A 72089-nucleotide genomic window follows, 5' to 3' on the forward strand; every position below is an offset into this window, starting at 1 on the left:
GAGAGCGATTTGTTGTAGATCCCCTATCAACCGTTGGTTTTCTTGTTCCAGGGCAACAAACTTTTCTTTTAGGCACTGTAACTCGGAAAAAATGGATTGATATTCTTGGGCGCTAACAGTAGCCATAGTATAGGGAAAAGGGTAGGAGGATGAGGGAGAACGACAAGTAGGCTGGAGGAAAGGAAAAATTGGTTCAAACTGTCAGGAATAGTACTAAAGCAGAGATGGAATTAGTACTAATAAGAGCAATACTATTAGTACTAAGAGGACGAGACTGCGTAAGATTCCCGAGAGAGGAAGTGAGAAGAGGAGAGAGAGAGAGATAGCGAGGATGAGAGAGAGAGAAAGATGATGACAGCAACTAATATATTATGTGAAAAGATAAGTACAAAGCGGCTGAGAGGCTTAAGACTGGCGTTGAACCAATTTGGTTCAACATAATGCCTAGTGCCTTCTTTTATAGTGTTGTCAGGAGTAATCCTAAAACTTCTAGAATGTTCTAGAGAAATCTGGAATATACATTACTTTCTTCTAATAAAACATAAATGAAAATAATATCTTATGAATTACAATAGATGGTGTGATGGTTAAGAGCTCAAGCCATATACCATAAGGTCATGGGTTCGAGTCTTGCCATATCATGACATCTTCTTTCTTACCCTTGAGTTGTCTCCATGCTAATTTTGGTTTGAGCTTAAACAAGTTTTTCTTTTTCATCTCTTGCATTTGGAAATATCTTCTTTTCTTTCTCCTCACTGCTTTCTTATATAGGTGCCATGCAACAATCTTTTCATTTTCCCCTTGTATGGACTTAAACAATTTGAGATATATCTTACATTCATCGTCGAACCAAGAATTACATGGAAAACTACACATCTTATGCCCACCCACATGCCCTCTTAAAGTATTGATATCCAACCTTAAGGATGATATCCTTCAAATGTTGCCAATTTTCTTTAACATCTTTGCGCATAGAAAATTTTAACAAATGGTTATCCACTTCGTTTGCATACATCATAGCTTTCGTAGTAAGGTCGGATGATACATCTCTTTTCGTCTTTCACTCCATGGCATCTATTGGTGAAATGTGGAATTGCAAGCTCTAAGTACAATGGCTTGTGGTCTGAGTCCGGAGATAGAGAACCAACTTTAAACACATTCACCAATGATAGATCACATGCCAACATTAATGCATAATCAACCACACTTCCTACACCCGAGGATGGTAAACATGTCATCACATTTGTCAATGGGAATGCCTTTATACCATTTAGGATAATCAAGTTTGTGTAATTTAGCACATGTATCAAAAGTTTTCCATAATCTGACATGACACAATCCTCTGATCAAAAGTTATTTGAAGCTTGGAGACATAAGTTTGTGTGATTTCTGAGTTTAAGTTTTAAGTTTTGTGCAATTGTAATATTAGTATTTTTTTGAGTAATTTTTATGTAACATTTTCATGGCAAATTTTTGTTTTACACAATTTTTTTTGAAGTTTTTGATGTCTATTTTTTAGTCGGGCTCCTGCCTTGAGTCGATCAGGGTCCCGGTGACAGAGGCCGACAGATAGTCGAGCTCTTGGTGACTAAGGTTGTCAACTTTTTATCCACATCAAATGGTGCATATTGCACGCGCCCTCAACTGAACGACTTGCACCATCCATGCATGTGATTCCCCCATTTGCCCTCTTTAATATTCGGTAATAGTTAGACACGAGCGTATGTAATACATGTATGTGTGTGTGTGTGCGCGCGCGTGTGTGTATGTATGTATGTATGTAAGCACGTGTGTGTGTGATTCACTATTTATTTCCTCACCTCATCCCCCTCCCTGTTCCTCATTCAAGGCCTTATCACTGAGGGCATTGAGATAAACAATAGAGCTCCATTATTTGAAGAGATTCTCGAATTACATAAATAATATATTCTTTTTCTCCTTCATCAAAAACAAACCTAAAGTCAATTGAAAGTCTTTTAGGAACCATATATGGGACCTTAACAAAATAAAGGAAAATGTGAACATTAATTCGGAGTTTTAACGGCCCATGTTTTTTGTTTCCCGATTAGATAGATGACATCGGGGATGTGTAGGACACAATGTTGTATTATCGCCTACTTTTTGAATCATATGAGTTATTTGTAAGTTTATATGGACAACCTATCCCACTCTCTCTAACTCTTTTTAGTGTATTTGGGAGAAACATGCACGTGTACTATCAACATATCTATCCTCTTATTCTCTCTTTCAATGTTTGAACAAGGGAATTTGCAGAAATAGCAAAACCTCAAGGGCACTTTGAGAAATAAAGATAAATGTTATATTTTGGAGGTTTTCCCTTTTGCTTATTTACAATGACAATTGATGAGGTAGGAGTTCATCACAACTTTTATGATATGGAGTCCATTACACCCATGATCATATATGCAATTCTCTAAACTTAGGGTTAAGTGTAGGTTAAATCATAAGTAATGAAGGGCAAGGATTGAGTTCTTCTCGACCCTACTGTAGGAGATAACTTTAAAGTTTAGAGTGTTTCATCATTTGACCACATAGAATAAAACAATCAAGTAGGAAACAAACAACAACCTATGGTTTGAGCCTATGTAAGAAGGTTAAGTGCCTACATAAAAGGGAGAAGCTTTGTTATTTTCGATAAATACTCTGAAAATAAAGCTCTAACTCTACACACATGTTCCTCCTCCTTCAATGTGATCCATTTGCGAACTTGGTGGTATAGAACACCCACGGGGGACACGGATCCATCTCTCATCTTTGCTAAGGAGTGGTCTCACATGCTTTCTTCCTTATTTCATCCTTAAATTTGCTTAAAATGTATTAAGTTTATTACAATTTACCCCTACACTTCTTTACAATGTGCTAGGGTTTGAATATATGTGCACTTCGCACACACAATCACATCATAAGTGTACATTCAGACTATCATGTCTTCTTGATATAGAGATTTGCCACATGGTGCCAAGTCTTTTTTGAATATCATAGGTGACCAATATCCTACATGCATGTCTCCTCTTGCATCATATTCATGAACTAGTTTATTATTGGTCTAGGGATGGCTATTGTGCATAGGTGATTGTATGATGTAAATTTTAACTTATAGGATGTAGTACATTTCAAAACAACCCGTATGAAACACTAGGTAGCATTCTATACAATGATCGCGTGATTGTAGGTATTGTAATGAGGTCATCGGAGGGAATGCAACCCCTACCATTCATCAAACATTTCATCAGTATTAATTGATGGTTATCAAAGTTCTTATTTGACGACCATTACTTTGGGCCATCCAAAATTGCTATTATGTTCTCTTTCCACCTTTTTGTGATGTTTGGTAACTCATTGTATCCTTTCTTTAGTTGTATTGATGCACATTGCCAAGGAGAAGGCGAAGAAGCCATAATTACATTGTGTTATCACTATTTCCCCAACTGCAATCAAGGCTTTGATATTTCACCAAATGTCCTTATTCAATCGAGCATGGTTGACTATGGTGTTATTAATATTATGGTTTCCATAAATCAACATTTCCAATAAGGAATTAACCCTCCATGCCATGTATTGTGGTTCTAGTTAGGGCACACTCCTTATGTTCTCTTTCCACCTTATTGGATGTATAATTGTTTTGCTAATTCACAATAATGAATCCACAATTGTGACAAACATGTTTCATGATAATGCGAGTTGCATTTCTAGAGTATCCTCCACAACCCAATATCTTTGAATGTACAAAAAAATTCTACAATTCCAAGTAGATGGTTTGGCTTGGATAACAGTAGCTCTCAATAGATCATTCAATGTAGATGCTTGGGTTCAAACAATATTCTCTTGTTATAGTTAATTTCTTGAATTTAGATAGGTGGCCAAAAAATGTGGTTGTGTGCTCTTGTTCAATTAGAGGATCTCGCTAAATAGATGTCATCTTACTCAATGTGAAAGCCACATCAATATCAACTACTTGTTTCTTACACTCATGGTTAGTAATAAGTATATATCATTACTTTTATTGTCACGGTTATTGTAAATGCAAGTTATCAAGTTGGAAGTAGATGGGCATGTTCCCATGTGAATTGAATGCAAAGACAATTTGTCATAGATTACACTTTTTATGGCTATGTTGCATGATCATAGGGGATAAGGTATAGTTAGCATTTTGCTTCCACATTCATGCTTCCATGTAAAAGTTACCTTTATTTGGAAACAAAACTTTAATGGAGACACACGCCATATGTTCATGTAACGTACTAGAGTGAGTTCTCTCACATCATGTCTTCATGCTCATAACTACATGGTATTATTATAGGAACCCTTAGGATACGTTGCCTTTTAGAAATCTTGATGGCCATCATTGAGATTACGTGTTCCTTCAACACAATTTCAAGTATTCATAAATCCATGACATATTTCGGAGAATCAATGTTCGTTGATTTTCAACAACGAGACACAAACTACACAATTATCACAAGTTAGTGGGATGCTTTACAAGATTGCCGATGAAAGGGGACATGCCTTGCTCACTACTCGTGACATTATCACAAATTCTTCGATTTTGTTTAGGGTGACATTTGATAAATGCATATTGAAAGGTGAAAGAGAATTATTAGAATAACATTTTCACAACCTTGACCAATGGGATCTAAATACACAAATTTTCATAAAGCATTTGCTTCCTTAGAAGAGATGGTCATGCTTTGGAGCAGAAAGACAATGCACTCAATATACGAGCTCAAACTTCTGGGTGGTGTTTGAGGATGACACCCAAGTTACTACACCCTCTTAATGAGGTCAAACAAATCGGAGAGCATGTTGATATGATGAGGCCATTTGTTTCGATACACCGATGTGGCTTGTAGTCTAGGAGGAATGATATACATATCCATTGTAAACAAAAGATGTATGTATGTGCATGTGAAAGCTAGGATTTGAACCGAAGACCACGCCATCCATTAGATAGTTTGGCGAGACAACTGGTATCGAGGGTCAATATTGGCCATTCTACGGATGATCGAGACTTTTTGTGCTACAAAGTATGAACATCTCTTCTTACGAAGGAGACACACATCAAGAAAAGACTTGGTGTACTTAGGTCCCATGGGTGAACATTGGCCTCTCTAATGGACGCTACAAGATATATATGTAGATAGAAAGAAGAAGAGGAAAACCCAGGTTTTGAACCCACGACCTTTCCTAGTATTACTTAGAACTTAAAAAAGAGCAAATCATCATAATAATAATAATCATAGAGAGAGAGGGAGAGAGAGTTGTTCGCTAGATTATAGCGTATACACGTGGAAAGACGTAATTGGAAAGAAAAACAGACAGAGGCGCCAAGTGTACGCGTCCTCAGAATGTTAAGAGATTAGGGTTAGGGTTCCCTCCTCCTCCTCCTCTGTCTCTGATTTAGGGTTTCCGAGACCGGGACTCCATCGCCGCTGCATCTTCTTCATCATCTTCTTCTCATCAGAGGGTGAGAAGTTCGACCGAGCGCGCGAAGAAGACAGAGAGCGGTCTCCAACCCTAATTCTCCCCCCCTGTGCATACTGAGAGCACTCTCGAAACCTAATTACTCTGGTTCAACACAGATATTTTTCTCGAACTAATTTTCTGGTCAGGATAGAGAGATCATTCTCGAACCGTACATATCTTCTTCTTCAGGTTTTGCAAAATCGGTTTATATCATCATCATCAACAACATCATCTTATTTCTTGGGAAAGGTCAGTCATTTATGAAGGTTATACCTACGCCTTATTTCTCTCTGCACATTGGATGCTTTGTTCAATCAAATTTCATGTGCCTTTTTCAGTAGAAAGAAAAGTTTATACCAATCGCTGCTTTTTCTGCATCTTCAATGTTTCGTTTCATCCATTTTCATTGCATTTCTTGTAACAGGATGTTCTGTTGTTAACCAGATACTCTTATTTAGCGTTTTGTTATGAGTTAATGTTACGCAATTTTTCTGTCTTGTTGAACAGTCTTTAGAATCATAATTTTGAAAAATAAATCTAAACTTGCCAATACATAGATCCGAAACTCCCTCTTTCTGAAGCTTTTTGTGCATTTTGTTACAGTTATCTGGATACCATCTTTTCGAAGGTTAGACATAGTCACTCAAAATTCATGAAATTTCTTTAATAGCAGGGATGCTTATTAAGGCTATGGATTCTGTCCTTTGTTCAGGAAACCCAAACATTGTTCATTGTGGAGCTGTTTATGTGCATTTTATCACACTAATTTCGATTTGGTTTCACCTTCCCAACATCCTTAAGACCTCTTGTATCGTATTTGCAAAGGTTAGAACTATTCATTTGTCTGCAATAATGCATGAAATTTTCTTCATTAGTAGAGATTTTTGACCATCTGCTTAGCCTTGGTTGTGACATCTTACCAATTCTTCATTTGATTGGACGAGGAAGAAACTGGCCATTAGATCGCTTTCTCACATTTCCTCTGACTGTTTGTTATTCAGCGTTATCAGCCTCTTTCTTGATCTCAATGCTATCTGAAACTCTTTGCTGATGATCGAGAATGCACTGAAACCTACAAAACTGTAGCGTGTCCATAAAAGTTCGTTGAGGTAGAATGCAAAGATTCGTGGACAGTGTCTTGGGAGTAATCAAAGAGTAAGTGGTTCGTTTTCCTGGTTGTATCTATGCAGTGAATTTGTCATGTACTATGATGATTAGTTTAGTTTAGTATTGCAAAGCTTGTCAGGTAGATCTACATTCATAGGTGGGAAAATATGCCAGAGTCATCTTGTCATCTATGAATGCGTCTTCTATAATGGTTTTAATGATAAATCTAAATTTCTGGATATTGATTGAAGCAAATAAACATAAAATAAATGCTCATAAATAAAGCACATGTATCCTCCACAATGGTTATAAATTATAATAATAAAATTCACAGTTAGGAATATATATGGAATCTAGTAAACTTCATATAAACACTCATAAACGACGCATAGGTGGGAAAATATGCCAGAGTCATCTTGTCATCTATGAAATGCATGTCCTATAATAATTTTGATGATAAAAATTAAGATGTCTGGATATCAATTGAAGTTAATAAACATAAAATAAATGCTTATAAATAAAGGACATGCATGCTCCGCAGTGGTCATAATGATAAAAGTCACAGTGTGGAATATAAATCAAATCTAATAAACTTCATATAAACACTCATAAATGAAGCACGCATCATATTACCCATCTATCTCCATTAAGTTTCATTACATCATTGAACATCATAAATTTCAAATACTATACACGAGCTTTATGGCTGTTCTTAACTTCTCTTTTCAGGTCATTAAAGGCAGTTAGTCATGAGTCATTTAACAATACCATTAAGTTGATCAATGGAGTTTCGGCATTGATACTTACATTTTTACCTGGGAAGGCAAGGATTTTGGAAGGTGTTCAGGGATGGGAGTTACGACCGACATTGAGAGCTCCTCGTCTGCCTCAATGGATGGAAGAGTATGCTTAGTTTATCTTTCTTTTCTGTTAAATATGTATTCTATTTGGTTTCGCTGTAATAACACGTGGCAAAAGTTATGTCTGCTTGCTTTTATATGTTACAATGATGAATTAATAATCTGCTATGAAATACAGTGGCGTGTCATCCTTCAATCAGTTCATTCATGAATATACTGCCGATGCAGATGAAGATTCACAATCTGAGTATGAATCGGGACTAGATGAAGATGATAGTATTGTGCCATCATCCCCTTCTTCTCAGGCATCTCAACTTTCAAAAGCTAATTCTTTTAGGGTTGAGAAGAGAGATACCTTCAGATCGAAAGTCAGTGGCTTTGCTGGATCGTTATCAGAGCTCTCAAAGTACTTTCTTGGTATTGCTTCTCCACGGCCCTTCATAAGGCCATCTCCAGGAATTGGAAGCCGAAATGGTTCATCTGGAAGTCTATATCGAATGTACGGATTGGCAAGCAAAGGGCTTACCAGTGTGAAGAGTTTTGTTGTTCACCGAACAACTGATCGAAGGCATGGGGTCATTGAGGTGAGTGTTTGGAGAAAAAAATTACTGACTATACCTTGAAATGGTTGTATTGTTTAGTTGCTTGCCTTTCCTTGACAGGATATGCAGCTGGTTGTGGAGCTTTTTATTGAGAGGGTGTTTGATCTCGTGAGAAAATTATTGCTGTATAGTCTTTCGCCTTTCCAGACATTGAAACTTCTTGCAAGGAAGCTATATGTTCAAAGGAATGATGATGAGGACACTATGAATGTTCCAACAGCTACTCTTGGTGATTCAGGTCCAGTTCCTAAGTTCAGAAAAGAGAAGAAGCAAGCAGCAATGTATACTGATGCACGCTCATGTGAAGATGTAATTACTGAACTTGGGTGAGTGTTGGAAATTGTCCACACACTATTAGTGCGCAGAAATTTGTGTTGGACTCTCAAGGTACTAAAGAGTGTTTTTGCTTTCTCTGTTGCCCAGGTACCCATATGAATCTGTTAGGGTTGTTACAGAGGATGGTTATGTCCTTTTGATGGAAAGAATTCCACGGTATTCTACTTATCATTGTTTTTTGGGCAAGGCATACATTTTCTGCATTCTTTTCATAAAACCTAAAATCTGAACCTGGTCCAGTTATAGATTAAATATAGTGCCCTTCGAGTGTATTTTTAGTGTTATAATTGTCCATTTTGCATACTTGATATATGACCATAGTGCAATGAAACAGAAAATGATGAATCAGAATTATAATTGACATTCACCATCTAGAGAAGGCCATGAATATGGACATAGCATAGTGAACTATTTTGATAACCCACATCACTTGTGCAGTGAGTGTGGGGCATTAGGGCAAATTGATGCACCTACAATAGCACTTTGTTTCTCTCTCCCCCAAAATATATTAAGGAATGGAACAAGACAAAGAATCATAGTTAGTTAGAAAAAACTGAACCAATTTTTTATGAAGAAAAGATCCTGAAATGAAACAGAGAGAAGTGATATCCTTCAACCTTAGCTTGTTGCAAATAGCTGAACTAAATTTTGACTAAGAAAACATCCGGAAATCATGAGGATGCGGACTAGTATATTTAAATTCATGCAAGTTTTTTTAATGCGCTTAGGATTTATATCCACTTAATACATCCCAGTTTGTGATCTAAGTGCCAGCAAATGGTTATCATCGAAGAATACCTAATAGGGAATCCCATGAAGTTTCCATACTAGTATATTTAAATGCATGCAAATTTTTAATGCGCTTAGAATATCCATCCACATAATACCATCCCAAGTTTGTGATTTTAACTGCAGAAAATGGTTATCGTGGAAAGAATACCTATAGGGAATCCTATACATCTCAACTTAAGACCTATGACCCATTCTTTTCATAAATAGTAAGCAAATTAATGTGGAAGATCATTGAGGAGCCATTTTATGACTAGGTGTTGAGTAGAAAACTGCTTTAGAATTATGTAGGAAAAGAAATTTGCTTTATAAAGGCTGACCATCGATGCAACCTTTTCCTCCTATATAAACCTTAAGGCTCACAAGAAGGTGTATTTGTTGAATGGAATCAACCCTTTACCAAGTTATCATTTTAGTTTAGTAGTTAGTCCTCAAGACTCAAGAGATAGCTATTGTATTCTTCTACTCCAATCTTTTGTAAGCTTCTGTATCCATTACTCGAATATTATATGTTCTTTATTTCTTTATCATTGCTCATTGGCTATTGACTAAACCCCGCGATTGAGTACATTTATTGAAACTCCTTACCTGCTCATTAGATGAGTTATTAGGGTGAGTGATATGTTGCTGACATTTCTATAGTCACCTTTGTCGAAATATGCCAGGCTAGAATGAATGATCATCAACTTTGAAGTCACCTAGAGTCTACTTTCACTGAGAAGGATGACTATGATGACACTTCTGAATGCACACACTGAGTCAATTTGCAGCATCTTTGAACAGAAAAATCTGGAATCAGGGTTTACTTTCTGTGCACTCTCCTTGTGTGGAATAAAATCATTCCGCTTGGAGCTATGCAATAGACTTACACATCAGAAACGCATGGACAATTGAATGTTTCCATGTGTCCTTTCCTGAAGGTAATCTGTTGGAAGCGGAGATCAAAGATTTGTGATTGTGAGTTTGAAGAAAGTAAGGGGCTTGATAGAGCTGGGTAATTTAATATTCCACTATCTTGGAGATTGTTGGCTTTCTAAACGTACAAGATTGTCAATGTTTTCTTTAATTCAAAGTTTGTAGCTTTCTTTTTGACAAAATATGTGTCAGCAACATGATATTTGTATTGAATAAAATTTTTTGGATCATAAGAAGAGGCAGCATCAATTTGACTCTTGGATACGCATAATGGGACATTCCTTAGGCACAATGCTTCTCCAGTATTTAGACTGAGAAACTATAGCTGTGGTAGTCACATATAGTGGTACATTCTTTAGGCACTGCTGTTCTACAGTATTTCATACAGCTATTTATATTTCTTAGGTTCTGGACTCTTTGTCTTCTTTGATTAGTGTTGTTTCCACTGTGCCCTTTTCTTTGTTTTACATTCGCTGAGAGTTTTCTTGGCTTCTTATATCTGCAACTCATGGTTTCTTTTTAGAAAGATTAACTTAATATATTGGAAGTTCTATCAGTATTATCAGCAATGGCTTTACACTTCTGTTCACAATATTAAGAATGTAGAAAAATATGGATATATTGTTGCCATGGTGGTTGCTTATGACAAGAAAAAGAAGTACTGTAGAAAGTTATGGAGATAATAGAAACCAAATTTGATGTTATTGTCCTGTAATATGTGACACGTATAATGTTCTGGACTTGATTGTAGGCGGGACTCTCAAAAGGTGCTGTATTTGCAGCATGGTCTTCTGGACAGCTCATTAGGGTAAGTTTTGCATGATTGAAATATTTCAGTCGACATTGAATGTTAGAAACATTTGGTTATAGACTAAAAACTGTTTGGTTCTAAACATGTGATATGATGTACTTAACAGATGGGTATCAAATGGAGTTGTTGGCTCACAAGCATTTGCTGCATATGACCAAGGTGGGTAATATATTTCAATATTCCAACTGCCACGCTTGAGTCTTATTGTGCTCTCTCTGAAGTTTCCCATAACAGGATATGACGTTTTTCTTGGAAACTTTCGAGGTCTTGCTTCAAGAGAACATGTGGACAAGAACATCTCATCCCAAAGGTACGAGGATCCATTATACAAATTTCGAGTCTGTTCTTTTGATAAAATATATTTTATATAGATCAAACTTTGTAACATACTGGCTGAAATATTGCTTAATGAATTGGGAAATTTGTAGAGAATGTTGTGTATATGCCTCATACGTACATTTTTACCACTTTAGAGCATCTGTCATTATAGGGCAACTTCTGTGACAATGAGATTTGTAGAGAAGTTTTTGTAAAAGGCTAGATGTTATTATTGTAGTCCTGATAGGAGGTATATTGATAATTAGCTATTTACAATTTTTTGGAAGTTGGGAGTTGATTTTTGAGTTGATTTTGCTAGTAAAGAAAGATGAGTAATAGTTGTAAATTAGCTATCAAGGAAACAGAAATACATGATGGCTGAGGTTTTCCGTCTCAAGAAGTACTAGAAACTCAGTTCATTGGTGGTTTGTGTGAAAAGTAATATCTGGGGCATGGTTAATATATGATTAGGAAAAAATACTCCCTATTTTGTATTTCCAAGCTCAAATAATGTTGCATATGAATGTATGTCAATTATAAGGGTTGATACTGGAAGTTCATGCAATCTTGCCATACATACACTCACTCCTAGCAATGAAGTTGTATAAACCCATCATGAAAGTGTTACTTGTTCACCAATTTACACCTATAAATCAGTGTTAAAGAGGTCTGTCAATGACATCAATAATTGGGTCAATTTAAATAAATGTACCTACTAGTCCCATCCCATGATGTTATTCGTTCAGTCTGATATTAATATTGGACTCATGAGTCATTATCCCTGTTTTCCCAATGAAATGGCAATATCTGTAGAGACATTATGTTCATTATTTCCTTGTGCTTCTATAAAAGTCTACGTTTGCATTACCAGGTATTGGAGTTATTCTGTCAACGAGCATGGCATGCAGGATATTCCGTCGATGATAAACAAGATTCATTCAATAAAAATGGAAGAACTTCAGGGCCTACATATCATTTCTGATGAGACATCAGACATTGATCCGCAACCGTACAAGATATGTGGCGTGGCCCATAGCCTGGGAGGAGCGGGGTTGTTGATGTATGTTGTAACAAGACACCTTGAGAATAAACCACATCGATTATCCCGCCTTATACTACTATCACCAGCTGGTTTCCACAAAGAGGCACCTTGGGTGTGTACAATTTCACAATATATCCTTCCAGGGCTTGCCCCTTTATTAATGCCTTTGATACCAGGTTTCTACATTCGGACAAAGATTTTTAGGGGTCTTTTCAACAAGCTAGCACGAGATTTCCAAAACTATCCAGCACTGGGGGGTCTTGTGCAAACGCTTTGTAGCTATGTAGTGGGAGGAGATAGCTCAAATTGGGTGGGTGCCCTCGGGCAAACCCATTACAATGTATATGACATGCCGGGTGTTGCATATCGAGTGCTGGTTCATCTATGTCAGATGAGAAGGGCTGATCGATTCCAGATGTATGATTTTGGGTCCACCTCGGAAAATATGGAAGCTTATGGCAGTCCATACCCTTTAGATATTGGGGCTAATTATGGTGTGGTTGATATTCCAGTGGATCTTGTCGCTGGTAGGAAAGATAAGTTAATCCCGAGGGCAATGGTGAAACGGCATTATCATGCTTTGAAGGAGAGAGGTTGTATTGTTTCTTATAGTGAATTTGAATATGCACATCTAGATTTCACCTTTGCCCATCGGGAAGAGTTGCTGGCATATGTAATGTCAAAATTACTTCTTGTCACTTCACCAAAATCATCTCAATTGAAAAGTGGCCGAACAAATTTGACATCAAGAGTGAATTCGAGGAGGTTGAAAAGTAACAAGTTCGATGCATTTCCTGAAGATATAAGGAAGGGATCTCTGGATAGCATAAGCAATGAATTTCTTGATCCAATGACCAATGGTACTTCACATGATATCAAACATCTTGGTCAATCTAACAAGCATCAGTCTCTGCCAGCCATGGATGCGTATGAGTTATTGGATTAATTTCACATTTGCTGATACAACTCGTGTCTCAAAAGTATTTGATTTAATCACATGGCAATTTCATAAAAGATCTTTGTGGTAACTCGACTTGTACCTTGTAGGAAGTGCTATTCTTATATTGTTTTCTTTGTGATGTGCAAATAGCAAGGAGCACATAAACTGGGAAGAAAATATTTACTTTCTAGATGCATGCATTGAAACATAGTAAATATCTCTATGCTCATATTGTCTACATGTAGTGTGAAGAGACATGAAACAACAAAATTGAGAAGGAATTTAGATAGAATAAATAAATCAAAACATTGTAAAAACACATGTTTATATTCGCTATTCACATTTGTATATATGTTATTGCTTTATTTGACTCGGTTTGCTTGCACATTCATTTATTTCATCTTTTCTCTGTTTAATGTTGACATGCGCTAACATTACGTTTTTATATGAATGAATGTATCACATATAGCTAAATGTGTGTGGATTGATAGAAATCTAGTATAAAAAAAGCTAGACGTTTTCTAGTTCAAATTTTTCATTTGAAATAAACTGGATGCAATGATAACATGTTCGTGAATATACCATATAAAGGACCAAGGTATAATGATCATGATGCAAGAGAGTGGGATGAGATAATATGATATATTCATTTATTGAATGCTTGATGAATACAATGAAGAGTGGCTTTAGGATTGTACTGCTGGTCATGCATGAGTAATGAGAGTAGAGTGAGGATGAGTAGTATTATATGCTCTAGATGCCGCTTAAAAAAGAGGAGTTGAAGTTATCCATTAATGAAATGGTAGGCGCATCCTAGATTTAAAATATGCAAGAGAATTGCAAGATTTAGAATATGCAAAAGAACTTTAGAAGCTCTTTATGAATCTGAGATAAAGATTGGTTTGTTTTTCTTTAATAATGTAACATTGAGGTGTAAATGGCATGATTTATATGGCTTTTCTTATGTTTTCTTGAGGAATGGACCAAAGAAGGTGTTTATGAGTTACTTGGAAATTGAGCTTTTTCCTTGAAATGCCCAAGAAATCACCAAACCAATAGGTTCAAAATTGCAATATCATTGCCTTAGTAACACCACCAAATGAATTGATAATGAAGTTTAATAATAAATAGATAAGATGATATATTGTGTAACGTGTTTCCTCTACTTGTGCTAAAATCAATGCACGAAGAGGATCTCTAGTCTACCATTGTCTTCAATCGCATGCACCCTCGTCTTTGACACTATTTGAAGAGTGGTTTAGAAAAGGTGGAAAAACAATGATTTCATTGGTAAGTACAACATATTTACTTGTTAAAAAATGCACAAGATGATTATTTTCAATAAGGGAGTTGAATGTGTGTGATCACATACCATTACATGGTCTTAGATTGTGACTCATTAGCAATGACATTTTAGGCTCATAGCCAAAGGATAAAATTTGTGAAACTTAATGTTTTGAGTTCAATAATTTGGTACATATGCTTGTGCGACACAAATATTTAATATATAGACAAACCATTTATACACTTCTCTCTCCTACTATTTGATTACTTCATGGTTCATTTAGGCAATGAGATTTGGGGCTATCTATGATCACTGAGACATATAAAGTAGTTAGGAGAGTTATTTAATAAGAGTTCCCTTTTAATTCATCTCATTAAATATGAACATGTTTGGGTTGAACTCCTATGTTTGCAAACATAAGGGGAGACCATACATATTGATATAATCAGTGCTAATCTATGCCCAAGTCATAGAACCTCAACTAGGTGGATCCTCCACCTCGATCAAATTTATTACACCCAAATTTATATATTTTTTAAGAGGAGAGAAAGAAAAGGAAAAGAAAGAAAAAGTAGGGGGGCTGAAAAGAAAGAGGAAGACCTATATCAATGTACATATTGGTGTTCATCAACACATGAACATTCACATAAGCTCCCCATCTAAAAGTGTTGATTATAAAATAGCTTGACCTCACCTAGTTGGTTAAATATAGTAGATTCTATGGTTAGAAATTCATATATATGTTGGCATACAAATGGTGCAAATAGAATCTATGTGGTCACAAGCCAACTATAACTCCTCAATAAGCATCTTGAATGGATGATGTAAAGCACGTATTGGGTAGGGTAAAGATGTCATTGTGACAATCTAATTTACGGTTTAGGGTTTAATATGCATAAAGGGAAAAATGATACTTGAGACGGGCCGTTAACCATAACACTCATTATAATACACATTGTGAATTATGTGATTTCTATAAAAGTGAATAATAATGAGACACTTCACAACAATCTACCCTTCATTTAGTATGGTCTATCATATAAAGCAAAATGCACTTTTTAAGACAACTTTGGAACCTATATCCATATTCTACCTCAAATTGTGTTGTAGGTAGAGATGGCCATTAAAAAAATTTAGACCTACAAAATTTAGATCTATTTAGTACAAACGTGCCATATTGGCTCCACCATCCATGTGTAAGTTGCCCCTTCTAGACTTATATTTTTAATATGCTTGTATGTAGTTAGTTATTTTATAACTTCCAAAATAAAACTAGTTTGGGTTGTTCAAAGCATAGTACGTTGGAAAACGAATGCGAATGTTATTCAAACATTCTTCTGTTTTTTTCCCATTTTTTAGGCTTATTTACCTCATAATAAATAGTTAATCCAAAAGTATGGCATTTATCATTCTTTGAATGCACGTATGGTACGTATGGTTCATTCTGTGGTTCAAAGTCACCTTGTTTCAGAAATCCATGTTTTTTGTGACACATTATATGAACCCATATTTGGTACAAATTTCCATAAAATTAGAAATATATGTTCATGTCAGCAATACAAAGATTGAACTCAATGCCTATTTGCGACAAAGAATAATGAATACAATTTCTCCTTTATGGTTCTTGTTAAATGTGTAGGACATTTATGGTTCTTGTCCTCTTAATGGAGCATAACATTTCCTACAAGACATATGAATTCCGTAAGAAATTCAATTATTAAAAACCAAAATTGTGCAGCAAACGAGGACAAAAAGCCCAAACCAACAAGTAATTACATTCAATTATTCTCAAAACATTTGAAGGATTTTCTATGCTTTATCTATATGGTCCAAGTCCACTTTATATACGTATGCTAAAGCTGCAATGCTGAATGCACACCTGTGGGTAAAGTAATCATATTAATCATCTTCAAAGCTTTTTGAAAAGCAACTCCAGTCTCTAGGTAAGACATGCATCGTTAACTACAGTAATCGTTCTGATTTATTTTACTTGTTCATTTTAGAGATATGCTCTATTCAAGAAGCAATGTCAGGATTCCAATCTGCAATTGAGATAACTTTCTAGTAAGTTAGTATAAAGTTTTACTGATGCAAACGTAAAACTGTTTACCAGTGCAAAATGATGTGCCTACCTCACAGAAGGGAGTGATAGCCACCACATTTTGCTGAATGACTGGAAAATGCTGAGTGTGTATACCAACTTTCCCGGGAATAAGTTTCGATACTAGACATCCAGAAAGCATAAGAATATTAACAAGAAGTCTCAAGGTAAATTAATTGTAGATCAAGGAGTTAATATTTTCAAATAAGTTAAAATTATGTGAAAAAAAATAATGGCACCTTGCATATAAACTAGTGGGATTGCCTAGGCAATGCATTTTATTGAGAAGGGGTCTGTTTAAGAACCACTAATGGCTCCTTCACATGATAGAAAATGGGGACATGCTCATTCTCATAAAGATACCGATCTCAGACCGTATCAGCACAAGTGGCTTATGTTGTCTGCACAAGCCTAATTTCTTAATGGCTACCTGAAATAGGGAGTGTCAAGTTTGAAGATGGTAGGAAACACGGAAGCTTTGTTGTGTTAGTCAGCTTCTTATCTTTAGCCTGACCAACTGGTACTTCAGACAATGCTTGTCCGCAATCTTGTTCTTTTAGTTTTTTCATCATCTGCTCTATTTTTGCATTCTCTACCTATTTTGAAGATGATGTGCGGTTAGGCTGAGAGATTTCTTAACCCTGAAAAGGTCAGAAGTAAACACTGACTTACTTGATAAGATACTTCTTCACTGAGATTCCGGTGCATTAATTGTATTCCTTCTCCATGAATTGCAAATAACAGAATATCTTCTGATCTGTCATCAGAATGAGATCATAATTTGACATTCATTTGAGCATGCATGATGGTAGCTAATGGCTGTAAATTCCTTACATGGGAACAACTGACTGTATAGGATTATTGAAGAGTTGCAATGCAAGAGGGATCATTAGCCCTGTTTCTTGCATCTGAAAGATGCTGACACCATAAAATTCTTCTACAACCTGTTTGTTTAAATATATTTTGCAATATGTTTTTGTTACGAGTCAATAAGGGCACGTGTTTATAACAATACAATTGAGAAAGATATTGGCAAGAGGTTTTAAGTACACTGTACAAGCAATGTATTCTTAGAAATTGTGACTAATGCTGTGACATAACTCTTTCCCAGGCTTTCAAAAGCTATAGTCTTTTCAATATCCAAGATCCACATGTGGTTATCATGTCTGCAATCTGTTCACCAAGCTAATAATATTAAAGAGTTTTGAGGGTAACCATATGCGGTAGTATGTAGCATGATTTTATTTCAGGAGGGCAGAACAAACCATATGTCAAATAGTATATAATCACTTTTCCAAAACCACCCAAAGCTAGAAATAATGATTCTGAGCTTTCTTGTGATGATCTGCAAAGCAAAGTGAAAGACAAACATTTTAAAATATGAATTGATCTTGTTTAGCTAAATATGCATTTTGAATGAAGCTATATATTCACGCAGTTGCAAATATATGCAATTTATGTGGCACAACATTTAACCTGGTTTGTGTGATATACTATATTTACCCAATGGAAATTGGAAACAAAAATCATGTTTAGTTGAAATGTAATTTTCTGCTTGATTGCTCTGAAGGTGCCTGTCCTCTTCTCTGAAACACTAGTTATAATCTATTCCTTTAATAGCACATTTACAGCATATATGGACTAGGTGTGTGGTTCTCTGTCATATAGTTCTACTCTGGAATGTCTCAGGAATGTTGGGCATATCAGAATATCTAAAATGTATTTTCCATCTTTGAGGTGCTAAATTGTCCCATCCAAGTCATTCCAAACAGGATGCACAAACCATTGCAGTTTCCAACTTGCATTATATCATTGTCATCAGCATTAATGGAGACGCAACAATAGCATTTCAACTCCATTACTAGGTCGCATTTTCCTAGACCTAAAATGCAATCTAAACCTTTAATCACAGCTTGCCATTCTCTTATGGTTTACAGGCAGGTGCATTTTGTGGAGTTACCACCATTGCTACATGAATTAAGTTCAATTCATCTAAGTTCAGGATATTAAGTTTTTAGCTAATGAGATTCTCTGATACCTTAGGAAGTTCCATAATTTAGTTATATTTATTTTGATTGTTCTCAAAGACAAGATGACATTTCACGACGTGATCTCTTGTTCAGCCTCATTGGACATTTTAGAAAGAATTTAACCTTCTGAACTTAGATGAACTGAAATTTCTGCCTCTGAAAAATTTCCAATATGAGACGATTCACATTGGAAAGTTCTCTGAAGCTTCAATATCATATGATAGTGGTCTTTATTTATCAGTGACAAGGGTGACAGGATTGTAATCCAGATGGACAAGGCCCAGGAAGTACTGATTCCACAGCACAACAAGGGTGACTGGATTAGGGAAGGAAGTCATCCAACCAGAATATATCTTTTAAATACAGGAGGTGCATCCAAGTAGGATGTAATACTCTATGAGGGAGCCAAAACGTTTTAACAAACGTATAAACTGACATAAATATGATAGTTTATAAACGAATTAAAAGTGGGTATTAGATCAGAAATATTACACAGCATGGCCTAGAAAAGTTCTATCCTTTCGAGGGTTAGATTGTGGGTCCACACGGTCTCAACTGCAGAACTGGAAGGTTATCACCCTTACATATAATCTGTCATGCATTACATAGATATACATGAAAATACTCTGGTCATGAAACAAATAATCACTGAAGGGAACATCATTTTGGATAGCAGACGAAGTCACTGACTAAAGAATAAGAAAAAGGAATAAAACCAAATCAATAAAGCAAGACAGCAAAGAAAATTGGTACTTTACAGTGGTGTTGCAAACATCAAAGAATTCTAGAGTCCATAGAAAACACCACATGTTTACCATAAATTTAACCACGTGCAGGTTTTAGTACAACTTTCATTAACCAACACTTTTAGTTTCGCAGTTGGTAAGTAGTATCACAAAGGCTTGATGTTTGAAGGTATTCCAAAATGTGACTGAAAGACCTGCCCAGACAATTTCTGGGATTTGGACAGAGATTGTGCATAATCTCAGAGGTTATTTGGATAACACAAATGGTAATATGCAACAGGTGGAGCTTAAATGGTTGGAATGCCATTTGGGACAAAGAAATATTTTATAGATGGATTTCTAATAAGGTGAAGAGGTTCTAGTCTACACCAAAGTATTTATTTAAGCCAACGATTGGAATATAGGAAGGGGCTCATTACCAAATGGTACATCTTATGTATAGCCTTAGGGCATTTCTTAATACTAGTCTAGTATCTTTTTGGAAAAAAAAGGTCGTTTGGTTTCTTTGTATCGTATTTACTTTTTTTTACTTAGTAACATTTATTTATTTATTTAAATTTGTTGTTTTCATAGACAAGACAACACTTCAGATGTAATCTCTTGTTTGGTCTTATAGGCCATTTTGGTATCTAAAAAGACGTTAATATATCTTTTTTTGTGTCATTTGGTGATGAACCTGGTTTGCCCCAATGGTCTGGTTGCCTTACATAGGACACTAATATGACAATAAATGATTGTGCATTTATAGCATAGAATATGGACTAAAATCCCAGGGTCGAATCTACTTGAACCGTTGTTTAGTGATCAGAGCTCTGACCTGTCAAATTATAAAGTGTTCTAGAAAAAGAAATATTTATCTAAATCCGTTATTTTCGATACACTGTTTTGGAGCGTTCCAAATATTTGTGCAAGATGGGCGTTCATCACATATATGAGAATTTCAAAGATAATAGTGAAGGTGGAGTCGTGTACTTGCTCATGAACTCAGTAGTATTTCTCGTTTCTGCACACAAAGAATGCAAACAGCTTCCATAGAATATACAATGGCATAAACACATGATATCAATGTCATGCCTTGCTATAAGAGTAACCCCAAATTCCACCTGTTGCTTGGCTGTAATGTAAATAACCAGATGAGACAGCATAGAATAGACGTATATTGACACATATGCTCTGCAGCCATGGAGATATATTTATACCTGGACTAGAACTGTCATATCTAAAAAATGTCAACAATCCTGAATCCTTGTAGGAGCCAAGAAGTAGACACTGTACTTGATTGTTTACCTACAGTACAAACTTGCAAACTGTTCATTTGAATATCTAACCTAGAATCATAGACCATAAACGAAAATTCTATTTCAATAAATTGTTACATTCTCATATGATGGTAGGTCGAGAGTCTTCAGCATTGTCAGGAAACAATATTCTTCAATATCCACGGTAAGTACCTGAATCAAATGATACCTTTAATTATTTTTCAAAATATAAGATAATGCCCTATAACACAAGCTCACAAACTGGCCTACTGGGCTTGTAGGATCATTGTGAAATTTGGCCAACCTATTTGTCACAAATTCATGCAGCTTACAGATATTTGCTGATACTATTGCAACCTTATTCAGTGAATGGTTCAGCATCATTTTTAATCCACATCGTTGTAGGACGTGATAATTTCCTACCAAGGAGACAACACAACTGATAGCAGCTATTTCCTACCAGGGATACTAATACAGTTTCTCTCATTGTTCTTATAGAAAGACAATATTTTCAATAGAAAGTTTCATAGAAATTAATCTTCATTTAATCCTTTCTTGAAAGAGAGGTATCCACAACCAAGACACTGTAGCGGCTATGAGATTTGAGAGACAACATGCTAATGCACAATTACAAGAACTATTATTGTCCAATACATTGGTCACATCAGGACCAAGCCTCTCCAATGCAGAAGATTGGAGAAACATCCAAAGGCTCTTCTTTCTTGAGGTAAGGAGACATAGAGAGAGCGTCTTGAGAAAAAGAAAGAAACTTGTTGTCAGTACATGTAAGATTCTCAAGTCAGATATATTGTAATTTTTGTCTTCAAAAGATCTCTCTCATAGATCGATCCAGAATGGAGAGGTCTCCGATGCGATGGTGGCACCTGCGATGGCGGGAGATAATGGCTTTTATCCCATTGATGACAAGGGTGGTGAGATCGTAGTCCAAGGTGCCAGGGCCAGGGCCCACATGCATTACAGATTGCTATTGCCCAATCTTTTGCAACCCCTTTGTAATGCCCTGATCAGAAGCCCATTTGTGTAGCCCTTGATTGACTTGAAGCATGAGAGAGAGGTCAACATCACTGATCCACCGAGACGGAATGAAGTGAACTGCTATATTAACATCTTCAAAAGGCCAAAGTTACCCATGAGACTAAAACTGATGATCACATGAATCTAATCGAAGTCTGTAATTAAGCTGTGTGATTTGAATACAATGATAAAGGAACCATGGGTACACCGTACAAGTAATCCGGAGGATAAAGCCTACAAAACAAATAAATACACATCTGGGAGAGGTAGAACGGGAGTGTATTAGCCAGCCCATGAATGCTCTCACAGGAAGATGCTGCATGACATCAACGTCCACTTGCATCATGGAAGTTTACAAATGAAGATGTTTCTTTTCACCAAAGCATTCGACCTATAGCTGAACATAGCAACATGGGGAAATCCACGATTCTACTAAATTTACTATGCATGAAGTTTAATAAGTTTTTCTTTTTATTCTTATTAATGAAGATGCTCCTTTCTGTGAAAGGAAGACGTGCCAAATCATAAATACAAAGATGAGGCATGCTACATACCTGCTGCATTGATTTTATCTGAATAAAAGATATTTGTGGGAGCCCTGTACCCTGTAGCACCGACGATCAAGCATTAGTGTTTAGCTTAAAAGACCACTTCATCATAGCTTAATCTAGTTGAATGAGTTGCGATAAATAAGTTTCAGAGAGAACAGATTAGATGAATAAAATATCAAAAAAATTGTAAAATGAGTACTAATCAATTGTCAAATAATACACAACTGCCACTATTAAATGAAATGCTTAAGCAATTTGTTGATCTGATAGAAAATACTTGCCTGACAACATACAATTGCACACTTGCTTTGTTTGTGATATGCCATGTGGGATGGTGTAGCATTGAGTTGTGTTTTATCCCAACTGTAAAACATTCAGTATACTTCAAATTCTTAGCCATGGTTAGAGGTCACATTACACCATAGTTGTTAAAAAATGCACATTTTATATACTATGAAGTATTCCAAATGTATTCTACATTTTAGAACTGTGATTTCAAAATATTTTACTATTCTCTGTAGGTAACGCATTTTATCTGTAGAATACATATTCTAAATATTTTAAAAATAAAAGATAGAATACTTAGCATGCCTATTCTATACATATTGTATGCCAAGTATTGTACAACCATGTATTACATTGTGATATTAAAATATATACCATAGCTTCAAAGAGATGTCAAGATGTGAAATTAGCAGCTGCCTACTTTTAGATACAGCTACAAATGAGTAAGGAAATCTTTCTGTATGGAATCTGTGCAGAAGAAATATCCATATTAAGCTATTATAAATGTCTTCATATACATATTCATTAAAGCCAATGACATGTACACAAATTAGGCATCAAACATAAATTGCGGTAGCCATATTTTACATCTGAGTGGACATACATATGCAAGTTATGTTTGTGCATTAATGTAATTATTAGTAACCTTGCTATTGATATCAGAGGTTTTGCAGCACCATGCACACTAGATGCCTGGATCTGTTTCCCGTTTTTAAACAGCAGGACAGAATTTTCGCTTGTATGGGCCAGCACAGAATCAGACAGAACATCAATATGATTATATGCAATCGGCAACTCAGAACCAAAAAATCGTCCTACATGCAATGAGACTTCACTTCCACCAATTCTCAGTGAGACAATATCAGAAGTTATAACCCTAAATCTTTTTTCTGTAATTATGGCATGATGGTTAGAAGCAGTTGATCCCATATCACTATTCTTTTTCTGCAAAGGTTTTTCTAACTCTTGGAATATTCTGTTGAAATCACCTTCTGCACTATCTATGACTGTCAACATGGAGTAAAGCAAAACACCATCAGAGGAACCACAAAAGATATATTGAAGACCATTCATGTCCGCAATAGCTACAGAACGTATAGGCCTCTCTGATCCACATTCAACTTTTGCCAAGTCATTCTGCATTTGATAGGCAAAAGGAAAACATAAATAAAACTGAAGAGACGAAGATAAAATAGCAAGACCAGTGTCCTAGTGCTCTGTTCAGCGCCTAATTTTATCTCTAGTGCAACTTAGAAATGTTGCAAAGGAAAATCATAAATAAAATCAAAGAGAAGAAATAATTAGTAAGACCAGAGACCTAACAGAGACCTAATGTTCCATTTAGAGCCTTAATTTATCTGTAGTGCAACTTAAAAATGTTTCTTATCATTGTCAATAGGTCTTAAATGCAATCAAAGATAAAAATTCCCAGAAGCATATCAATGCAGAATCAGGAGACATGGAAATTTGAACTAGCTTGGTGTAAGATAAACAGAACCCACCATCACTATCTAAAAACCTACTGGTATGGCATACTGCCATGTCAACCTTTACTTATACAATATTTCTTCAAAGGGTTTCAACTTATTGCTTGAAATACAGTGTATGGGCATGGATACTTTTTATGTCATTTCAATGCAGGCCTTCTATAATTGTCACCAGGTTTTCAATACCTAGGATGAAATCTGTCATAACTGTGTGACCTCCAAATTTTATTTGGTTTTGCATCATGAAAATTCAGTATAAAACCTACAGTAATCACCAATATCTGTAACATAGAGAAGAAAGAAAGAAAGATATATTGTCTTTTACGAGGCTAAAAGGGCCTATGAGATAGAACAAGACACTAAATCTTAAGATGTTCACATATCTTTGAAAACAACAAACCAAATAAAGGGTACTAGCGCACCTAGTTAGCCAAGCATTTCATATTCTGAACCCAAATAGACCAAACTTTTGCAATCAAAAGATCTCCAACACAGGCCAATCATATACGGCGGAGGTTTCCAAAGCGAGGAAAACATCTTCAGTGGGTACGGAAGTGTCATCCTATCTTTGGTCAATGTGCTAAATCAGACTACTGCATTGAAGAGACAATGGTATTTTCCTGTCATTGCAGAGTGGGCATCAATACTGTCGATAGTGCTCCTCCCATTCAGCACATTAATCTGTAAGGCCACATGTATAGTGTGATAAGGTAATGTCCTAACCTGTCCTATCACTGTATGGAGAGTATGCAACATGTGTTTCTACATACATGGGCTGACATATGAAACCATTCTGAGAGAAATGTAGGAAGATGGACTACTAGTAGGACATCTTTGTGCCTAGTTCCAACTGTCTAAGTCATGCAACATATCCATTTGATGATACCTGTCCTCCTCTTAGTAATGTCAGAATATGAGCTGTGTGAGAAACATCAAAGGGTAGGAAAGCATTTAGGACCAGTTCAGGAGAACCAGTGTGCTCACCTTATTTCAGCAAAGTAAGAGATTGAACTACTATTTCTTGTGATCATAGTTGAAGTTGAAGATCGTAATTACCAAATAAGGCCAAGACAATATAGACACTATATCTGACATCCACTGTCCAACAAGAACCACTGTCAGCATCTCAACAGAAGGAAAATCAACTTTATTGTTTATCTTCTCCTTAGTCAAAATATTTGAAATCCGTGCTTGAAAAATTCCAATAGAAGAGACCTGAAAAAAATTAATACATTTTTTAATGATATTCACACATGTGAACAAGATGTCCACAGATCAGGAACCAGACCTGATTGCCAATTATTCATGATTATATTTCATGTCATTTAGTTATTTATAGAAGAGCGGATCTGCCAATTGTGTCATCAAAGGGTTGAAAAGCAGGAACATTATGTTTGTGATTGTGCTGTTTTTTATGAAATAACCAGGAGATATCACTGCCTCTTCTTGGGTTTGAGAAGGAATAGTTTCAAGCACTGCTGGCCTCTGTATTCCATAACTTTTGCGTAATGATTGATGCATGGTTGAGAAGTTGTTGAAGGAAAATAATTCAACCAAATACCCATCGCAAATTTATTTAGCTCCATCACTCATGCTACAATTCTGTCAAGAACTACACAACTCACAACTCTCCAAAGGAGCTACGATAGATTGGACAAGAGCAGCTTGTCATGCATGGAGGCGACAACCATAGCCCTTGGAATCAACAAAAGAAAAAGCTTCTATCACCTAACACAGAATGTACCTTCTTAGGATACCTCTCCATCTTAGGTTCAACCATGTTGGAGATCTTTAGAAGGGAGAAAAAGTTTCAGACCATCAAAGTTCATAATGTTACATGCTTAGTTAATGAGACTCTTTGTTATCTTAGCAAGTTCTACTGATTTAATTATATTTGGTTTATAGGTTGTTCTCAATGACGAGACAGAATTTAAAGATGCAGTATCTCATTGCCTCATATTGTCCTCTTAATAGGAAAAACATAAAAAATTTCTTTATTTTTTTCTTAGTGGGGTTAAACCCATTGGCTACAGTTTAGAGAATCCTTTGGAACACAACAGTTTAGACACAGATATGATTGTCTTTTTTCTCTCTATGGCTGTTGGCTTGGTGGTTTTTAGTGTAGCATAAAGTATAAAATTAAGAGACAGGTCCTGTCTCATAGATGCAATCAGAGGGTGGAATTTAAAGAACACTATGTTTGTCATTTTACGGTTTTTTATGAAATAAGAGGGATATGTCATTGCCTCGTTAAGTAAGTATTGGCCCTCTGCACAAGGTACTGGAATATGAGAACCACCAGTGCTTGGGGATTTTCTTGCTAGAACTCAAAGAGACACGTGGAGAAGTTGTTGGACAACAATACAACCACACAAGCTAATTAACAAAGAACAATCAGAACTTTCTTTATCCCCATTCCTCATGCTACAAGTCAATCAAGGGCTACACAAATGGGCTCCTGACAAGGACATTGCAAAGGGGTTACAATAGATGGGAATAGCAATTTGTCGTGCTTGTGGGCCTCGGCCTTGTGAATCGTGATTGCATCACCCTTGTCATTTACAGATAAAGGCCATTATCTCAAGTGGAGCTTGCCCACTTTGGAGACCTTTCCATTCTAGATTGATCTATGCTAGAAATCTTCCAAAGACAAAAATTACAATGTATCTAATTTCAGAATCTTACATGTATAGATGAAGAGATTCTTTAGTCATGCCTTAGTCTATTAAATTTACTTTTTTACTTAGCTATATTTATTATCTTTGTTTTGTTGTTTCGCAAAGATGAGAACATTTTAAGATGCGATCTCTTGTTTGGACATATAGGCAATTTTGGTCTCTTAAAAGATGTACATATATACCTCCATTCTGGATCGACCTATGCTAGAGATCTTTTGAAGACGAAAGTTATAATATATCTAACTTGAGAATCTCATATGTGCCGAAAACCCGATTCTTTCGTCTCTTTTTATCTTATTTACTTTTATATTTACTGAGTAATATTTATTTTATTTTGATTTGTTGTTCTCAAAGACGAGGCAACACTTAAGATGTAATCTCTTGTTTGGTCTTATAGGCCATTTTGGCCTCTTAAGAGACATTAATATATCTTTCTTTCTGAGCACACTTATACAGTTCCAAGTGCCACGATCAAAATTGTGGCTATTTGATACACTTGTCACACTGATCCTTCTCAATGCAGTGGAAACCTGGGGACCAAGTCTTCACAATGCAAATACCTGGAAATATTTGGAGATACCTTAGATGTCAATGATTGCCCCGCATGATAAGGAGTAAAGTTTGAATGGATACACGTCCGTCATCTATCTAAGAGACGCCAATACAGCTTTCTTTTTTTCTCTTTCTTTCTTTCTTAACATCATCTCTCCACACTTTCAAAGATTCTCCCAGATCCTTGAGATTTACCTTTTCCTAGACAAACCTCATTGCTGTACTTTATTATTTGTTTCTACTAGATATTACCCACTTAAGTTCAACAAACGATTCCATGCACTGATCTCTTTTATACAAGAAAGCTATATTTCTTTTCTACAGAAAAAAGTTATAATATTCTACAATACCTCATGATCCTGAAACCTGGTCCTGACTACATGACAAACACCCTTATCATCCACTGTTACTGCATACAGAATTTTGGTGGCAGCTATTATAATTCCATCCTCATTTAGTGCAGCCATAGTTATGCTTTCCGGTGATTTGAAATCATTTGTGTTTGGTTCAGAAAAAGATGGTACCCATTCATGAGCTAGATGTCCACACTCTTGCACCACTCTTATAGCAAGGGATGTAACCTGCAATTCAGCCAAGTGATAATCAGACAGTAGAATGGGTTAGGGATTATGCAGGTTAGCTATAAAATTACGATAATTATCCATACCTGCACAATCCATCCACCTGATAGAGATCCTATCACAAGTGTGCGATGCTCATTATCAAATCCACGAAGGGAAATAAAGGAAATATTAGAATCTGTAAATTCTATTAAATCACTTTTATCCTGCAAGAGAAATCAGTTTATCATTTTAGGGGAGACGAAAATCTAATGGTTTGTGGACCAACACGACTTAATAAGATAGAGTAATGCATGACAGAAAAAATTAGGGAATTTCTAATGAATAAACAGCATCACAGCAAAAAGTTTCACCCTTGAAACACATAATTCCCCCTTTGTAATATTTCACTCTTAAGACAAGACAATCTTTAATAGATTTAATTTCTTGTTTCATCTTATATGTCAATCTGGCCTCATAGAATTGTTAATATATTGTTATTTCCTTGATAACCATAGAGTAGACATGACCAACATGGAAAAGCATAAGGTGAACCTATTAATAGTATTAAATTGGATATTGGAAAGACATGTATCAGCCCTGAACATTCTAGGTAAGAAGATGTCCCTCTTTTTACAGACATCATAGAATGGATTTATATAACGCCCTCTTATTGATACACATCCGTCTCATGCACTTTATAGTGCAATAGGACAGCTCAAGACCTGTTTGTGGTCATTTTGGCCATGTTCAAATTCAACCATCGTAACCACAATCCAGCTCTTTTGTGAGGTCTCTAACATTAATTTCAATAAGAAAAGATCCCCAATGTAAAGATCGTTTGTATGTGACAATAATAGACATCACTCATCATGAGGGGTTCATGAATATCAGCAATAAGGTGAGCTCCACGTATATCCTATCATGTAATGCTGATTGAATCACCTTGCGTGGATTCAAACTCTGCCAATCAGTTCTCCTTAAATAGTGTTTGTTTTTCTCTTTAACTTTCAAAATTTCTATGGGAAAATTCATACTTAGGGATAGTTACCAGTATCCTGTGAGAAAGTACTGCCCATGCACGATGTAAATAATCACCACTCTTGTACACTGGAAGAACAGTTAACAGGTCATCTGTCTGCACACTTGGTATTTCAGACAGTAATCGTAATAAAAACTATCATGAAATGTTCATGAATATAATTGAACAAACCTGAAGATCATGCACTTCCTCCATGATAAGCTTAAATCCACGAGACACTCTGAAAAAAAGAAGAATCACTCAAATATGTTTTTGCAGTGGAAGAAAACCAAAGCACTTTGAGTGCTGCATGTTTATTATTCCACATGTGACATGTGTGTTACCATGTTATATTTCTGCAACTAGAAGCATTGAAAGAAACATCGAACACAGCATGACCCCAATTTTTTAGAGTCAACATCATTGTTGATTGGCTAGTTCAATACACCAGTATATTGTCAAAAATCTATCATCTCAAGCATTATCACGAAGCCCCTTAGTTTCTCAGAATTAGAACTCAGGAATCTAGATATGTATTTTGTGCTTAAGATATGCTGCCCTGATTGTTCTCATAATCAACCAAGTGACCTCATATGTATCACGCAAGTTTTTGATGTTCGGAATCCTGATTTGCTTATTTGCTTTCAACAACTATTGATTGGCTGCTCAGGATGCATTCTCTACGGAGCTTTGCATCATCAAATAATAATTCTGGCTTCCATGTTGGTCATTTTTTCTGGGATAAGACACTTTCTATGTTGGTATCCTGATAATTGAAAAACATGTGTTGTTTTTCCTTACATGGTTGCATATTTGCTCCCAATCTTCATTTCTTCCCTTCTCTAAGACGAGGCAACGATTTTAAGATGTAATCTCTTGTTTGGTCTTATAGGCCATTTTGGCCTTTTAAAAGATGTTACTATATTTCTCTTCCTTTCTAAACCATACAAATTTTCAAATATTTTGTTAATGAGTATGCATTACTTATTGGATTTAACATATTTTAATTAGAGCTTGCATCAAATTATATTTTTACTTTTGTTTTAAGAAAAATGTGAGCTTAGTGCTTATTTGTTCTAATTTATATATTTTTGAATTAATTGATCAAATTTAGTGAAGTGAACCTTAACAAAACAGCAAATTCACAGTTTACTATCGAATAGTAATGTAAATAATCTAACGGCCATATAATTTCAGCAATATGAGATTTTACTAGCTGACAAAGAGGAAAACTACCTGCACAAAAGACCATTAGGTGCGTTTCCGCAAGCCAGTAGAAGTTGGTAATCAGAACTACATTCTTCATCAGAAATCAGCAGTGAATCGTGCACTGGAGCTAGACTGTCCAATATGACAGAGTCATCAGACAGCATGTCCTTGGCTAAAAGATCTTCTTGCAGTGAAGATATATCAGCCCCACAATCATCTTCTAAACTTGTTTCCCGTGAAATTCTTGACTCGGACCAAGAGTTCATAGTATGAAATTTCTCTACAGAGGAGCCACTCAAGGGTGATAAGCATAATAAATGAGCATCACCTCCTTCACCATTAACAAAAAGAATAGAACTTTGACAAGAAACAGCTCCTCTAGCTGAGATAGATTTCACAATCTGCATCACATATGCAAATTAGCAAGAAAGTTTGCTTGCTGTATAGCACACTGAAAAAATAATTGAGCAAGAACCATGAGTTATTTCTTTGTTTTGTGACCAGGCCGTGATTCAAGAACCATATGCATTAATCCACAGCAATAAACTATGATGTTATTGATGGATACTTTAGGATATCATGAAGCCTTTAAACACTGCTGATATTCTTGGAAATGAGGAAATGTTAGTGTCTCAACTATTTCTTAGTTGCAAAAGTCACTTATTACTTTTTCGTTAATTTTGGGCCAAGTTCAATGTGAACTTGATCAACCCTAAATGGGTCATATAATCATAAGTTAAGAACTTTTGGATCTCACTTCAACGGTGAGCTCCTCCAACTCTCTCTCTCTCTCTCTCTCTCTCTCTCTCTCTCTCTCTCTCTCTCATGTGCCAAAAACCAGATTCTCTCGCCTCTTTTCTTTTCATCTTATTTACTTTTATATTTACTGTGTAATATTTACTTTATTTTGATTTGTTCTCAAAGACGAGAAAACATTTAAGATGTAATCTCTTATTCGGTCTTATAGGCCATTTTGGCCTCTTAAAAGACGTTAATATATCTTTATTTCTTTCTTTCTCTCTCAGAAGCCCTTAGTGTTTCTATAGATATGCAATGGAGAATCTATGCACTCTATGAATCTGTTTCAGGAAAAGTGTGGTCTTCTAAGGACTTGTCAGAGGCGGTGGCTAGCACAATTGGCGTGAAGCAAGGATGCCCACTATCCCCCACACTCTTCGGTCTCTATATAGATGAGGTATCACAGTACATAGAGAGATTTGGGGGTTCCGGAGCACACGTAGCAGTTATTGCTATACAAATATTACTATATGCTGATGATATTGTGCTGATTTCTGACTCTCCGGAGGGACTACAAAGACATCTAAATGCCTTTAAACTATTTTGTACGGACAAAGGTTTGTCAATCAACATGAATAAAACTAAAGTGATGGTGTTTAACACCACCCAAGCATGGGTAACAAGATCAGAACCAGAATTCTTCTTGGGAGAGGAAAAGGTGGAATACACACGCTCCTACACATACCTAGGCGTAACATTTACAGGACCTAGGTTCTCCTTACAGGAGGCCGCTTGTGCCCGACTTTCTCGTGCATATGCAGCCCTTGGTGCTCTCAAGAGACAATGTGCACATTTGCAGTTCCAAGAGCCACGGACTAAGCTATGGTTATTTCATGCACTTGTCACACCAACTCTTCTCTATGGAGTAGAGACATGGGGACCGAATCTTAACAAGGCAAATCATTGGAAAGATTTAGAGAGACCTTTAGTGTCAATGATTGCTCGCATGATAAGGAGCAAAGCATCGGTGCCCCACGATATAATCCGGGCAGAGATGGGAGCAGCACCTATAATAACCAAGGCGTTGTTCCGATCAGTGACATTTATCTAACGTCTTTGGGAGCTCCCTAAACGAAGGTACCCAAGGTTGGCACTTACGTCATCAAAACAACTGGCTGAAAATGGAGACACTCATTGTTGGTATGCTGAAATGCAGCAATGGTTCGAGTCACATGGCATGAGTATAAATGCACTACCCCCATTCCAATATAGCTTGGACTGTCCCCATCTAAATATGACCAAAGTGGAAAAGAATAGAGTGATCCAAACTGATTTTAAAAACTTGGAAAACAAGATAACATGGATCAGCCCCAAAATACCATTTGGTACAAAGATGGCCCACTATAAGACACACTTCTTAGATACATCGGAGGATGGATTTGTCATCAGGTCACCTTATATGGACATACATCTATCCTATGCGCTACGTAGTGTGATAGGGCAGCTGCAAACTTCATCACATCAGCTACAGATTGAGGTAGGCAGATATACACGACTACCTCTAGAAGAGAGAATTTGCCAATTGTGTAATCAAGGAGTGGAATCTGAAGAACACTATGTTTGGCGTTGTAGTGTCTTTTATGAAATCAGAGGGAGATACCATTGCCTCTTTAAACAAGGCTTTGGCCCACTATGCAAGGTAATGGAATATGAGGACCAATGATGCCTAGGACTTTTCTTGCTAGAGCTCAAGAGACATCGGGAAAAGTTGTTGAAGAATACAGCCACACAAGCTCATCCACAAAGAACAATCACAACTTTCTTTAGCCCCATCACTCCTAATGCTAGAAGTCAACCCCGGGATACACAAATGGGCTTCAGACCAGGACATAACAAAGGGGTTACAATTGATCAGGCAATGGCAATTTGCCGTGCACGTAGTCCTCGGCCCCATGGACCACGACCTCGACACCCTTGTCATCGACAGATAAAAGCCATTATCTCCCGCCATCGTAGGTGCTTCCCTCGCTTCGGAGACATTTCCATTATGGATCGACCTATGCTAGAGATCTTTCGAAGACAAAAGCTACAATATACCTAACTTGAGGATCTCACATGTGCCAAAAACCTGATTCCCTCATTTCTTTTCTTTTCATGTTATTTACTTTTATATTTACTGTGTAATATTTATTTTTGATTTGTTCTCAAAGACGAGACAACACTTAAGATGTAATCTCTTATTTGGTCTTATAGGCCATTTTGGCCTCTTAAAAGACGTTAATATATCTTTCTTTCTTTCTTTTCTCTCTCTCTCTCTCTCTCTCTCTCTCTCTCTCTCTCTCTCTCTCTCTCTCTCTCTATCTCTCTCTCTCTCTCTCCCTCCTGAGTGTTCCTCAGCCGTATTGACATCATTCCTGACCCTTTCACATGTTTTAAAGTTTAAATACAAACTTGCATTCATAGAAAACATTTTTTAAGAGGAAAAAATGGCCTATAAGACCAAACAAGAGATCACATCTTTAAAATGTTGTCTCATTTTTGAGAACAAACCAAAATAAACTTAACTACAATAAAAAGTACATTAAAATGTTTTTAAATAGAAATAAGAATCTCTTGATCTATACATGTAGAATTCTCAAGTAAAATAGATTGTAATTTGTCTTCAAAAGATCTCCAGCATAGTCAATCCAAAAAGGAGAGATCTTTGAAGCAAGGGAAGAACATGCAATGGTGGGAGATAATGGCCTTTATCTGTCAATGACAAGGGTAATGAGATTGTAGTTCACATGGCTGGGCCTACATCCACGACAAATTGATATTGCCTGATCGATTCAAGAGAGCTATTTTTTTGGATCATTGGATATTTGAAAGTAAATTTACCTAGCTTCTACACCTTTACACCTATGAGAAGGTAGTGTGCATTTTGAGCTAGTATACGAACGCTTGAAGTACAATCATGTTTCACCACCCATCCATTCTTCATATTCAACAATAAAATCTAATTGATGATGTCGGGTTAATTAATAATGTCATCTTGAAGGCTGCCCGTCATACCTAGGGCTCTTTTGACATTCAAAAAGTTGATGTCGCCTTCATATAGTTCAACTATTGGTCTTAACCCAGGCGGAAGTACTGGTAATAGATCTAGAACCATCCATTTTGGCGTCGAGTTCGTCTGAAGAAAATCATTAGCTAGCTTCATCCATCTGACCAAAAGGTCCTTTCTTCGTTGAACCATTTGGTCTTCCCACAAATAATAGAGGAGCATGATCATTTTGTCAATTTTTTGTTGAAAGACATCCTTCAGACTTCTCAATTATGATCATCAAAGGTATTTTCCCACCCAAAAAGTCCAAATGGATAAGGAAGTTTGTCATTGCAGGATTTGTTAAATTGCATTGATGTAGCATGTTTTGTCTCAAAAGGGCATTTGCACAGATTATCATTACCAGAATTGTTTTAAGTTCTACGAAGCAAAAACAACAGATGGTTCCAGATTGTCATGATGCAGAAGCCTGATTATTTAGGTGGAAAAGATACAGCACTTATTGGATGCATGTGGGAGTTTTAATCCCAAGTGGCATCTTTTTTATGTCTGCCTTCTTTTTATTCAATCTACCAAGGTAACCTCAGAAGAAAAGGCTTTCATTCCTTCAATCTTTGGACCAATCCCACCACATCAACAGCACTAGCGAGCTTTCTATCTTGCCTTGTGAACCCCACCAAAGGCAACACAAATAAATACTTGGGAGTTCTCGCCTGCCACTTTAAGCACTGAAATTTGAAAATCTTTTCTAATTCCAGTTTAAGCTTCAACAGAAAGTTTGCCTACAAATATTTTAGACTCATTCGCAATCTTCAGAGTTTCCTTCCCAAACAATATCACCATGTTTTGCATGTGCATAAATCCTTTCATCGGTTAAAAAGATAGTTCAAATAATATGATTGAATTATTCTCATTGATGCTAGAAACATCCCAGTTCTAAATACCTACTTATCAAGGTACATAATGTTTGATGAACCTATATTTTAACAGCTGGAGCTCCCAGAATGTACATCAGTCTATAACAAGTCACACAAATTCCAGCTTCATATTGTACAACCTTGCTAAAGACCTTTAAAATCTTCTTGATCATCCAGATTATTTACACAACCCTCCAATACAGTCAGGATGCCCCAGGCTTCAGACACTTCCAATCACAAATTCAAACTAGCCAAATGCCATGAAACATACATATTGTAAACACGTTTTAAGTTGTAAACTTGCCTGAGCTGTAGATAATAGACAACTTGAGATAATTTTATGCATTCTGAATTTGTACCAGTCAGTCAGGTCAATAATGAACAGTGAAGGGCTGTTGTCAGCAACCACCTAAAAACACACGGGCTTCCATTAGGGTAGTTTTAAGTATCATTCATGCTATCCATGTCACTTTAATGCTTTATTTGGTGCTGAATGGACAGCATGCACTCTAAGAAAAAACTTAAATAGAGTTCATGCTTACAAGGGTAGTATCGTTGCATATATCACAGCAAGTAGGTATCCCGTTCAGAGGCAAAACCAGTGAAGACCTTTGACCGTTTGCATTAAAACATGAGATGCTGGTACTAGATATTGTCATAACTCCCACCTTTGGGTGTATATCTATTTCTTGTTGAGTGGTGACAGCATTATCATCTTGTTGAACCCAAGGTATAAGTAAAGTTGTCGTTGGATGTAAGTTACTGAAAACCAACAAATCAATTGCACTGCATGTAAGATTAACATAACTCTAAGATATTATTTACTCTATAGTTAGACCTTCATTTTCACCTTATTTTCCATGGACCTCGTAAGAGTTTTTTAGCATCCATGTCTACAGCCCAACAGTCCAAGGAAAGCAAGTTCTGACTCAGCCCTGAAAGAAAAATACAGAAAAACATTAAACAGACAGCAATTAAGATGTCTTATTGATATTTTTGGACAGAAAGCCATCTTTGACCCTCCACAAGTGAACATTCCATTTACCATTAAATAAGGAAACTAATTACTTTAGAAATAATCCATTATCAAGAAAAGGTAATGATTAGATAAAAAATCAAATCATTAAGAAATACCTCTATTTGCTAGTAAGACTGCAAGCAAGGGACGACCCTTACAATCAACAGCCTTTTGAGCTTTCATTCCATTTCTAAATGCCGATGACCCCAGGAAACAAAGAGATAGTACATCAGGACCCATGGATGACGGAAATGGACCTGCAAGGGGACTTGGTTCTGTTTCCATCTGAAGGTAATAAGCTTTCCATTCATGCAACATTTCTGCCTGATCAGATATTTGGGTAATGTCTGCAGAATATGAAAATGGAGTATGCTCTGTTTGAACAGATCGTGTCCATGTCACAGACACCACTTGGAGTAATTCCACAAAAGAAGAAATGGCTATTAAAGAAGTCGCTATTTCCTACACAGAAATGAAGTAGAATTGATATCGAAAACGCTCAAAAGGGAGAATGCAGAAGGACAATAATGGGCTTACCATAGATTGGTGACCATCATTCAAAAGCAAAAATGGCATTGAAAGTATTGGTTTCGTCATCATTGTTGTAGATCTGATCAAACCAGTAAAAATTTCTGATGCAGTAACCTCCTTAACTTTTCTTGTTTTTGCATCCCACTCAAATAGACCAGTATTACCTTGACCATGACCAACCTTGAAGCCTTTTGAGTTAGTACAATAAAAATTGTCTACTCAGAAATGCATAAAAATCAGTAAATTCTTGATGTTCCCATCCTACCAGTAGCAAATCCGAGGGGTAAATGTTTCGTTGACGACTTGATGTAGTAGGTTCTGAAACTGGTATAGGGCCTGGAATTATTGAACAGAAGCTTATTGGTGATGCAAGAACTGTGCTACAAACCATTGACTGTTGTTTGTCTTCAATCTCCCAAACTTCAAGTAGAACCTATGTAAACAAAAGTGCAGTATCCCCCATAGAATAAATGCTTATACAGTCATGAACCTTGATTCTTGTCAAGATTCAAAATGGTATTAATGCAAAAATGCCAGAGAACAAAATCCTAAAGCTAAATTAATGTATGTACTGCACCTTCGTGAGCACTGAGAAGTAAGGTTAATTCAAATACTCTTCATATGTACAATCTGCCACTTGATACAGAAATCTCAGAAACTGATAATAAGCAATGAAATCCAATTCTAAAGGCAGCTTAGAAATGTGTGATTGAGTCTCAAACATGAACCCCAATGTCATAACTGTGTTGGCAGTATGTGTCTCCCAACCCAACATGGCGAGCAAAGATTTAATAAAGATATCTAGAACGGCCTCCAGTCACCTGGGTCTCAAAATATGTTACAGAACATGATAATATGAGATCTTCTTCCTGTCAACTTCTTTCTCTCTCTGATATTTCCCATCTGTTTTCATCTTTAATTAGTCATCCTACTGCAAATCATGACCACTCTCTCAATAATCTCTCCATTCTTGCTTCCTCTTTTTAACATGGCTGTTAGCACATGAGTCCCAACAACTACTTTCCCTTCCAAAATCAAGGGCAGTGAATGCACACCTTTAATTTACATTTCAGCAGCACAAACAGTGGTTTCCAGATTTCATTTGTTGCTTCAACGTTTTTGCATTTTTCTATACCTAGGTATCAAAACAGGTACCACAGTGCCACATATATGTACTATCAAAGAAGAATATTCTCTTTGTGACTGCACTTGAAAACCCAAGGAGAATTTGGTTAGTACACCTGAGAGGTAAATTTCATCAACTATATCCACATAAACAAGGCTCATCCATATCACGGCATTTGGAGGGGTCAATTTGATCCTACATGATTACAATCTACAAAATATCCTACAGTAATCCCAAAAGAATAAAACTTGCGACACCATAGTTACAAGTTGATCATCTCTGGCGACGTACTAAACAGATGATGGTAGGAGTAGTCTAGGTTCAGGGCCTACGTGACAATGTATTAATTACAGAGGATCACACTGAAGACGGAGATACAATAGCTCGTATGAAATCCTCTAACGTATTTGGAACCTAAACAGAACCCAACATCAGCAATCGTGTTGACATTCCATTATTAAAAAGACCTAGAACAAAGATAGCACAGGAGAGCAGGCCTGAGACAAAATATAAAAGATATGGGTGTAAATCATATAAATGGGATCACTCAAATAGTTTATATGACTATTGAATACAAAAGTAGATGTATGGAAAAGAGAAGCCTACAAATTACTCAAAATCGTTCGCACCTCATCATGTCTGAATCTCCCTCTAATCAGTCATATCTGCATCTGAGGGTATGAGAATGCATGCAATCATCTCAAGATAGATGTTATCTATCGATATATGTATATCTAATAGCCAAACTACCACACTTTCTACACCGTACAATACATCATGATCCAGTCGTAATCTAAACATATGCCCATAGCTAGAGACTATGAACAATTAATCAATGAAAGAGATAGAATTTCTAAATCTATGCCAGCTAAAGTTTCATCCAAGAATAAATGAGTAGAAAAGAGGAGAATATTATGTGCATCCTGGTGCATACTATATTTCTCCTCTCATAATCCCAAAGCTTCCAACTGTCATGAATAGGACTGGGTGAGATGAATACAACATCTTCTCCTCTTCTGTAATCCTACAGGCCAGATCTTGTGTGGGGTAACTGTTTGGAGGAGGTTAAAGTTGTCATGAGTAGGACTGAGAAATATCAATATACTATTTCTTTCTTGTGTAATCCTACAACACGGATCCTGCATTGTGTATGTGTTTGGATAAGATTAAAGTTGTCATGAGTTGGACTGAGAAATATCAATATATCATTTCTTTCGTTTGTAATCCTACAACACTGATCCTACATTGTGTATGTGTTTGGATAAGATTAAAGTTGTCACGAGTAGGACTGAAAAAGATCAATACGCCATCTCTTCTTATTTAATCCGACAACACTGATCCCGCATTGTGTATGTGTTTGGAGAAGATAAAAGCTGTGATGAATAGAACTGGGTGACCAGTACACGATTGAATCTTGTGTAATCCAACAACCCTGATCCTGTGTGGAGTAAGTGTTTGGAGGAGACGAAAAGATTCTGGTAGGTGGACATGATATCATCGTTCTAGAACATTCCAGAAATTTCTAATGCCGAATGAGTTGTAACTAATGTGACTCATGACTTGATTGGCGCTGGGGAGCATTTACACAAATTACATTGAGTAATTGCGGCACTGAGCACCATTTCAAAGACAGAACATTAGAGAAGATATAATCCAAAAAAGAAGGTAATCAATCTATCATCGTAGTTCCTGATACTACTCTATCCCTCTAGTTTCATTAGAATTTCTTGATTCTTGACATTTCTTTCCAGTGTTATTCTCTATCTAGATCCAAAGTAATTCGAGCCTATTGCGTACTCCCACACACACACACAAATACACGTGTATAAGCAAGCCGGATCAAGACAGTTATAGGCTATAAACGTAACAATTGTTATGTGGATTTTCTTATTTGCACGCCTGAAGTATACACATACATACATGTATGCATGCACGTAAACTGTTATCAACAGAAAAAAAAAAGACAAAAAAAAAAACCTGTTTGCAAAGGATGAGCTGGAGAGTGGATGTAGAAGTGAAGTGGCCTACTGCAGCTGCGCTAACTAATGATCCCCCTTTCAACTCTTCGTAGTTGAGCTCCATTATCCAGGGAGGGTTTCTCTTCTCAGGGCGTGGGAGAATCGCGATCAGTTACACACAGAGAGAGAAAGCGAGGCGTCTTCAGCAAGAACATCGAAGTTTCATTAAACTCTCCGGCAGTTTTAGTTATTCCGGTAGTTGTAAAGTTTCTAATGTACACATTCCTTTACATACATATTTATTGAAAGAAAGAAAGAAATATATATTAACGTCTTCTAAGGCCAAAATTGGCCCATGAGCCAAATGGTTTAAGTGTTATAACACCATCACATGTTACATTGTACTCCATCGTATGGCTCAAATCATGCCAGAAGTCGGAAGCATGAATGTGTCAATGTATGCCAACTTCTCATATGTAGGTAGTAGAAACCCATGTAATCTTCGTTGATTCTTGGCTTATGATCTAGATTGTGCACAATAGGGTTAGCTTTTCACAAACAAAAATAGATTGAATAATGTTGTGTGTGATCTTCCTAGACATTTGTTCTAATATTTTTGGATTCTACTAATGCCATTGATCTCGATCGGGATGGCACCACGTCTTGTAGTCACAAAAAGATGAGTGAGGGGCATCAAAATGTTGATAGTGGTAGTGCAACCTTCATGAGCTCAGCTGTAACGTCGATATTTTGGTACATGTTCCAAGTCACATGATTTTACTATTGTTTCCTTCTATTCATTATAAAATACAACAATATTGTTTTCAACCCTTAGGACATTGCAAGCGATGTATACAACCATTCTTAGGAGGGAAGTTTTGCACAAATTTATTAGCATTTCCACTACACAACAAAGCATGGGAGTGTTAACCACTTCATCCTTCTATTTGTGGAGAATATAAGTCTTATATAATTAAGGAAAGTGAAATTCTAAAGCCAAATTTTCATTAGTAAAGCTCTTGAGCGTCTTGCAAAATGAATTTGTAAAGCTCCTTTCATGAGGAGCGTTTTCCATTACACTGTGGACAATGATTTCTATTAGCCATTCTCAAGAGAAAAATGTTGCCTAATTAATAATGATCCAAAGTCGAACAAAACATGTCGTTTATATTTTGACCTAGGAACCTCATGTTGTGAAACATAACCTTTACGCCAGAGTTAAAGTGTAAATCACCGTTCTCTGCCTAGTCATAGCATCATCAATGATAAAAAATAAAATGCTTGCATAATCAAAATCATAACAAATTGCTTGTGTTGAAATATAAGAATTAGAAATCACAAAGAAGTTGTTGAACATAATGAATCAAAATGACAAGAATTTTGGTAAGTAGCTCTTAATGAGTGATTGATGTAAAAATTTAAAACCAATGCGCCACAACTTGATACATTTACCGATACATGGAACTTAACGATATCATATTTAATTATTTTTGCTAATATATTTGTGTCGGGTGTGGAATATTTTTGAGCCTTTTGTTGCTATTGGTCCTGTTAACTTATCGTTGCACCATCACACTTAGGCATTCGTTTAAAAACAAATTAATATCGGAATGTTTTCACATTGGTTTACTTGTAATGTCTTGTTTATGATTTGGGTGTGTTGAATTCCATGATATATCTACTTAAACGCCAAGTAGTAGTTATTTTATGCCTAATTGTAATATGATATCCTAGTGTTAGTAGGATTTAAGCTTCTTTTTATAATAGTGGCATGCATGTTAGTATATTTCGAGAGGGCAAGTAAATGGAGCATTTTAATGGTGGAATTTTATGCTTTTCTTTTTCTTCTCGAAAGTATACTATGAACACCTGTCCAACTTATTTTTTAATGCATATTCAACCATCAAAACATATTAAGATTGACAACCTAATCTTATCGTTACTATTGTCATGAACCGAACCCTCTACAAATTTGTCTTTTATCATTGTTTGTTGATGCAACTCATTTTTACAAATAATATGTGATACAAAAAGTTACGCAAGTATACATGTAGGGATGCAACATAGAATATTGTACGTACTAATTGTATGCTTGATGCAAATTTGAATTTTATATAAGTGTGTGACTCATATACACGTTGGTATATAATAAAGAATACAAGGAGTAAATAAAGCTTTCCCATGATGACTTTATGACAATGTTACATAATGTTATTCCTTGAATGCAATAACATGGTAAGCTCATCCATCAAAGTCATTGTCTAATGCCATGTTTGACATAAGTTTGTTATGCATATGTTGAATACGGTGAGTATATGTCCAATCTAGTGATGTCATGAACATGAGTTCCCTCCTCGCTTTTTCTATAGATGAGTTTAGATAAAAAAATCAAAATGATTTACACTCTACTTAAAAACACTAGTTTTCTTTACATTTTAAATAATTGAAGCAATACGAATGTGTAGTAATTCACTTTATCGAATTATCGGTATTTGCTAAACTATGTATTCTGTTTCAAAAGAACCTAAAGGGTACCTAATATCTTACATTTGCACTAAATATACTATCTCCAAATAAGTATGAGACACACACAGAATATGCCATTCTAATTTTTAAAGTGATAGATTAGTACTCAATGAAAAACATATCACACTAACTTTTAAAAGACAACAATTCTATTTGAGGAACACAATTATGGTGGTGTTCTAAGAGTCTAATGCAATGTATCATATGGTTATGAAAGAAGTTTAGACATAAATAAATGTAATTATGGATCTAAAGGCCAAAGGTTGGGCCCTATCCCGACCAAATTAGATGGTATATGATTCCTCATGTCTCGTACCATGGAAGCGAACCATGTGCTCTTCCTTGTCAACTTGTGGGGATGCATATGCAAATAGAAATATCTCTCTATCCTTGTTATGAGAGGAAGGGGCCATAAGATGCTCGAAGGTAAGAAGAGAGCAAACTTTACATCTATAATATATACTAGTTGACCTTGGTTCAATGTGCAAACCATAATTGTCCACATAATGTGGGTTATCTAAATGGTTAGTTACAATTTAATTAGCATTTCTATGTCCGTAATTCTAACTTGAACGTGAATGCTTGTAACTATTGTGACCTCTAGAAGAAATAGAAACTCATTATAATTGCCTAAACCCTAAACCCTAATTAGCATTTCTCTGTCATTAAGATTGTTCTAATTTGAACGTGAATGCTTGTAGTGTGACCTCTAGAAGAAATAGAAACTCATTATAAGTCTAGGACGATGATGTTGCTCATTAAACCCTATAAAAATCCCAAGCCAACTAGACCATGAGGGCATGTTATAATGTTTTTGGTAACTCAAAAAAAAATGATACTCAAATCTAACTCAACAAGACCAACTAGAATAGTGCATGTTATAACTTTGCATAAGTATATAATGGTAATCTATAACTAGCATGATGGGCAATGAGGTTTCGATATGTTACCACATTTCACCAAGTGGACATACGAGCATGTGCATTCAAGAAAATGTGTGTGCAAACAATATTCATGATTAATGTAAGAGAGGAACATAAGCGAGGACAACAAAAAAGGCAATGAATGCTTACAAAATGCGATACCAAATGCAATAGCGTAATGGATGCATATGGTGCTTCCAAAAGGAGAGACCAAATTCAATAACACAATGTCATGGCCATAGTGCTTACATAGAGATGGACCAAATGCAATTACACATTGAATGTGTACATGGATGTACCCAATGTGACTTGTAGATAGTAGTACCCTTAAAGGTTAGAAGTGACGTGAGGGTGATAAATAGAAAGTGTGATCAAGAAATTAACTTGAGCCATGTCCCATAAAATATCACATTATGTTAAAGCATGATATCACCTTGGAATTGTCATGAATGCTTACAAAAAGAGATACCATATACAGTAAAACATAGTATAACGCTAATGCTTCCAAAATGCGATACCAAATGCAATAGCGTAATGGATGCCTATAGTGCTTCCAAAAGGAGAGACCGAATTCAATAACACAATGTCATGGCCATAGTGTCTACAAAGAGAGAAGCAATTACACATTGGATGTGTGCATGGATGTATGTACACAATGTGACTTGTAGATAGTAATCTTAAAGGCTAGAAGTGACGTGAGGGTGAGAAGAAATGGCGATCAATAGAAAGTGTGATCAAGTTGTTAACTTGAGCCATGTCCCATAAAATGTCACATTATGTTAAAGCATGATATCACCTTGGAATTTGCATGATTTATTAACTTTAAAAGGTCTTTTCTATCTAAAGTTAAGATATTGGCAAAACAAACATGGATTTTGATGAGTGTTAAGAATTAAAAGAGCATTAACCAATCAAATCTCTTAGGTAAGAAGTGACACTTAATCTATGTTTATGTTGATGTTATTCTATTTGAGCCTAGAATTTCAAACATTTAGTATTTTTCATAGTAAGGCGTGGATCTAAGTGAGGTTTATTTCGTTGCCACGTTGAGACTAATGGATTCATCCATAGTCTAATCACCCACCTTTCACATGTTAATATATAAATTTACGATGTCTACTCTTTCTCAAGCCATTGAATTCCTCATTCCATGGATTTTTATATGTCCTAAGGAATTCAAGGGCATCTAACCTATGAAAATCCTTAATTTTCTTAGTTTAATAGTGAAACTTTCTAGTTTTAATACATTTCCTCCCCATCTCCTAATTGTATGACAGAGATCAAGACTATAATTTAACGACTATTTTTTTTGTCTAGATAATGTTTGGTGTAAAGTGGGCTCTTGGAAAGAAATATGAGAACAAATTTACAGCACACTATGGTTTACTTTCTACCCATGGGCCATAGTTTAATAACAAGATAAAAAATGGGTCTACAAGATGGATAGAAAACAATGGGAATCGCACACATAATGCACGAGCACCACAGTGTAAACATGTGAAGAGGGTATAATCGAGCAGAAACAAAGGTAGAAGAAAGGGCATTTGTCGCCTAATTTATTTGCAATCATTGGTCAGAGTTCATTCTAGAACATGCTTGCAAGGCTAATGTCAATGAACATGCCAACATTGCGTTATTTATACATGTGCGGATGTAGTACTTGTAATGTGCAATGAACATTGTGCTAGGAACAAATGTAGGAGGACAAAGAAAATTAGGCACAGGGTACATGTCATGTAACCATTGGGAATTTGGCACAAAGGCTGAGCTATCCACACTTTAATCGGGAAAAAGTTGGTCTAGGGATTGTCTCTTGTGCACACGGATGAAAAAAACATTGGGATCTGGTTGAATGCACCATAAAAAGTTGTCATTACATCTACACGATTAGGAATGCTGCTAAAAAGGGATGTACTTGATCGGATATGGTCGAACATTTGATAAGTTAATTTGACCGAGACTAAGGTGAAAAGGAGATGATGATTAAAGAAGATGTAAGATGGTGGGGAATTGATGAATAAAGGTATTGACATTGACATGACCATATTTACTTTGATCACTAGAGCTAAAATGGCGACATTGGTGTGTGAGGTGGGTTTGTATTTGGAAGTGTGTATGTGGTGCCCTCCACTCATCTTCACATATATAGAGCCTATCCATGATGGAAGTTTAAATATGGAAAGAAGAGGAAGAAATAGGCTTAGATAGGAGGATAGGAATATAGCAACATATAGGATCTTGTGCCCCAAAGGCCCAAGGGCAAGGCAAAGGTGCAAAAGGGAAGGTTTGAAGAAGATAGAAGATAGAAGGAGAAGATAGCCTACGGGGCGTTTTTCCTTAATACTAACGAAGGAAATCTTGGAAGAAAGAAGAAGAAGAAGAAGAAGAAGAAGATTGTTAAGAAAGAAGGAATGGAAGAAGGAGGAGGAGAGAAGATAACGAGGGCGGCCGCAAGTGCTCGGATACTTCACGGGCGACGGCGTAACACTGGTGGCGCCCTGCGCTCCTTGGCATTGGACAACAAGGACCACCATGGCAACCACACCAACACCCACAACAACCATAGTAGTAGCAATGACAAGTATGACCATAATAAACTTGATTGTAATTACAATCATGGACCTCTTCAAATTCCTAGCTCTAGGACCAACCCCCAAAGGCCATTGCATGGGTGCCGGCCCTCCCGTTTCCAGCTAGAAGCCGGCATTTGTCGCAATGTGACGCGTGAAGACGGCCTAGGGGCGGCGGTGCCCGCGGATCATCATCATCATCATCATAGGTCACAAGAAGGGGTCATTGTCACTCATGCGGACCCGTCCCGTGAACACCCGCAAGGGCCACGATCCGGCCGGGTGCCGGCTTTAGAGTCGCATGGCGCCCATGGGAAGGGGATGGGAAAGGTCCGGCGGTCCGACCCGAGCGCGTCCGACGGCCGCAAGAGAATGGTGCCGGTGTCCGGGCGTGGGCGGGCGGCCAGGAGATCGGACGGTCAAGGCTCGGCGGCGGCGGCGGCGGCGGCGGCTCGAGGAGCCGAACAGAAGCCGCCTCGGCTTCTGCCTGGGCCGGGCAGAGCCGATTACATCCCTCGCTCTCTCTTCTTCTTCGCTCTGCCTCAGCTCCTCCTCCTCCGCCGCTCCTCCTCTTTCTATTACAGCTCCCGACGATTCCATTTTGGCAGGAAGAGCTCCTCCTCCTCCTCCTCCTCCTCCTCTGCGTCCTCTCCTGCTCGGCGTCGCCATAGCTCTGCTATGATCCATCCTTCTCTGCCCTCTCCTTCGTCTTCTGAAGCAGACGACAACGCCCTCAAATCCATGCATCAGAAGAACAAGGAAGCTACTTCGAATGCCGACGATGACGATGGTAGTAAGCCCGCGAATCCCATCCACAGAGCATTCTCTTCCTTCCTGAAGCAGCTAACCAGCTTCCATAGTCATCACCATGATCATCCCAATGTCAAGGAGCAGGAGCAGGAGCAGGAGCAACAGCAGCAGCAGCAGAAGAAGAAGAAGAAGAAATCCATAAACGCCTACCAAAGCCTCCCATCTTACAATCCTCCTCCTCCTCCTCAATCTGCCGCTACACCTGCAGGCAACAGCAATCTAATCCACCGTTTCAGGCAGCAGGGCTTCCGCACGGCCACCACAGCCAGCAGCACCTCTTCTTCTAATTCTTACCACAAGGTTGGCAAGAAATGGACACCCTAATGCTTTGACCATCCCAAACACTTTTTGCAGCTAGCTCTTCACAATCCATGGACACTTTGCAGCCTGCAATACATACATACCATCTCAAAACCCTAACCTAAGACAAAATTACAATACTGACAATCCCATGACATGGACACCGACTTAATAAATGAATCCTACTTCATTAGAGGGTTGGATCTTCTTCTCATGGTCTCTCATTTCATAGGTCATGCATGCCATGATACCATGTATGTTCCCCAACTCTATTACTCGCGCTAAACCCCCACCACCATGACACTTCCGTTCCGATAAACCATGTGTCGGCTCGTCAAATAATATTCGCTCGATTCTTACCCATATAGGTGTTGGGCCCATTGGTCCCATATACATATTGTTATTGTGGGTCGAATATTTCCTTACTAGTAATGGGTATCGTTGGATTATCGATGTTATGTTTTCTATGGGTCAGTTATCCTCATCTCTAGGTGTCGGTGTGCCCATATGTAACTCTCTCCTCTTGTACACTCGTATCGTGCTCTTATAACTCGGCCTCAATCAATTCTTACAAACCATCTCAATGCGTATGATTGTCAATGGATTCCATATCTCTCTTGCAACTTCATTCGATCCTTGTAGGAGCCAACCACTCGTTGGTCTCTCTCTCTCTCATGCTATATTTCCGGTTTCTCCATTCTATGTCCCCAAATCCTTTGTTTATATCAATGGCTAAATTCTCATACATTTTTTGAAGTTTAAGTTTTTTCACATAACTTGGCAATTCCATGTCATTAGAGATAACCCTAGGGGAGAATGCATTATACCATATAGCCTTCACTTGTGTATATCCTTTATACCCATCTCTTTTCTACTAGTTGTTACAATCACCTATATTAGAAAAGATAGAAGCGAACATATCGAGGAGGAATTTATTAGCTTTTGCTTTTTCTAATAATATGAGACATGCGTTTTCCAAACACATATAACCCCACTAAGGTAACAATTTCTCAATGAATCATGATCAATTTATTGGAATTGAAACCAAGGTCATGTTGGTTTATTTGTATCATAAACTCGTCAAATATCTAGTCACTATAACATCTTGACGTAATCGACATAGTCTCACAAAGCTACATTATCTTATAGAAAGTCCAGAGTATAAGATCTCATGAAAAAGGTGTAGCAAAAAGCTTTTAGAAATGGCTGAAAGGTTCCCAAGAAAGTATTGAAAAGGTTGCTCAAAAAAGTACGAATATAAGCCAAGTTTCTCAAATATATATCCTTTATTGGTAAGATAGTACTCATCCAAGAAAACATTTCCACAATTGATGTTATTTACATGATTAAAAAATCTTACGAACGTGTAACGTGTACGATATACCTTGTTTTGCAAGTATTACATTCATAACAGTGAGTCATGTCACCTTTCCAATGTGTAATATACTACAACAAGAAATTTAATTTAAGAATTAACATTATGCAATCTCAATGTGATCTCCCAGGTAATATCAGTCCACTAAATGGACTTCTTGAATAAACGGCCACCCACACAACAAATGGCCTTTTTCAATCATGGGTGGCCTTCTCATTAGGGTGATATTTTCTAGGCATACCAATCCAATCAATATCCATCTCTCGTAATAATTCACCTAGTCTCTTTGATCCCAACAATGAACTCCAAGGCTCAAGAATAATCATTTCTTCATGAAAATAGTATTTATCAACATGTCAATTCTTTTTCATAGCCCAATCCTTGGTTATCACTTTCAAAGCGTTAGCTTTCCCAAGCACCTCTACTCTCAATACCATATTCTTCATCTAAGGAGGACACTTTACACATTGATACATGTTAGAGCTCATATGATTGTTTGTCAACTTACCCATTTCTTCAATATGACGTAGTTCACATTTACTTTGAGTGATGAAACTTGTTGATTATGCATATTTTGCACTAAACAAGTTCAAGTGTTTAATTATCACATTGTGATACAATGCTTCGCCTTTGATTAGATTCAACAATGCTTTCCATACATACTCGATAGAACCCAAAACATGCACAAATTTCTTTTAGAAACAAAGTATGCACTCTCAATTGCGACATTATTAAAGTTCTTGAACATCGAGAGTCGTTACTCACTTACACATGTCTTATGTGTATATTTTTTTGTTTTATAGGTCATATTTGACCTTTGACAATGATAATTCTCTCTCTCAATTAGCCTCTAGTAGAAGAAAATTTGAAATACCTTGGCCTTGAGATTTCCTCCAATCACAAATGGGATGGATGCTCCACCGGTTTAAAGCAATTCAAAACACATCCAATGAGGATAAACAAAATTGTGGGGTTCTCAAGAAATATTGCTAGAATACTTGCAATGGGAGCAAGTAAATTCAGAACAAAATATAGATTTTCATATCAATGAAATATATGTGCAAACTGTTTTGAATGATGGGATTGCATTACATTCGATGATGTATGAATATATTCCTTGATGAAGGAGACTTTTTAACATTGTCAATGTATCATGACTTGTGAGACTTGTCGGAATGTCACGCTTTTTCACACATTATATCATGTATGTTGAACCAAACTATAAAACCATCTTCTTTTCCGAATGAGCAAACCATAATCAACCATACATGTTAGATCTCATCCCCTTCTTTGACGATCTAGATTCTAGACCATTGCTTTCCATACCATTTATCTTATACACAAATAAGAAAACACATCATCTATGAATGTTTTGCCTGTAACAAGTTCACAAGTCTCAATATGACCACACTAATTATAATATTTGACCTTCCCACATATTTGAGTTTGTTTCCCCCTTACACCCTTCTCTCTCATTCATAATGCGCACTCTCGATTTTGATGCTCATTATTAAAATATTGTTTAATATCAAGTCTCTTAACAACTCCATACACACTACATGAAATATTTGACTTTGGTTTGAGTCCATACGTAACTTTTTGAGAATGATAATAAAATTTCTATCGTTGTCTAATCATATTGGTCTCATGTGGATGTTTCTACAACATTCATTTGTCGACAGTGATGGGGGTTGTAGTGTTCATTGAACCTAAGAAAGAAATGATGCAACATCTCATTGGAGAGATCAAGGAAGAAAATTTATTTCAATATGTGGACCTATCGATGACTGGAAGGAGCAAGAATTACATAATACCATTTTGAAAGAAAAGTATGAAGTCTTGATTTTGCAAATTATGAGGATAAGACATTGTAAGGTTATTTATCTCATTGATCTAGGAAACATATACCCCCTCTATTAATATCGCTATAAGCTATAAAATCAAGAAGGAAAAGCCAAACATGTTGAACTAGCGATGTTTCATGCTACCCGAAACGTGGAAAGTGGGCAATCACAATGCACGAAGATGTGGACAAGATTCCTATATGGTTATGGTTAATTAAATAGTAGATGTCTATCTAGGAACTTTATTCAGAATCATAGTTTCATCAATATGATCTTCATTAAACTTAGAATCTTAACTTAGATTTTTAGTTAATATTCACGTGTGCCGAAGGGTATGTCGCTTAAGAAGATTATATCGATATGGTGAATCAACTTTTGCTTTTGACATATGCCTTCAAGGCATTTTGTGGACCTATTTGAAATTTCATCATCATCCTCCCTTTCTTTATCCTTGATTGCTACATTTTTAACCTATTCCTTCTTAATCGTTTACTTTTGTGATAGAACTTGTTTTTTTATAAGAGTCCAACTGTCACACGTTTATCCATTATGGCAATGACTTATTTAAATTTACATCTATTTTATGAGAATTGAATTGATGATTAAATAATTGCATGTTGTATTATAATTATAAGCTTTTGTTAAGATATATAGTTGCAACATATGTATCACTTTGTTATCTAATTTTTACACTTAATGCCTATTATTTATTGGTCTTTGTTTCCCTTTCTGTTCTGAGTTTGATTATAATAATCCAAAATTGTTCAAGCACATCAAGTGCAAGCTTGGTTTACTACAATAAGTTCCATTATATTATCTAATTCTATTTAAAAGTCTTGCAAGTGTGATTTGGTATAGTCAAGTGACTCCATTGCATCATTATGAAAAGTTTCATCTCATTTCATCAATGTTGATCCTATTTATAACACCAACCATCTAATAAACTTTGCATGTCCTTCATTGTTGGAAATCTAGATTCTGTCTTGTGGTGTATACGACACATATAAATGGATAAACATTCTAATTCAATGTAATCACAAGCTTTCGTATGGGCACAATTATATGGATGTCCATAATGAGCATTAATATGGGTGCATTATAACTACATTAGATAATGAGAAGGTGGAAATTGTTGCTAAAGAGGAGATCACAGTTACATTAATACAAAAAGGCACATGCATTCTTAATGAAAGAGAATTAGAAGATTTACTTATATTATTTACCTAACAATCGAAATTATAGTGCCTTATATATTTAATTATATCTTTTGAAAGATAAAACCTTCAATAAGAGAGAAAGTTATCAACAATGCATAATAGAAGAGAAAGGGGATAAGAAAGACAATAATTTGCCCAAATTAACTTTGAGATGACCTAGTGGACAACATGGATAGAGTATGAATGACTATCATTTCGCTTTCCTTAATACTAACATCTAGCATAGTAGTCAATTACTTCTTTGCTAGATACCACTCGAGAATAATGGAGTATAAAGGATGAACATGTAGCCTTTTGGACTTTCCAAAAGACATATAAATTGAGTTATATTAGTTATAATCTCTCTCTCTCTCTCTCTCTCTCTCTCTCTCATGTGGTTGCTTTACTAGATGCCACTGTGTAATAACATAATATAGGGGATGAACACATAGCCATATGGTCTCATCTCAACAACATTACGAGCTCATCTACATAAGATATAGCCTCTCCCAAGCTCAATCCTTGCCATGGGCTTGGTGTCGTCCCATAGATTTGAATTGGTTGCCTATGAATGTTAAGCTTATGTTGATCTAGGTAGCCTTTTTAGATACAAACAAACATTTTATCAATCTAGAATATGACATTTTTTATATCAAAATCAAGGGAGAGATTGTTGTCTCTGTTGACATGAATGATTATACATGAGTTTTGAAAATAATTGCCTTTCATGCCACATAATCTCAAGGATACAAGATTCAATGGATGAAAAAGACTTGAACCAATATGGAAGATATACTTCAAATGTATAATAAAACTAGAATACTTTATTGCAAATGATGTAAATTTCAAATGACATTGAGGATTCTGCAAGTAAAAAACAAATAGAAATAACATGATTGCCACTTGTTATTTACTTAAATCACCTATATAAAGTTTCACTTGGCCAATAAATTATAGAATCACATCAATAGGACTTAATGTATTTATCTCAAATGTATGGAAGAAGTTCAACCTTAGTACAAGACAAGTATTCGTGCATAGACTATCATATCTTGCTTCTGTGTGGAACCCAAATTTTTGCTTTAATGTAAATTTTGAAACCTTTTCTTTTGCTTGGCATGGGATCCTAGGCAGTCAATGTGAGGGTTTTTAAACCTTAAAAATGTACTTTATAAAGCTGAACCCTTTCTATGGTCATGTTTTAAATTGGAAGTGATTCGAAATCAAGACAATGGAGTTTGTAGGATGCTTGTAGCTTGACTTGAAGAAACTTCATAATAAACATTTTGACATTTTCAAACTCTTTCTAGGTGGACTTAAGGATGTCATCGCATTGATCCCCATAGACAAGCATTTGTGTTACAAATATGTCAAAGAGGTACATCTTGAGAACTAACATTTACATTCTACTACAAATGCATATGTTCTTCAATGATTAGGAAACCATTTTTCTCACTTTTAAGTAGCATGCCATATGCTTATTCCATCTATCATTGGAGGGAACCTCAAGACCAATATATTTCAAGTTTTCTATGGTTTCAAGTGGATAAATATTGTACACAATGCATGGTTTATACGTAGTTTCAGTCTTCACAAGCATAACCTTCATTCTGGATCTATTGCCACTTAACTTACAATGTATATTTTTCCATCAAACCCATAAGCTTTTGTTCATCTGCCAAAGTATTTGAAAAAAGAACCACATCATTTGCAAACAACAAAAGTATGACAAGCCCATTCCTAGTCGCAACTTCTTCAATTGCCTTCTTGCTCTACAAACATAACCATTTGGTCTAATTCATGAATGCATCAACCAACGAGAGTGAGCATCCTTACTTACTAATAACTATACATGAGAGAGAGAGAGAGAGAGAGAGAGAGAGAGAGAGAGAGATTCCATTGGAGGATAGTACACATAGGTTCATTAAATGTCATGTAGTGTGTACCATTTGGAAGTACTTATCAGACATTTGGCAAGTTTTAACCCGTTGTTGTTTGAGACCTCAACAATGGGTTTTTTCTCAATATGTTCAAAATGGTTCAAATGATGAGATGGACATATTGTTCCAATTTTTACGTTATTGGGGTCTACAACACAATTGGATTATGCGTAATGCTTTCATGTTTGATAATAGACACGTGGAATTTTTGGATGTTACAGCATGTGTCATGAATCCGTGAACATTATGTGGCTTCACTTGAGCTTGAACCCAAGACCTTATAATACATAATGAAGAACCTAACCATTAAGATAGCATATGATTATATGAAATAATAAAAGCTACTTCTTATAATATAGTGATATTGTAAACATTCTAGAACATCCTAGAACATCTTAGAATATTCTAGGTCTAGAACATTCTAGAACATTATAGAAATCACTAGGTTATTCTATAGGAACCTATAAATATGAACATACAATTCTTCTCAAAACCAAGTCGAATCAACACCAGTCTTAAGCTCTCATCGCCTATCTTGTATCCATTCTTATTCTACTTTAATACATTCATTCTTCTCTTATAATTTCATTCCTCTTCTTGTGATCTATTTATATCTTTCTTCTCGCACTTTACCTTCTCTCTTGGTTCTGACAGTTTGATTCGATTTTATTTTTCTCGTCTAGCCTCTTCCACAAACACTAGTAAGTACCCATGGTTGCTGGCAACCCACAAGAATACTTCTCCCTTGTTGTAGAAATGGAGAATCTCAAAAGCAAGTTTGCATCACTAGAGATGGAGAATCAACGATTGCTTGAAGACCTACAAAAGGTTTCAGTAGAAAAGCAACAAATACACGACGAGTTTACACGAAGGGTTCAACAATTAGAGTAGGCAATAGTAGCTTTACAACAACTAAAAGTCGACAGTCAAGGAGTTCTTAAGGAGCCAAAAATCAACCTCCCAGCTAAATTCGATGGGTCGAGAGCACATTTTCGGGGTTTTATAAATCAAGTGCGGTTGGTAATTCAGATGCATCCCATGCGTTATCCGACAGATTCATCTTGAGTCGGGTTAGTGGGCACTTTATTGACTGGCACGACATTGTCATGGTTTGCTCCATTGCTAGAAGCAAATTCGCCCCTACTCAACAACTTTGAAGAATTTATCAAAGAGTTTAAGGCTTGATTCGGAGACACAGATAGTGTAAGAACGACAATCAACAAGATTCACACACTGCGACAAGGGGATCAACCAACATCAATGTACGCAGCCAATTTTCGTCTCATACTATATTATCAAAACTTTATGGGTGATGTAATCCTCTCCATCAATGTTTGAAGAAAATATCTAGTCCAATATATGGGTGTTGACCATACATGCATGTAGGTCACAATACACCATTGACAGGAAAAATGCCACCATTTATATTCACCAAGTTAGACATTAAATGTGAGCATATGTATTGTCATAAGCTTCATAAAAAGTTGTGCTCCCTACCTAGGTCATAGTGCCCTCAATGATGTCAAGATGTCAATTAGATCTATAACAATATTGTGTTAATTCATCCTCTCATATGCACTTTAGATTATCAATTAGGGGATGCAATATTCCCTTGAAATCATGGCAACTCCGTCATTGACAATTTATAAGTTAGATGTATTGGACTACCCCTGTGAGAGAAATAAGTTGTATCCCTGGAAGCCAAACATGTTCCTATGGAACTTGGCATGAAAACAATCCCAAACATAATGCGAACTTTTTCAATCTAACCATAATATTTTATGAGTGGTCTCGTTGGCATTCTAATGTCTATGATTGGATATACCTTCAAGGTAGTATTTGAAGCCTTCTAATGTTTCAAGTGGTTAGTATCGTAATGGAATTTCTTCCCAAGCATAATCTTTGCTAGTTAGAGAAAGAGAGTAGGAAAGGTCACTTAGCTAACCATAAGTTAGTGAGCTCAACCCCTACAATCAGTGCAAAGTAGTGCAATGACAGAGTTTTGAGCTTATTTGTATTAGAGGATATGCATAGCCTTGGTGTCATTTCTTATTCACCCATATATTCTAATGTTGGATATTGGAGATAACTTTATTAATTGTAACTTAAATACAAAAACATGGCTTGAACATGGAGCAATAACCTTAATACACAAAAGAGACTTTGCATAAATGTGAGAAAGAGAGACAGATATGTTTTATTATTGTTGTTTTATGCCAAATATGACCGAAGAGACCATAAGTGAAATGTTTTCATTCAATATGTGTGGAATTGAGTAGTGAAGGATTTTCCGACATCCTTGCATCATCATCCATTGTAGACCCCACCGTGCCAAAATTTAAGGATATTCCCCTCAACACTATTTCACTCTTTGGTCTATGCACCGTATGTTAAAGGGTGTATAACTTACACAATCCAATTTATTTTGACTTAGTTGCCAAACATATTGTAATTCTATGAGACCTATAGCCACATTTTGTGTTGTAACTTATTTATCAAATTTATTTGTATATTCTAGCTTAAATTCATTAGACATCTTTGTTGGAGACAATAGATGACGAGGGAAAAGGGGAATAATGAATTTCCTCTTGCCATCGGTGAGTTGACCTTGTAGGCTCAACATGAAAGACATCTCGATATAGCTCTCTGTGAGTGAAAACATTGTTGCTATTACAGAACTTGTTGAGATGTACTTTTGTGTAGACCAAGCACACCATTCATCATCCACAAAAGACTCAACATAAAAGAAGTTTTCTATAAGGCTCTTCTTGAGAAGAACACATTTGTGTCTTCATGGAACCAATGGAGATAACCTTTCCATGTGAGTTCGAGGGATTCACATGTCACTCATCACTCATATTTTATTAGTAACGCTTGTTGCAAGTCACAATGACAAAATTTTCTTATTCCCCCATTTTCTACTACTTCAACAAGTGTACTTCATATTGGTTCAAGATGAATGGAAAGAACTTTGACAAATAGGGGAAAAACAAAAAAAAGTTAACTACACTAAATTTTATGTACAAATACAAATATCAAAATAATTTAGGCAACTTTACATAGCAAATACAATTTTACATTTCATGACTGAAGTACAACTCTCCTAAAAGTCTCCCAATAAGTTAGCTTACCGAAAAACGGAAATTCCTATAACGGTTTAATGAAATAAGGGTAAAAATTTGATTAGAAGTTTACAAATTGGTCTTGCTCTTCTCCTGATAACTCAAACGGATGTTCCAATGGTGGAATAGTAGAATAATCAACAACAAAGTTCGTTGTATCATTTGGTGAAGCCTGCATTCCATTAGTGAGAAAAAAAACTATTGTCATTATAATTAACCATATTCACTATAAATAATCCATCATGTTCTTCCACAATCTTATCAATTTTGAAAAAGCCTTATGAATGTGTATACATAGTGGTTGATGCTTCGAAGGCCTTTAATTAAAATTGAATGATGTAATACACATAAGTATTTATTACTACTTATGCCAAGTCGCATACTATGTGTCACCGAAGTGCAGAATCTTAGACTCATCTAGGAAGATTCATCATTCCAAACCTTGAATTTTTTCTAATAGATTCCCAACAATGACCAGTGACTTGTGGAAACCAATGACTTCCAAAAGATCCTTCATATTGATGTGATATGGGAGAGAAGCAAAATGGTACAAATGAATAAGCACATATATATATATATATATATATGGCGTATCTATGGTGCAACTGACTCCATTCAGAGAAACTGTCATGAGTACACACACATGGTTGTAACAATGTGAATTTTCAAAGAAAATGAGCAAAGCACTTACTAAACGTTTTGGTTTGATGGGCGGCACCTCACATTTCCGGGACACATTGTCCCATTTTACATTTGAGAACCAAGGATGACGCTTAATCTCATCAATCCCATTTTTCAAGCAACCAATCCTGGTTTTTATAAGAGAGCAAGATTATTATTTTATATCTCAATTCGAAGTAATATATTATTTCTTTTTTATCTAAAATTTGCATTGAAGACAAACTTTGTTTTCATCCCCATTCATTATTTAACGTCTAGTATTTATGTCATCATCATACAAAAAAGGCAAAGGAAAGGTAATCAAAAGGTCTGATTTCATAAATACATCCGGGGAAAGGGACCTTTTTGTCAAGTCTCCAACTATAAGTTTCCGAATAAGATCTTTCGCACTGCAATGCCCAAAAAGGGAATTATTACTTTTCATCCTAAACAACAAATGTTGCACACACAAAAACATTATCATCACCCTACTTTTTGGAGATATGTTTTGGAAATGCCAATTTTCCTTCCAGAATCCTTTGGTAAGTTATACTAGCATCTATAAAAATAAAATAGAAATTCAAAAACAAACAAATTAAAGATCTACATCAAATAAATCTCCAATCAAAATTATAAATCATAGTGAATAGCTATGAGTTTTTCAAGACCAATGTATTCGTTTTCCCTCACCATCATCAACAAATGGAGTAACACCAGCCAACATCTCATATATTAGTACACCAAATGTCCACCTGATACCAAAATGTTAATTTCAAATAGCATTTGTTAGCCCAATAGAAAGCGATCTCTACAAAATTATTTTCACAAACCCAGAAATACAAACAAAAGAAACAATACAATAAATTCATGCAGAATCTCACATAGCAAACTTGTAGAATAAACTAAACTTTGAAAATTTGCCAACCCAAAAAAACTACACATAATATTGGGTATATTGGATGTGCAAACATAATCTATTGGATATTGAATCATGAAGCCTGGTAAAAGTCATCATGAGAGTATCAAGGAATCATAGGTGTCAGGTGTGACAGGTCCAGGTTCCGATAGAAATCCTTGTATAAAATTAAAATAAATCCCTACAACTTTCATACTATCAACTTGCAAACCCTTGCAGCTACACTAGTTATTGGAAGATTGGCGAGCAATAATCACCTCATACAAGATGCTTATGTGAAGGATGTGCTCGTATAGCCTAAAAGACTTGCCAAGCATAATCAAAGTCACCCTGGGAGCACAAAGAATTAAGGGTGTGAAGAATAAATCATAGTTTTGAAAATGCAATGACAAGAGGAATCAACCACATTCACAAGCCTTCCAAGTTCCAACGTTCCTTGCTTTTATGTGGGTGTAATCAAGCAATTAATATAATAGTGTAAGTGCATTCACTATATTTTTTGTCTTGCGAAAGAAAGTTCCCCAGTACTGAGGTTCTGATCCAACTCTTCATAACAAAGCCATCATTATCTTCATACAAACTCTTCATGCTATTTAACCCTCGTTTACCAAATTGGTTGGCATCATGCCTGAATGTTATTCTCAAACTATGATTTCCCTCGGAATTTTAAAATTCTCTACTCTAATCATCTTGAATAGATTTTCACTATTTGAAGACGCACCATAGACAACACTCTCTTAATGGATGCCATGGCATAGAAATCCAGAGAATCAAGAAGTAAATGTGGGGCAAATAAGACAGAAATATATATTTTCTAATGTCGAGAACTATCAGAAGAAGCCTTTAAATGTTTACCAAAAGAATTTCATGAGTACCTTACCAATCGACAGGTTTTCCATGTCCTTTAGCAAGTAAAACCTCTGGCGCTAGATACTCTGGCGTACCTGAAGCAGCAAAATATAGTACACCAACTTATGTGTTGCACAACTAAATACTCTTAATTTTTCCCACTGACACACAGACACACACACACAGAGATACAGGGAGAAAGCGAGAAAATCCTACCACACAAGGTGAACGTTCGGTGCTCTATGTTCTTTGCAAAACCAAAATCGGTTAGTTTTAAGTTTCCCTTTATGTCAAGTAAAAGATTCTCGGGCTGTAATAATATTATTACAACACATACTCTTAGGTAGGCATAGTGAGCATGACAGTCCAGCAAATACTTTTCATATTCGTAATATGCCAGAATGCGGGAAATAGGCTCACCTTGAGATCTCGGTAAATGATATTCATGTTATGAAGGTACTCAAATGCTACAAGAACTTGTGCTGCATAAAAGCACTGGAAACTTCATATGTTATTCCAGCACACACAAGATAAAACCATCACCTCATGTAAATAGCTATATCAAGGAAATCCCATATGACAAAAGAAGACATGCTTTCAGTTTATAACACCAGTTTTCAAAATAACTTACAGCAGTGCTCTCATCTAGCATCTCTCTGCTCCTCAAATAACTTGAAAATTCACCTCTACATGGAAAACATAAACGGTTGGATTCTTTGATATAAGAAGTATGTATAGTTCTATGAAACCATCAACAGTACACATTCAGCTAAGAAGATGGATCTTAGTTAAAAGTAAATAAGCATTTACACATGACGTCTAATGCCTTACCCACTAACATACTCCAATATCAAATATACACACTTATCATCTTTGCAATAACCAAGCAAATTCACAATGAAAGGGAACTCGATCATCTTAAGGATTTCCTTCTCAGCTTTAACATGATCCAACTGTAAACATGAACTTCAGACACACAATCATTAAAAATGAACCATGACCCAAGGCAATGTTCAAACACACTACCATAATATTGAGTGTTACTAGATGTAGGTGTCCATTCCTTTTACAATGCATCAAAGATGTAATGAAAAGATCACTAAACCATACATGGGTCAGTCAATTCACAATGTTTAGCATATACCAACAACTTGACATATCCATACATGAGAAAACTAAACATATGAGCTATGTATCCATGATTGTGAAATGTATTTATATAATGTGTGTGTGCTTGTGTGGATGCATATACTAGGAAAAACCTTTAATACATTAAATAATCATAAAATTATGAAACAAAAATGCGTTGGACGACAAGAAAGCATAGAAAAGCTTCATATCGAGGACTTAATTGGCTTCTTGGACCCTCATATAAACCTTCAAACCAACTATAAATTAATTATATTATTGGATACTTACTTGTTTAGTGTTCAAAATGATGGCTTTTGATAAACACTTCACCGCACATATAATATTTGATTTGATGTGTCTGGCAATAAATACTTGTCCAAAATTACCAGCACCAAGGATTTGTCCAAGCTCAAAATCTTCAATCTCACAGTTCTCAAACCAAATCTGCAACGGCATAGCTAAAAACTCGCAAAAATGTGAAGGCAACAATAATATAATGCAATAAAAACTTCAGAAAATGCCTTCTTTGGTCGATCTTAAAAAAGTATTCTAAAGTAAATGCAATAAACATTTTTATATGGTCGTCAAAACTGTAAATCTACAAATATCGATTTTAAGAATTTCTAATTGGCATAAAATTAAGCTATTGGAACACATCATAGAAGAAATCACCAAGGAACTGCTTTGAAACTAAAAATCTGATGAGAGATGTTCAACTTCACACAAGTATAGCATATCAAACATCATTGCATTGTATTATATTAGTGTACAGTACAAATGTTACAAGGGTACAAAGCATCAGCCAAAACAAAGAAGCACTTAGCTAAAATTCTTCATTTTGACTCCTAAAGACTATATAAGGCCAACATAAAGTAGTTTGTAGAGACCTTTTTCCCAAGCTGTAATTTCCAACATTGTTTCTAAATCCACCTCATGACAAGTCGATTTCCAAGAGTTTGAAGCCATTACATGGATATAGTGTCAATTAGATATCATTCATGTCTAAGTTCAACCAAATGAATAATACCTTGTATCACATAAACTACAAAACACTAGTTGATAACCCGAGACAATTTGACCACAGTAGCTTTCCATCACACCAGTTTATGCTACAGTCATAACAACCTCTTAGTTCACTTTCATCTATCATATGGAAACATCAAAATACATCTTAAGACATTTTTTCACTGTGACACTCCAAAACGGCAGATTACTGCACTGGCATTGTGAGCTTCTAGAATAAAACGTGGAATATTAAGTTTATCTCAGGAAAGATGACTAAATTTTTTTTTTGTGATACGGCGGCTATCATGACAATTTTTTGGGGTAACACAATGTATTCAAGCTAAATCCTATTAGTAAGCTAGCTTTTATCAAACGGAACACTAAGACTCAAATATCACTAAGGTTTTCGATGAATAACCTTTGGGTGTATCCATTGAACAACCTTACTAACTAAGCTACATACACTCACTCTCTCTCTCTCTCTCTCTCTCTGACACAATCCCTGCCATTGGTTACATTTGATTATGCTTTCCACATATCTTTGAACAAACTCAATCCTTGCATGAACTTCTCTCGCAATGACAATGTACATTAACTGCGACATTTATTTATAACGTTCTTGAAATTTCACATGTATTACGTGAAAAATGTTATATTTTTGGTTTTGTAGGTCATACTTGATCTCTGAAGACGATAATAAATCTATATATCTAAATTTTAAAATGATGTATAAACGGGCCCACCAGCATTGTACTATAGACCTCAATAGTCCATTTGTACCATACACCTCGAGATACCTGATGTAGTCAAACACAACCTTATATGATGGGGACTTGGGAGAGTAAATCTTCTGGAGCGAAAACTTACTCAAGGGGTAATAAAAGTTCCCTAGTTGCAATGCCGAAAGTTGCAACATAAAAACCCGAATGGCTCTAGCAATTAGGCATGTAACCTTAGGTATTCCCATTCGAAATGTGTCGGTGTTATAAAGTTACTTCCTGTCAAAGAAACAATTTTGCATGATATGGAAACAGAGATTGTCATCCTTGTCCAACACTCTAACCCGCCATCATACACATAAGCTAATGTGCCATGTAAACAATGACTTCACCACTAACCAACTCCTATCTTCGAGCAACTTATGATGGACATCATTGACGTGCATTGCGAGTACTGATTTTTTTGTTTATGATCATATCCAGGAAGTAAATGAAATCTGGTTTGCATAGTCCTGAAGGCCATAATTTGACTGTGTAGCACTAAAATAAAATCAAAACTGAGAGTTTCTTTTCCATCCCAATGCAGGAGTCAAGATGTATGTATGTCTATCTGTCTGTCTGTATCCGTCTATGTCTCTCTGTGTGGCGTTCCTCTGTGTACGCGCAGAATGAAAAGGCAAAAGAATGATGATTGAGAGTTAGAATGGTAGCGGCACCTTAGAGTAGGCATGAGAGAGGGGAGGTTCAATCGGATGGGCGGGGGCGGCCTTCTGCTTCTTGGTGAAGATGCGCAGGATCATGGGGGACATTGGCAGGCCACGACGAGGTCAAAAAAGGAGGAATGTCGAAGATGAAGGAATAAGAAGAAGAGAAGGCTTGATTACAGGGAGGAGAGGGAGGGTTCGCTGTGTCTGTGTGTTCTACCCCTGTTTCGCTTCGCAGCAGGAGCAGGAGCAGGAGCAGGAGCAGCAGGGGAAGAGGAGAGGAGGCAGGCAGCAACGAAGAGATGTGAAGAGAGAGAGAGAGAGAGAGAGAGAGAGAGAAGTAGCCAAAGAAAGGATGGGTGGACGGACATTTTTGGAGACAAGCTAAATTTTGGGAATGGGTGGACATATTTGGAGCCAATTTTGGTTCGGTTGCCAAAGAAAGGATGGGTGGACGGACATATTTGGAGACAAGCTAAATTTTGGGGATGGGTGGACATATTTGGAGACGATTTTGGTTTGGTGGCCGAAGAAAGGTTGGGTGGACGGACATATTTGGAGACAAGCTAAATTTTGGGGATGGGTGGACATATTTGGAGACGATTTTGGTTTGGGCCCATTTGATCTCCTCGATAAATCTGACGATGAATCATATCATATATCATTTGTGTCTGTTGTCTCTCTCTTTGGTCAGACTCAACCCTTCCTTCTTGTGTTGTGCCACCACGTCCGAACCTTTTGGTTGGCCCAATCCTCATGAGACCCAAGAACTTGTCCGGACCACGTTTTCTCTTCTTCAAATCTCGACTCGTCCAATTCACCCTAATGGCAAGCTATCAATTAGGCTTTTTAACAACACCCACCATCATGTCGCCTATGTTCACAACCCTAACTTTCACGCATCCTTCTTATCTTCTCTCGCTCTCTCTCTTTCTGTGTAAAAGCACACAATTATATTGATTGTATGTAGGGAGAGGGACATAGCCGCTAGAAAACCATAATATGCACTTGAGGAAATGATCCCCACAACATCAAGAAATTCCACATAAGAGTACCTTTCAACTTCTCCATATAGGCTTTCACCCCATGTCTACTATCAAACATCAAACAGGAAAGTCTACATGCCGCTTTAGCCAAATGGTTTAGGCTTGAGTTGAGCCGTTGCCGATCCCTAGTACTTACGTTCATTAGCAAAGTACTTGAACATCAAAGTCCACCACTCAAATCTACGTGAACATAGTTCACATTCGATCTCCTTTGGTCATAATATACTTGACCATTGAAAACGACAATAAAAATATCCCAACATGGATGATAACGAGCGAACTACAAAAACCTCTGCATCTCGTGGAGTGATGAGAAACCAGGTGGGGGGGGGGGGGGGTGACATGGGGAAGATATATATATGCAAGGATGTGTTAGATAGATGGCACGAAGGCGAAGACGTCGACAATCGCTCTAAAGAACGCGATACCGGTGGGTCTCTCTGGAAAGGGGAGCAGGCGAGAGAGGGGGCTATATAGAAAGATGGATGTTGCGATCAGCCTAGGGTGACACATGACGTCACAGCTACATCGATATATATGCATGCATGCATGCATGTATGCATGCATGCATGCATGTATGTATGCATGTGAGTGTGTATGTATGTATGTATGTATGTATATACTACGAAGTAAAAAAGAATGCTTTCCATTGTAGAGCTACAAATAAACAATGAAATAGGGAGGGGTATTTTTGTGAATATGTATAAAGTTAATTATTATGGCCGTTTGAGAGAAAAGGCCCACGTTCTCTGCAACGTCCCTTTTTTCCTGCTCCTGAAAAACCCAACGACAGACAGAGAGAAAGAGCAGGGGAGACAGAAACACAGAAAGAAACACAAAAGAAGAAGAAGAAGAAGAAGAAGAAGAAGAAGAAGAGGAAGGAATCGCAGCTACAGACAGTAGTTTCGACATGGCGAGTATCGTCATAGGCAAGCGCCAGCGTTGGCACAAGCTTTGCGTTGATGATGATGGCCCCGAGAAAAGGCCCAAAAACGAAGAAGACACAACTCACCTCCTCCAGAACCATACTACTAACCCTAACCCTAACCCTAACCCTAACCCTGTCCCTAACCCTAAATCGAAAGCTAACCCCAAACTCAAAACTTCCCGTGAATCTCACCCTGACCTTAGTCTTGTGGCCCATCCTTCTCCTCCCCGACCTCCTCCCCGTCTTGTTCGGAGACCAGAAGAATGGGAAACCGACATGATTTCCTACCTTGCTGCAAGCAGGTTGTGCAGAGAAGAAGCCATGGCTTGTTCCGTGTTATCAGATCAAATTCCGCTTGATTTGAGTCTCGTCAACAAGAAGAGGAGCAAGAAGAACAAGATGATGACAAAGAGAAAGACGAGCATTCCCTCATGTCCATGTCCATGTCCATCTTCCTCTTCCTCCTCTTCTTCGTCTCGTCTTTCTTCGTCTTCATCATCATCATCATCTTCTTCGTCATCATCTAAATCTTTGAATTTGAGTAGATCATGGGGAGGAAATCTCAAGAAGATTCTTTGCAAACAATTCATGCCATTCTCAACCAGCAATAGCGTGTCGAGGATCCTTCAAGCTAGAAACAATGTAAGTAGACTCCATGAAAATCTCTCCTTTTTAATCATTGATTATATATGTTTGTTTGCTACAACAATAGTATCATAACAAAAATGACCAAGAAAGGGTGCAAAATGGTTAGAGAGTTATAGGGTCGAAGAGATGATTTAGTAGTGATTGGAAACTTGAGTTCTATGAATACTTAAAGAAAAATGGCCAAAGAAGATGAAATAGTTTGTAGGGACATATGGAGTAGGTTTAAGAGATAAGTGTTACTAAATTTAGCAATCTATCTATCTGTATCTATGTCTTTAGATAATACAGGCTCTTCCTACATGCTTAGACTGATGTTTTGCATCCGGTATACTTCTAAGAAATTAGTCTCACTAATTATAGAATGATGTGTCTATCTATCTATCTATCTATCTATAGACAACACATTCTTGATATATTGTTAGAATGAGGAGCAAAAGACACATGACATAATTGTATCTGATAAATTTAGGTTTTGGAAAGGAGAGAGTGTCCAAAAAACAAGGGATATTTTCTAGGAATAATGCCCTAAAAAGGACATAATCTAGGAACAATGTCCAAAAAACAGGGACCTAATTTAGGTATGATGCCCCCTCCCTCAAGAAGACATAAAGCACGGATATTGGGATAGTTTTTAAATGGTAGAAGAGTAATTTGTTATGTATAGATATTCGAAAAGAGAAAGTATAGATTGAAGAGATTCGTTAGTACTATCTCCAAAAAATATTATAATTTCGGAAATCTGTCCGGAAAAGGGCATAATACATGATAGAGAAGCTGTTTCTATGCATTGAATGCAGGTGTTGGAGATTAGGAAAATGGATGGTCACACACTACCTCTCATCATGGAAGAAGGAGGTCCAAAGAAGAAACTTATGGATAGAAACATTAAGCCTAGCGATCCTTATGGTGATGAGAACAAGCCAATGGCTTAACTATTCTTGATGTGAATAGAAACAGAATAGAAGAATGATATAAATTCTATTCTTTCCTATTCACCAAGGAATAAATTGTGTTTGTATATTATTGATTATTCTTTTTGGGGCATCTCAATAACTGAAATTAGTAGTCTCTAAAGAGAGTTGTTTATCAGTAAGAGAGCTATATATATATATACCATTACTGAGGTCCTTATACGAATCAATTGATGTCCACCTATTGTGATAACGTGTTATGGTTTATGATCCATTGCATTGTTATGCTCTTTTTCTACAATAATTGGAATGATCATTCTTTGCTAGCATATCCAAATTCTAGATATTATGTGCATTTTGTGTTTCAGTACACTCGCTCTTTTCATTCCCATTTTATTATATGACATTTAAACTTTGATGGAACGGTAGATAGAAGTTGGATGTATTTGGTTTTTTTTAATGTGAATCGTTGAAATATAAACTTCAAAGGATGAGGGATCTTCTTCTATCTATGAAAGGTTTGCTAATATGTCAGTAAAAAATATTCTTGCATATACTTCGATCGGTGACGGTTCATAAAATATGGCTTACGAGTTTAAACGGTTTGGTCCGGTTTGAGGGTTCAACAATATGGTTTTTGAACCTTTATCGTTTTGTGGGTTAAACGGTTTTGAATGGCAAGATAAAAGGACTAAGAGGCTAAATGGTTTAAATAGCTCAATATTTTAGTGTTATGACACTTTCTTGAATATTAAATTTTAATCATTATTGAACAATTCTTATAAGGATTGTCTTTGTGATTCCATACAGGATAGGAGGTGAAAACTCATAGAAGTGTTAGCGTTAGAATTAAGTGATTATTAACATATATATATTATAATCTTTGAAAATTTTGAGTACACTATCATCAATCCTTCAATAATTTGATTTATGTCAAAACCAAAACCGAACTGTGAAACTGCAACTTAATGATCTACTAAAGGATAAGTTCAAGTTGTAAAAACAAGTGGAGAAATGAGCTTTGAGCAATGAAAACATTCAAAAAGAAGTAAAAGATAAAGAGAGAACATTCAAAAAGAGTTTTTAATTAGTTAATTATTTTGATCCCTTTAAAGTTTAAGTAGCACAATGCTGAGTTTTAGCATTATAAAAGAACAATAATTTCGACTTAAAAAAACTGTCATTTCTTGCAGCAACAATGTGTCATGTTGTTGGGAATGTTCCTATTCTAGTATGTTTGCACCCTTAGATTTCAACAAGCTCAAGTTGTGATATGTGAAGAACAACCTCCACATTATAGAACCCATTGTAGAGTTCTCTATTGTGTTTCTAACTATTGAGCTAATGTACAAAATAACTGACAATTGGGTGAAGCTCAATGGGAATTGAGACAATGCATTACGATGCTCCTGATCATCATTTTATGTAGAAGTTTGCAAATCTTGATTGTTAATGTAGTGATACTAGGTATCAATCACGATTAGGGAGGTACATGATGGAAAGGCAAAATACCATCATGGTTTCATATTGTAAGAAACAAGAATTTTGTTTTCGAAGATTTGTTTTACAATGAAAAGTCATTTCTTCCAACCAACGTAGATATTGGTAGGCTTTCAATCTTTTGAACATTAACAAGCACAAGTTGTGATATGTCAAGAACAACATGCACATTATAGAACCCATTATATCACTTGTATCACTCGTGGTGCTCAACTCATTACATTAACTTACTAGGCTAACATTGAGGGTTATGGTGATCTACAAAAAGCCTTAAGAAATTGTCACTTCCCCGTGCTATTAAATTTTCTTTTCTTCTTCTTTTTGGAAAAACTAAAGTTTCTTTGATCTCATACATTTTTTATACTGAACATGACTAAGGGGGTTGTGCTCTAGAACTGTATAAGTTCAACCTTTTACACAACCAACTCATTTATTCATCTCGTTCCATCATCAATTGTTGTGGGCATGGGCAGGAGACCATTTCTATTTTTAGTTGCACAATTAAATGGCTCAAATATGTAAGGAGGAAGCCCAAATTACATATCAACAAATGCATACCACGTAAAAATCTGAGTGGTTATATCAATCCTTTTGGGCATTTAATGTATGTAATTAGTCTACTCTTTTCTTCGAAAGCAGAACTACAAATGGATGAATTCGTACATTATCTCTTGAAGTAAAAAGCATACCATGTATTTGCATGTGCGCAATCTGTAAAGGACACATGTAGAGACTAACAAGGGCCTCTTTGTCGGTAATTATGTAGTACCATCAACATGCATACATGTGTACATGGTGGAGATATTAACATACCTCTTGAGGAGAAAATGAATATGACCTTTTTGAAGGTACACAAGCACTTATATGAATGTTTCCTTTGCAAGTACTAGACAATTGCAAATATATCTATATACATAATATTCTTGGCAAATCTTTATTTTTGATAAAGGAGAAAATGTTCATGATATGATCTATATTTGTTAGTATGTCCTTTTTTTTTCCAAAAAAAAAACTCCTTCCATTAGTTATAAAATTTTACAAACGAGATGATTATGTACAAATCCCTATAGGGACGCGAAAGTTTCATCTTATATGGATGCCCACTAACTCAAGAAAGGGAGAGGACGACCATTGTTGGATGAAGGCTATTCGTTGTCTTCAACTCCATCGGAGCCGCCCTTAAGGCCATCATATTGGCTCTTTAGAGTGGCTACAATTTCACTCCATATTTCTTGTAGTAACCTTGTTGGATGTGCGGTTTGGTTGGAGAAAACTCGTTTACACCATTTTTTCCATAGAATCCAAAGAGTTATTGGGCTGACCAATTCCAACACAACTTGAGATTTGTCATTAAGAGGAGTTGAGTGGACATTGCTGCTAGTGGAGAAAAAAACCTCTTGTGCTTTTATCACCAAAGTCATCCCCTCCTCCTGATGCTTGTATATGCCAACTGGGCCTGCCATGATAGCCAACATATATTTCCCCACTTGATTGAGCCTTGCACATGGCATAATTGCAACAAGCGACCAACCCCCCGCCATATTCGATGGGACGTTGAGCAGTCCCACAAAGCGTGTCGTATTGATTCTATTGCATGTGGGCACTCTACACAATTAGGAGAGCTAAGGTTCCCACGTTGCCATACTCCCACCGGTATGGACTTATGTATTAATAGTCATTGGAACGCTTTCCCACATCGACTTTTGAGTATGAAAATTAATTATCAACAACTATAATATCCAAATCATCCATATTTCAATATTCGTTCAACATATCGTACCTTTGAGGTAAATTCAAAGTAATGAAACAAATGCATGCTATGTTGAATAATGCTTGGAGTCTTAGTTAATTCAAGCACTATAATGACCTAGTTAATTCAAGCACTATAATGAACTAGTTAATTCAAGCACTGAATGACCAATCCTCAATCTTTTCAATGCACAATAAAGTTGAGCATTTGAGTTCATGAGAGACATTATTGAGTAAAGTTTGTGAGACTAGTCCAGTTCCCATGGAACCATGTGTTTTGTTGGGAGAAAAGTTGGAAATATGTAATAATATGTTTGGTTTGATTTCATGGTCATGAGTGTGCATATGGCAAGAATGCCACTCCGGTGTACCATAATTTCCAAAATGCTTCTCAAGTTTACAAATTCCTCTACATCATTCCCAAGATGCCACAAACTCCATATTCAACATTACTCTATAGAGTCATAACTCCATGCCTTCAAATAAATTGTTCTTGTCTTGCAACTTAGAATTACTTTTCAAATTTCCTAATATTCGAATCTCAACCTTATAGAAAAATGATGATGAGTTGTGGATTAAGAAGCTAATTTTGTGAATATTAATTTATTTCAACTAAACTAATCTATTCAATACTTTCATAGCTAGTAGTATCCCACACTTAAATTTACTGTTGGCTCTTGATGGTTAGTGTGATTAGGCATCAATCCTTTGATGATATTTGGAATTTGTTGTAATTAGACGTGGATAAAGTATGGCATAGATAGATTTTATTATTCTCCTCCTTACAAGTCAAATATGATCTATTGGACCACAAGAGAAAATTTTCACTAGTATAGTTGGAGTTAATGGCCCTCAATCTTTAACAATTTTACTAATGAATGTTGCAATTGAGAGTGAGATGGAAAGATGGATGGAGAGATGGGAAGATTGCATGCCCGGTCAATCCTCTACTGTTCACTATTGTGACACATCCTACTCTTGTAAATTTACTCAATATGGCTATGGAGGAAGAATTGTTTGGAGTAATGTTGCAATTAGGGAAGCCATGTATTGTTCAATCTCTCACAAATGACTATATCATATTTTTTACACCTAATTGGGAAAGACAAGATATGTGTGAGATTTTTTTAAAATGCTTCAGAGTTGAGAATTAAGATGCATAAATATGTCCACATTTCATGTACAGAACAAGATGTGTTAGGGTTAGGGTGGACAAGAAGGAAAGTACATCGTGGTATGATTTGTTGCCACCTTGGATATCCAATTTGGGTGGAAGTTTCTCATGTGAAACTTATTGAGTGGGTATCCAAAAGGTTTTAGGACACATTTATGTATTGGATGTCTCAATTATGGCCTTTTCATGTATGGTGTTGTGGAGGATTCTGGCCACAAAAAGGAGAACTCGCCGACCGCGTGTGAATGGGGGTGTGCATGAAAAGATTCTTTGTAGAAAACAAATGTAAATAACCAGAGTATTAATAAGTACAAGACAACGTAATTTAATAGGTACTGTATTATCCCACAAAAGGGGGGAATAATAGGGTGTGATGGAAGGAAATCGGGGGAGAATCATTGGCAGAAAGGCCTGACATGACTACTGTTGTAACCGACCCTCCTTGGGCTATAAGAGGGGGGGAGGAAGACCGTTATGGGGGATCCATCGTTTTGGAGGGGAAGGTGTTGCCGGTTTTGTGCTCTCGAGTGTTTTAGTTTTCTACTCTGTGCATTCGATGAGGGAGAGTGAGGCCTCTGCTTACGTAGGAAGCCTGTGTGCTCCCGACCAGAGGCTCACCTGTGTGTGTGTGTGCGTGCGCGCGAACACCAAGTTCGAAGCTTTGATTCCGGCCCGAAGCCGCTTGTATTCTTCTCTGTCTTTGATACGTTCGTTGAATATTTTGGCATTGTTATATCAGGGTATTTTCTCTCTATGTTCTTCGTCTTGGTCTCTCTGTGTAGCTTCAACACTCGACTCTTTGTTTAAGTGTCCGGGGAGGTGTTGTTCTCCCCTTCCTTGTTCAACGATTTGTCCATTGTGAATCAGAGCCCGTGTGCTCATCTTGTGGAATCCGGTGTTGGATCCGGATCAGATATAGGTCCTAAGAGCCTGTGTGCTCAACAAACCACTTTGGAAACCGAGCCAGACAGGACACTACAAGCTTAGCAGCCGCTCATTCTTAGGCTCCTTGGTTCGAGACCCCAATGGTCCCACCCGAGCTGACCTGCAAGCCGCGGATATTTGCGATAATGGCTTAAGGTGGTCCATAGATTATTGTCTCTATGGTGTCTTATTATCTTTCTTTGCTATTGTGGTCGAAGAGAGCTCTTGAAATGGTGTCACACTCAATGCATACGTTGTTCTGGAAAAGAAATGGGGAAAGTGCATTGTCGTGGTTTGCATGGGATAATGTTTGTACTCTGAATCGTCTTGGTGGGGCTATAGTGGCTCATCGATTTACTTTCATTCGATTTTTGTTTGACGGTGTACAACCTTGGATAGAAATGGTGGTATAGTTTATAGAGAAGATATGAATTAAGCTTGGAAACATGACAATTGAAGCTAATTAGTGGAATATCATTAATTTTGCAAGGGGTGTCAAATGTGCAGGGTCTCTGATAGTTAATCATATGTTGACATTTTGACAAAATATGTTGGATTTTGTGCAATGACGTCCTACACAAGAAAGTTCAATTCATTACAAATGGAGGTTTTGGCGACATCAAGGTTGCTGAGGTGGGAAGATAAACAACATCTTAACCTTCAATTTAATTCGATGGCTAGATTGGGTTTGGTAACAATCAATGATGTTATGTTGGTGTCACAATGAAAGTTAATGGCCTTTAGAACAACAAGATCAACATTTCATATTCTAAAAGGTTACACCTTTATTTAAAAGATAAGTTGTAAGAATGACTGTATTCGTATGAGCCAATTCCTGATTTAGATGGGGGATCTCAAGAGCTTGATTGGACATTTATTGAGATTGATTATAATCTCAACAAATTGTGCTTATTACAAAGTTGATTAACAAACATAAGTGGATGGAAGAAAGGGTTATAAATGTATGGGGTTTTCGTAAGCCCATTACCTAGAGGTTTCATGTGATCAAGGCACGTTGGTGTTCTCTATTGATGCAATGAGCTAAAATATTCATTTGGAGAGTTATGGTTGAAGCTTTACCATTGGGGTATGCATTAAAAATAAGAAACATTGTTAGAGGAATGTGTTTCTTTTGTTTGGTGGAATTGGGACATAATAGGCATCAATTTCTTTTATGCTCGATGGCTCGGATGGTTTGGAGGCGTATATCTAATTTGCTGTGGATGTCTCTAATTGGAGTAAGCCAATCTTCCTTCAGTTGGGCTTTTGCACATATGGAGAA

At 36.5% G+C, this 72089-nt stretch overlaps 4 protein-coding genes across 7 annotated transcripts; 2 read left to right on the forward strand and 2 right to left on the reverse strand.

Annotated features, from left to right (window-relative positions):
* Positions 1–6497: 6497 nt before the first annotated feature.
* On the forward strand, positions 6498–13389 carry LOC147863865 (sterol esterase TGL1-like). 2 transcript variants are annotated; one of them, XR_015529787.1, is made up of 10 exons: positions 6498–6639; positions 7321–7494; positions 7630–8035; positions 8114–8379; positions 8477–8545; positions 10845–10901; positions 11011–11063; positions 11139–11214; positions 12094–13330; positions 13362–13389. XR_015529787.1 is itself a non-coding variant. In XM_087319527.1 (9 exons), exons 1-9 carry the CDS (start codon positions 6599–6601, stop codon positions 13208–13210), a joined length of 2259 nt encoding a protein of 752 aa, XP_087175653.1. In that variant the 5' UTR covers positions 6498–6598; the 3' UTR covers positions 13211–13389. The 2 variants fall into 2 exon arrangements, 1 of the variants encoding a protein (XP_087175653.1); XM_087319527.1 differs by having other exon boundaries at positions 12094–13389.
* Positions 13390–16424: 3035 nt separating this feature from the next.
* Positions 16425–39509, reverse strand: LOC147863866 (uncharacterized). The gene is made up of 28 exons (XM_087319314.1): positions 39357–39509; positions 36535–36686; positions 36260–36452; positions 35839–36184; positions 35555–35639; positions 35247–35466; positions 34953–35113; positions 34845–34848; positions 30031–30422; positions 28987–29035; positions 28825–28911; positions 27881–28000; positions 27564–27794; positions 25040–25198; positions 23143–23633; positions 22872–22964; positions 22493–22574; positions 22215–22265; positions 20743–20817; positions 20566–20653; positions 20339–20480; positions 17856–17935; positions 17648–17763; positions 17425–17534; positions 17263–17347; positions 17021–17186; positions 16622–16713; positions 16425–16531 (listed from the first exon to the last, which is right to left on the reverse strand). The coding sequence occupies exons 1-28, from the start codon at positions 39459–39461 to the stop codon at positions 16502–16504; spliced, it is 4005 nt and encodes a 1334-aa protein (XP_087175440.1). The 5' UTR covers positions 39462–39509; the 3' UTR covers positions 16425–16501.
* Positions 39510–55858: 16349 nt separating this feature from the next.
* Positions 55859–62198, reverse strand: LOC147863867 (uncharacterized). 3 transcript variants are annotated; one of them, XM_087319700.1, is made up of 12 exons: positions 61940–62198; positions 59788–59943; positions 59200–59321; positions 59000–59054; positions 58789–58863; positions 58585–58678; positions 58400–58463; positions 57294–57355; positions 57096–57162; positions 56966–57013; positions 56635–56752; positions 55859–56115 (listed from the first exon to the last, which is right to left on the reverse strand). In XM_087319700.1, exons 1-12 carry the CDS (start codon positions 62030–62032, stop codon positions 56005–56007), a joined length of 1065 nt encoding a protein of 354 aa, XP_087175826.1. In that variant the 5' UTR covers positions 62033–62198; the 3' UTR covers positions 55859–56004. The 3 variants fall into 3 exon arrangements, with proteins under 3 accessions (XP_087175826.1, XP_087175827.1, XP_087175828.1); XM_087319701.1 differs by having other exon boundaries at positions 59788–59957; positions 61940–62197; XM_087319702.1 differs by having other exon boundaries at positions 59200–59334; positions 61940–62194.
* A 1643-nt stretch (positions 62199–63841) lies between these two features.
* LOC147863868 (uncharacterized) lies at positions 63842–65789 on the forward strand. The gene is made up of 2 exons (XM_087319203.1): positions 63842–64543; positions 65347–65789. Exons 1-2 carry the CDS (start codon positions 63884–63886, stop codon positions 65479–65481), a joined length of 795 nt encoding a protein of 264 aa, XP_087175329.1. The 5' UTR covers positions 63842–63883; the 3' UTR covers positions 65482–65789.
* The last annotated feature ends 6300 nt before the right edge of the window (positions 65790–72089 follow it).

The sequence above is a fragment of the Azolla caroliniana genome, unplaced genomic scaffold (assembly GCF_043228905.1).
Source record: "Azolla caroliniana isolate FFs.n. ecotype wild unplaced genomic scaffold, voAzoCaro1.0.p SCAF_5, whole genome shotgun sequence".
Taxonomy (NCBI): Eukaryota; Viridiplantae; Streptophyta; class Polypodiopsida; order Salviniales; family Salviniaceae; genus Azolla; species Azolla caroliniana.

Coding starts and splice junctions, on each gene's coding strand:
- LOC147863867 (XM_087319700.1), bottom strand. CDS start 62,032: ATGTCCCCCATGATCCTGCGCATCTTCACCAAGAAGCAGAAGGCCGCC. Junction 59,944..61,939: donor TCTCTCATGCCTACTCTAAG/GTGCCGCTACCA, acceptor ATGCCGTTGCAG/ATTTGGTTTGAGAACTGTGA. Junction 56,116..56,634: donor CCATCAAACCAAAACGTTTA/GTAAGTGCTTTG, acceptor AATGGAATGCAG/GCTTCACCAAATGATACAAC.
- LOC147863865 (XM_087319527.1), top strand. CDS start 6,599: ATGCAAAGATTCGTGGACAGTGTCTTGGGAGTAATCAAAGA. Junction 7,495..7,629: donor CTGCCTCAATGGATGGAAGA/GTATGCTTAGTT, acceptor TATGAAATACAG/TGGCGTGTCATCCTTCAATC. Junction 8,546..10,844: donor TTGATGGAAAGAATTCCACG/GTATTCTACTTA, acceptor ACTTGATTGTAG/GCGGGACTCTCAAAAGGTGC.
- LOC147863868 (XM_087319203.1), top strand. CDS start 63,884: ATGGCGAGTATCGTCATAGGCAAGCGCCAGCGTTGGCACAAGCTTTGC. Junction 64,544..65,346: donor TCCTTCAAGCTAGAAACAAT/GTAAGTAGACTC, acceptor CATTGAATGCAG/GTGTTGGAGATTAGGAAAAT.
- LOC147863866 (XM_087319314.1), bottom strand. CDS start 39,461: ATGGAGCTCAACTACGAAGAGTTGAAAGGGGGATCATTAGTTAGCGCA. Junction 28,001..28,824: donor TACTTTCTCACAGGATACTG/GTAACTATCCCT, acceptor TTTCTCTTGCAG/GATAAAAGTGATTTAATAGA. Junction 16,714..17,020: donor CTTGACACTCCCTATTTCAG/GTAGCCATTAAG, acceptor CTGGATGTCTAG/TATCGAAACTTATTCCCGGG.